The sequence below is a fragment of the Salmo salar genome, chromosome ssa04, assembly GCF_905237065.1.
Source record: "Salmo salar chromosome ssa04, Ssal_v3.1, whole genome shotgun sequence".
Taxonomy (NCBI): domain Eukaryota; kingdom Metazoa; phylum Chordata; class Actinopteri; order Salmoniformes; family Salmonidae; genus Salmo; species Salmo salar.
In genome coordinates, this window is record NC_059445.1 from 36,544,828 (window position 1) to 36,616,916 (window position 72,089).

The following is a 72,089-nucleotide window of genomic DNA, read 5'->3' on the forward strand; positions in this document are numbered from 1 at the left end:
TCTTTTAGAACTTCTGTGAGCGTAATGTTTACTGTTCATCTTTTACAGTTAAAAAAAAAAAAAACATTTTTAGCAGACGCTCTTATCCAGAGCGACTTACAGTAGTGAATGCATACATTTTTTTTTTTGTACTGGCCCCCCTGTGGGAATCGAACCCACAACCCTGGCGTTGCACACACCATGCTGGCGTTGCAAACACCATGCTCTACCAACTGAGCCACAAGGAAGATGTTGTTTATTTCTCTTTTGTTTATTATCTATTTCACATGCTTTGGCAATGTTAACATATGTTTCTCATGCCAGTAAAGCCCCTTGAATTGAATTGTATTGAGAAGGGGGAACCATGTAGCCCGCTTCAATCAAGCAGGCTTCAGTCCCCCACTTGGCTTCAGTCATCCCCAAGATTGAAGCAGGAGACAAATCCAGCTATGGCCTCCTTGTCAGGCATCTTACAATGGGCAGACAGGGGTCCTGGGATGGACAGGTTGCACAGCTTCCCCACATAAGGCTCTGGATCAAGTTGAAAAGGAGATCCAGGAGCCTGTCTACGTAGCCTGTAATGTTTTTGAAAAGGGAAATGTTTATTAAATGGGTAATGAATTTAATTTCCTTTTATTTACTTATGATGCTATCAATTTGTTGATGTAGCCATCTACTCATTCTACAATGTGTTTTCAGGTGTTTTTGAAGTACTCAATTTGAAATATGCTATATTTGGTTGTGCACTTTTTTGAGAAACTTTTAAATGTTTTTATTTGGAAATGTTTGTGTGCCTGAAATGCCATACCCCCTCCCCCTCGGTCTGTCTTCACAGCATATCCACCCTACATTGTCTTTGGGGAAGCTGATTTTGTAACATTGCATTCATGATGTGGGGGTTGCCTGAGAAGATGAGCAGAGAGTAGATGTTGAATCTTCTAAAATGTCTATCATTACTGCTAGATGATAGTGGAAAGACAAAAGGAGATGGAAAGTGAAATAACAATAATACCAGCCCCAATGACACAAGCTACATCAACTGTAAGACAACAACCCACACACTGTAATGGCAAGCAGATGAGTACTCCTCATCTGGTTAAGACAAGCCGGATATGTTCAGTAAATCCAGAATTTATTAAACTATCTTTCTGGAATACCCCTCTAGTCTGTAGAGTTTCTGTGTTTTTGATTTGACAGTTACCTCAGGTTTTTCCTGGCGGTGTTACATTCCCTGTTAACCCATTTGTGACCCACCATCTCATTTCAGTCTTTTGTTCCAAAATGTACAATTTTGTTTTTTACATTGGATAAAAGTACAGACAGAGCTTCAAAATGGCATATCATACACTGTAGTTGCAGGAAACATGGGGAAGTAATACTGCTTTAAAAGGTGATACATCTATAATCCCATTTAGGAGAAAAGGCCTTCAAACATTTTGCAGCGATTTTCACACTTGCTCTACATTAATACTTGTGTTGGGTTCTGAGAATATGAAAATATACTTAGTCCTGTCACTGATGGAGTGCTAAGGTTGAGGGTCTAAAACAGAAGTTAGGGGTTATAGGAGGAAGGCATATAGTGTGTGTAACTAAGCTTGGAATGTGTTGAGTGCAGGGAAGCGATTAGATGTGGCAGGCATTGATAAGGGGAGACGGGTGGAGATCTTGGAAACTAACAATGTCACAGAGGGAGAAAGGGTAATGTAGAGAAGAATTAAACTTGGTTAAGCTTCTCTAGTGTCCGTGAGTTATTTACTCAAAATTAGAACCTAACACTTGGGAAACATATATTTAGAAGAGGAATACTTTTACCAAATGACCTAAATGGATTCTCTGAACGTTATCTCACTAAGTTCCCCCATTAGGCAAATCACTAACAGTATTAAATTGCCTATTGCTGTATAATAAAGATAACCTTTAACATTGAACAGCTACGATGCTGCTCTTCGTTTCCGGCCATTTAGCATCGTTTAAACCCTCTAAAGCATTAGACCCACCCATCTCTTAAAGTATTCATATTGAAATGTGAATGTGGCCATGTGCTGAAGCAGTGAAGTCGTTCTTAAATAAATATTTCAACATTAAAATACTTTATTAACTTCAAGAGCTAAAGGTAGTAGCCTACAGTACAATTAGGAAAAAGACTATCTAGACATAGGCCTATATCATAAGATCCTTTCAGTGATATGATATGAACAAAGGAATCTAGCCTGAGAGCATATTTCTGTCCTGCCCTTTGGAGCAGGACATGTAATATCCATGGCCTTCTCATTGCAAAAGTCCTGATCTTCTCAAAAATATATGTTTGCCGGGTTGTGTCCAGTCCTGGGAATGCTTTCACATCTCTGGCAGGAAGAATGTCAACACTGCAGGTTCCATCTGAGTGAAAGCTCCTTGGCCACAACAACACCAGGCTCCAGACAATTGAAGCTGTAAAGGAGGAAAGCAGACAAAAATAGACAAGACATTAAACTTTTGCATACCAGCAATAACATTTATTGACCCCCAAGTTCAAGAAATAAGTACAAAGACAAAATACCTGAAGCATTGCTTGTTCCCCCTCGATCATCTCCTTGTACTAGTGGCAGAGAGCAGGTTTATGCTGAAAGACAAGTTCCAGAAAAATATGTTAAAACATGAATTCAATAATATCCTATTCATAGATTGCATGTTTTGTCACAATATTGTTTTGAATGTTTGTTTTGAACTGATCTCCAACTGAGCATTCTACTCAATACGTCATCAATGAGCACTGTTGAAGATTTAATCAAAAGTGCATTACAGTGGCTTGGAAATACAATGACATTCAAAAGGAGGTAAATCATTAGTAAGAACCTTTTGTCATCATTTTGATGGGAGGCCACCAGATTTTAGCTAGCTAATGTTAGCATTGCTAACTATTTTTGACGAATGACAACATTGCCATCTTTCTAAAGTCAATTTGATGATAATGCTGGCAAAGTTGTTTCCTACTAAATATTTGACTACTTTAGCAATGTCATCGTATCTCCAGGCACTATAGTGTAATTCAGACAAAACAGTAGTTAGCCTCCGTCCAGAATGACTTATCACCACTTCAGGGCACCACTATGGTGCCGCCGATAGAGGGGGGCGTGAGAACATTCATAACAATGGCATGACTCGACCAAGTGACAGAGGTGCAAGCTATGAATAGGTTGTTATTGCCCGTTGACTGTACTAAAATACCCTGTACACATTCAACCTGCTTCCAGCCCAACAATGGTAATGCAAAAACTACAAGATTGAAGATAACTAGCTAGATTTAGAAAACATTTAGCATCATAATTACCAGCTGGCTACATGTAAATGATATGCAAAAACATGCAAAAAAACTACCTCAAAATCTATAACCCAATATCTAGCTATCACTTCATTGTCCCAATCATATTTTTCAAATTTTATTTAACTAGGCAAGTCAGTTAAGAACAAATTCTTATTTACAATGAAGGCCTACACCAGCCGAACCCAGACAACATTGTGCCAGTTGTGCGCCACCCTATGGGACTCGCCTGGATTCGAACCAGAGTGTCTGTAGTGACGCCTCAAGCACTGAGATGCAGTGCCTTAGACCGCTGCGCCACTTGGGAGCTCCACTTAACATGGAGTTTGATTAGCTTGCTAATGGATACAGTAGCTATTTCCATGGCATGGATTAGCACATCAGCAATCAACATTAAGAGCAGTATGCAACTGTCTAGCTAGCTAGCTAGCTAGCTACAGTGCATTCAGAAAGTATTCAGACCAAGACTTTTCCCAAATTTTGTTATGTTACAGCCTTATTCTAATATTGATAAAATTGTTTTTTCCCTCATCAATCTACACACAATACCCCATAATGACCAATCAAAAACAGGTTTCTAGAAATTGCTGAAAATGTATAAATAAAGATAATACGTAAATACCACATTTACATAACTATTCAGAGACTTTACTCAGTACTTTGTTGAAGCACCTTTGTCTTCTTGGGTATGACACTACAAGCTTGGCACACCTGTATTTAGGGAGTTTCTCCCATTCTTCTCTGCAGGTCCTCTCAAGCTCTGTCAGGTGGGATGGGGAGTGTCGTTGCCATGAAGGACATTCAGAGAGTTCTCCCAAAGCCACTCCTGCGTTTTCCCTGGCTGTGTGCTTAGAGTCGTTGTCCTGTTGGAAGTTTAACCTTTGCCCCAGTCTGAGGTCCTGAGCGCTCTGGAGCAGGTTTTCATCAAGGTTCTCTCTGTACTTTGCTCTGTTCATCTTTCCTTCGAACATCCCCCACAGCATGATGCTGACACCAAAATGCTTCACCGTAGGGATGGTGCCAGGTTTCCTCCAGACGTTACGTTTGGCATTCAGGCTAAAGAGATCAATCTTGGTTTCATCAGACCAGAGAATCTTGTTTCTCATGGTCTGAGAGTCCTTTAGGTGCTTTCTGGCAAACTCCAAGCGGGCTGCCATGTGCTTTTTACTAAGTAGTGGCCTCCGTTTGGCCACTCTACCATAAAGGCCTGATTGGTGGAGTGCTGCAGATTGTTGTCCTCTTCAAGGTTCTCCCATCTCCACAGAGGAACTCTGGAGCTCTGTCAGAGTGACCATCGGGTTCTTGGTCACCACCCTGACCAAGGCCCTTCTCCCCAGATTGTTCAGTTTGGCTGGGCGGCCAGCTCTAGGAAGAGTCTTGGTGGTTCCAAACTTCTTCCATTTAAGAATGATGGAGGCCACTGTGTTCTTGGGGACCTTCAATGCTGCAGAAGTGTTTTTGTACCCTTCCCCAGATCTGTGTCTCGGAGCTCTACAGACAGTTTCTTCGACCTCATGGCTTGGTTTTTGCTCTGACATTCACTGTCAACTGTGGGACATTATATAGACGTGTGTATCTTACCAAATCATGTCCAATCAAATACATTTACTACAGGTGAACTCCAATCAAATTGTAGAAACATCTCAGGGATGATCAATGGAAACAGTGTCATACTTATGTAAATTATATATTTTATTTTTTATTTTTAAATGAGCAAAGAAAATCCCAAAACCTGTTTTCACTTTGTCATTATGGGGTATTATGTGTAGATTGACGAGGAAAAAAATGAATGTAATCCATTTTAAAACAAGGCTGTAACATAACAAAATGTAGAAAAAGGGAAGGGGTTTGAATACTTTCCGAATGCACTGTATATAGCTAACAATAGCCAGCAATGAAAACCACTTTTTGATATAGTTGTGACAAAACGTATATACACATGTAGCTATCTCGGCGTTTTAACTATAGACTCTTACCTGTGTATGGATTACGATGATTCACAGCTGAATGAAACACTCCCAAAATAATCCTTCCCACTCGGCTTCAACCAGTCCAGACTGCTTTTGCCACAGATGACAGAGCTGTGTCGATACCAGCCGCTGTATTCAGGACGACACTGCTATTGAAAGCTGTAGCTACACTTATTTATATTTACAGATTAAATACAAGTTTGTAATTACGGCACATAAAAGTTCACATGTTCAAAAAGGCATTTCTTCAAACAAATGCATTTTAGATGATTTAAAAAATGTTTTTACATTCAAATGCCTTTCCTGTGAAGTAGTGACGCTGTGTGCATGTTTTCCCCACATTAGTCTTTTTAAGACATAATTGTGTTGCAAGTTTGTCAAATATTTCGTTTTATTCATATGTTGCCAAATGAATGTCTTCTTTACTATAACTCAATTTGATGTACTGAAAGCGGTTCAGCAAGTTATCAATTACATCATCGTTGTTTAATGTGGTCTCAAATGCTCTGTCACTGGTCTTTTTCCATTTGTAAATGGGAGGGAGACTGAATAGATATGGTTTCTGATTTGGGATTTTGGTTGACTCCATAGATCTTTAAGGTTAAATGTGATCTGGAAGTGATCCGACAGGGCAAGTTGTGGCATGACTGTAAATGCATTATTATGTTGAGGTGGAATATATGTTATGGAGTAGTCCACCACACTGTCTTCCTAGCACAGAGCTGTATGTGAATCGGCCCAATGAGTCACCCCTTGTCCTACCATTAACAATATACAGTACATACTGAGACCTTTGCAGAGCTGAAATATCTCTCGCCTACTTTTGTTAACCACACTATCATAACTTTTTCTGTGAATGGGGATTTGTTTAATTGTAGAAAGATGCCTTTCCAAATAGATAGGTGTTTCCTTCTGATTCTATGTAGTCCACCTCACCTCAGTCCTGGCGTTGAGATCACCACATAGAAGCACCGAGCCCAGAGACTGAAAATGTAGTATCTCTAACTGGATATCTTGAAATCCTTCTATGTGGTAGGGGAAATCTCTCTCTCTCTCTATTTTATTCCCCTCCACTCTCTCCTACTTCAGACTGTCTGGCTGTTCCCTGAGGTTTCATTTTAGATTTCTGCCCCTCTTTCACTCTATCTCTACCATCTATCTCTCTCCCCTCCCTCTCTCAGCTCTCGCCCTCTCTGTCCCCCCTCCCCCTCACCTCCCTCGTACTCGGGGCAGTTCCCTGTCTCATTGAGGCTCTCCTCTTCGTTGATGATAATGTTCTCGATATCCTTCATTGTCAGGTGGTCTTGGAACGCATGGAACAGAATCTGCTTCAGCTCGTCAAGAGACATCTGCTGCATGTCAAACTGCAGGGGACACACACACGCACGCACGCACACACACACACACACACACACACACACAAACACACACTTACTGTAAGACTTGAAGATATATGAACACAAAATGACAGTACTATGCAGATACATTCCAAGGTCATATTATAGAACATTTAACTCTTGTGTGTGTGTGTGTGTGTGTGCGTGAGTGAAGTCTCATTCCAATCAATAGAGAGTCTGAGTCTCAGACGTTTTCATTTTTTCATTCATTTCACTTTTGGGCGCTTTAAACTCCCCTCCTGTCCTTGCCTCCCTGTCCCCAATTCACAATCGCATGCCTATTTACCTTGTGAAACACAATCTATTCACTCAGTTTGACACAGCAAATACAGAGAGAGAGAGAGAAAAAGGTGATAGTGAGAGAGAAAAAGAAAGAGAGGGAGTGAGAGAGAGAGAGAGGAAGAGAGACTAAGGACAGAGAGAGAGAGATAACTCTTTTGTTCCCCTGCCAGTGTGGTCAGAATGACCTGAAGTAGAAGAGAGAAGAAAATATGCCTGTGGAGTGACGGATGGCCTAGAGGTATACCTGTACTGCAGTGGCAGACGCTGCCGTTTAAGATGAGGGAGGACGATTATTTTTTTGATGACCATGGCCTTATTTCTATTACAGTATATTGGATGACTGTCATTCATATTCCATTCACCCAGCTCAATGTAACATCGATAAGTTTAGGCTACTACATGATACTCCCTGCTACAACCTAGCCTATGAATGAAAGTTTACAACTTAGGTGCACAGGTTGAAAGCATTTTTTGTAATCAAGTTGAGAGACAGTTACACATTCAATACCGCATTGCACACTCTTGCCTGCATCTAGCTGATATAGGGTTTAATCATTAGTTCAACAGTTGCAAACAAGAGTTCCTATTGGACAAATTCAGGTATGTTTATCAACATAGCATAGCATCTATCATAGCATCAACTAACATAGCATCCCTCTCTGTTTGAGCTGGGTGTTTGAGTAGGCCAAACTAGTGAGCTGATCCCAATCCAAGATGGCGTAGCAGTCAGACGTCTTTGTCTTTGTCCTGTCGTGTCCCTTGTATATATCTTTTTATATTTTTTCTTCACATATCTTTTAAAAATATTTCCCTAAACCTCAACCTCTAAATACTCTCCTGCAACCCGCCTCACCCAATGTGGCGTGGATCTGTTTTTTTTTTTCTAAAGTATTTCTATTTACTTCGGATCTGGAATCCCTCAACTGAAGCTGGCCAGCTAACTACCTACCAGCTATCAGTCAGCAAACCACTGCTAGCGGTCATCAGCTAACCTTTAGCTCAGAAAGCTCTCGCCAGTTCGTACAACATGACTCCAACCAGAGCATAACGGACCTATTTTTTTCTCTCCATATCCCCGGATTCTTACCGCAAACTCTGAACGTTTTCATCTGGATCTTCGCAACTAGCTAACCGCAATCCCGGGTGACTACTCCTGGCTAGCGTTTCCATCCCGGAGCAAGCACCAATTAGCCTGAAGCTAGCCCGGCTAGGGCTCCTGGACAACCACCGAAGCCCACTCCTGGGCTACAATATCCGGACCCCTTCTACTGCCGGTACGGGGCACGGAACCCCGCCGATCCTCTACGACTGGAATACTGACATAATCTGCCATTCCAACAGGCCCCTCAGGCGCGATGTCCGCTGAAGGTCCATTCTGCTAACCGCGGCCTGCTAGCTACCTAGAGCTACCTGGAACCCTACTAATCCACGACTGGTCTATCGACGTCACCGCAAGAAGAGGCAAAAACAGACTTACCTCCATCGCGACGTCCCCCAAAGGCCCATCTGCTAACTTGCTAGCCCCGGTCTGCTAACTGCTAGCTTGCGAGCCCCGGTCTGCTAACTGCTAGCTTGCTAGCCCCGGTCTGCTAACTGCTAGCTTGCTTGCCCCGGTCTGCTAACTGCTAGCTTGCTTGCCCCGGTCTGCTAACTGCTAGCTTGCTTGCCCCGGTCTGCTAACTGCTTGATTGCTAACCCGGTCTGCTAACTGCTAGCTTGCTAGCCCTGGTCTGCTAACTGCTAGCTTGTTAGCCCCGGCCTACTAACTGCTAGCTTGTTAGCACCGGCCTGCTAACTGTCTGAATCGCCATGTCCCCAGCCAGCCCAACCACTCACTGGACCCATATGTTCACTTGGCTACGCATGCCTTTCTCTAATATCAATATGCCTCGTCCATTACTGTCCTGGTTAGTGATTACTGTCTTATTTCACTGTAGAGCCTCTAGCCCTGCTCAATATTCCTTAACTAACCATGTTGTTCCACCTCCTACACATGCGATGATATCACCTGGTTTAAACGTCTCTAGAGACTATATTTCTCTCATCATTACTCAATGCCTAGGTTTACCTCCAATGTACTCACATCCTACCTTACCTTTGTCTGTACACTATGCCTTGAATCTATGATATCATACCCAGAAACCTGCTCCTTTTACTCTCTGTTCCGAACGTGCTAGACGGTCAGTTCGTATAGCCTTTAGCTGTATCCTTATCCCACTTCTCCTCTGTTCCTCTGGTGATGTAGAGGTTAATCCAGGTCCTGCAGTGCCTAGCTCCACTCCCACTCCCCAGGTGCTCTCATTTGTTGACTTCTGTAACCGTAAAAGCCTTGGTTTCATGAATGTTAACATTAGAAGCCTATTCCCTAAGTTTGTTTTACTCACTGCTTTAGCACACTCTGCCAACCCGTATGTCTTAGCCGTGTCTGAATCCTGGCTTAGGAAAACCACCAAAAACCCTGAAATCTCCATCCCTAACTATAACATTTTCCACCAAAATAAAACTGCCAAAGGGGGCGGAGTTGCAATCTACTGCAAAGATAGCCTGCAGAGTTCTGTAGTACTATCCAAGTCTGTACCCAAACAATTCGAGCTTCTACTTCTAAAAATTCACCTTTCCAGAAACAAGTCTCTCACTTTTGCCGCTTGCTATAGACCACCCTCTGCCCCCAGCTGTGCCCTCGACACCATATGTGAATTGATTGCCCCCTGAGCTCGTACGACTAGGTGACCTAAACTGGGACATGCTTAACACCCCGGCCCTCCTACAATCTAAGCTTGATGCCCTTAATCTCACACAATTATCAATGAACCTACCAGGTACAACCCCAAATCCGTAAACACAGGCAAACCCATAGATATCATCCTAACTAACTCACCCTCCAAATACACCTCTGCTGTTTTCAATCAAGATCTCAGCGATCACTGCCTCATTGCCAGCATCCATAATGGGTCTGCGACCAAACGACCACCCCTCATCACTGTCAAACGCTCCCTAAAACACTTCTGCGAGCAGGCCTTTCTAATCGGCCTGGCCGGGGTATCCTGGAATGACATTGACCTCATCCCGTCAGTAGACGATGCCTGTTATTCTTTAAAAGTGCCTTCCTCACCATCTTAAATAAGCATGCCCCATTCAAAAAATGTAGAACTAGGAATAGGTATAGTCCTTGGTTCACTCAAGACCTGTCTGCCCTTGACCAGCACAAAAACATCCTGTGGCGTTCTGCATTAGCATCGAAAAGTCCCCGTGATATGCAACTTTTCAGGGAAGTTAGGAAGAAATATACACAGGCAGTTAGGAAAGCCAAGGCTAGCTTTTTCAAACAAAAATTTGCATCCTGTAGTACAAACTCAAAAAATTTCTGGGACACTGTAAAGTCCATGGAGAATAAAAGCACCTCCTACCAGCTGCCCACTGCACTGAGGCTAGGAAACACTGTTACCACCGATAAATCCACTATAATTGAGAATTTCAATAAGAATTTCTCTACGGCTGGCCATGCTTTCCACCTGGCTACCCCTACCCGGGTCAACTGCCCTGCACCCTCCACAGCAACCCGCCAAAGCCCCCACCATTTCTCCTTCACCCAAATCCAGATAGCTGATGTTCTGAAAGAGCTGCAAAATCTGGACCCCTACAAATCAGCTGGGCTAGACAATCTGGACCCTCTCTTTCTAAAATGATCTGCCGAAATTGTTGCAACCCCTATTACTAGCCTGTTCAACCTCTCTTTCGTATCGTCTGAGATTCCCAAAGATTGGAAAGCTGCTGCGGTCATCCCCCTCTTCAAAGGGGGTGACATTCTAGACCCAAACTGCTACAAACCTACATCTATCTTACCCTGTCTTTCTAAGGTCTACGAAAGCCAAGTTAACAAACAGATTACCGACCATTTCGAATCCCACCGTACCTTTTCCGCTATGCAATCTGGTTTCAGAGCTGTTCATGGGTGCACCTCAGCCACGCTCAAGGTCCTAAACAACATCATAACTGCCATCGATAAGAGACATTACTGTGCAGCCGTATTCATTGACCTGGCCAAGGCTTTCGACTCTGTCAATCACCACATTCTTATTGGCAGACTCGACAGCCTTGGTTTCTCAAATGATTGCCCGGTTTACCAACTACTTCTCTGATAGATATCTACTTCTAAAAATAGAGTTCAGTGTGGGAAATCGGAGGGCCTGTTGTCCGGACCTCTGGCAGTCTCTATGAGGGTGCCACAGGGTTCAATTCCCGGGCCGACTCTCTTCTCTGTATACATCAATGATGTCACTCTTGCTGCTGGTGAGTCTCTGATCCACCTCTACGTAGACGACACAATTCTGTATACTTCTGGTCCCTCTTTGGACACTGTGTTAACTAACCTCCAGACGAGCTTCAATACCATACAACTCTCCTTCCGTGGCCTCCAACTGCTCTTAAATGCAAGTAACACTAAATGCATGCTATTCAATCGATCACTGCCCGCACCTGCCCGCCCGTCCAGCATCACTACTCTGGACGGCTCTGACTTAGAATACGTGGACAACTACAAATACCTAGGTGTCTGGCTAGACTGTAAACTCTCTTTCCAGACTCACATTAAGCATCTCCTATCCAAAATTAAATCTAGAATCGGCTTCCTATATCGCAACAAAGGATCCTTCACTCATGCTGCCAAACATACCCTCGTAAAACTGACCATCCTACCGATCCTCGACTTCGGCAATGTCATCAATAAAATAGCCTCCAACACTCTACTAAACAAATTGGATGCAGTCTATCACAGTGCCATCCGTTTTGTCACCAAAGCCCCATACACTACCCACCACTGCGACCTGTACACTCTCGTTGGTTGGCCCTCGCTTTATACTCGTCGCCAAACCCACTGGCTCCAGGTTATCTACAAGTCTCTGCTAGGTAAAGCCCCGCCTTATCTCAGCTAACTGGTCACCATAGCAGCACCCACTCGTAGCACGCGCTCCAGCAGGTATATCTCACTGGTCACCCCCAAAGCCAATTCCTCGTTTGGTCGCCTTTCCTTCCAGTTCTCTGCTGCCAATGACTGGAACAAACTGCAAAAATCACTGAACCTGGAGACTCATATCTCCCTCACTAGCTTTAAGCACCAGCTGTCAGAGCAGCTCACAGATCACTGCACCTGTACATAGCCCATCTGTAAACAGCCCATCTATCTACCTCATCCCCATACTGTATTTATTTATTTATCTTGCTTCTTTGCACCCCAGTATCTCTACTTGCACATTCATCTTCTGCACATCTACCATTCCAGTGTTTAATTGCTACATTGTAATTACTTCGCCACCATGGCCTATTTATTGCCTTAACTCTCTTATCTTACCTAATTTGTACTCACTGTATATAGACTCTTTTTCCCTTTTTTTTCTACTGTATTATTGACTGTATGTTTTGTTTATTCCATTTGTAACTCTGTGTTGTTGTACGTGTCGAATTGCTATGCTTTATCTTGGCTAGGTCGCAGTAGCAAATGAGAACTTGTTCTCAACTAGCCTACCTGTTTAAATAAAGGTGAAATAAAATAAATAAATAGAATTCGATACTAAGTGAAAGTGAAAGAGAAAAAAATATATACTACGAAATATAGCTAGGGAAATATAGCCCTCTCTCACACGCTCTCTTGCTTCTCCTTAATTGTCTTTCTTTCTCTTTGAATCAACTACTCACCACATTTTATGCACTGCAGTGCTAGCTAGCTGTAGCTTATGCTTTCGGTACTAGATTCATTCTCTGATCCTTTGATTTGGTGGGCAACACGTCAGTTCATGCTGCAAGAGCTCTGATAGGTTGGAGGACATCTTCTGGAAGTTGTCATAATTCTATGGAGTCTATGGAAGGGGGTGAGAACCATGATCCTCCTAGGTTTTGTATTGAAGTCAATGTACCTAGAAGAGGGCAGAAGCTAGCTGTCCTCCGGCTACACCATGGTGCTACCCTACAGAGCGCTGCTGAGGCTACTGTAGACTTTCATTGCAAAATAGTGTGTTTAAATCAATTATTTGGTGACAAGTATTTAGTATAGTTTTATCTAAAAATGATACCTTTAATGTTCATTAACTTTAATGCTCCCATTCTGAAGTCGGCCTCTCTCTCCTTCTAGGTGTCTCTCTATCTAGGTGGGTTTTCCTTGTCACTGTTGCCCTAGGTTTGCTTTTTGGAGCGGCTTAAGTCCAGGTCAGTTTTCAGTTGTTGCAATGTAAAATGTGACTGATTGATTGATCAATTAATTAATGGGTTGTGTCTATTCTATTCTGCTGACCGATTAAAAATAAACTATGTGATAAAGAAAAATAAATAGATAAATAGTTACTAATGGAATTGTGTGACATTGTTGTGGGCCATTAGACAGTACAATAGGAAAATAAGGGCCAGTAATACTGTAATAACACTCTAATCACACTATTCAATATCCTGTCCGTCTCTCTGCTATCATCACTGTAATCACAACACACACAGGCTTGCAGCCCAAATGGCATACTATTCCTTATATAATGCAGAGCTCTGGTCAAAAGTAGTGCAGTAGTGAATAGGGTGCCATTTGGGACGCAGACACAATCCATTAGATATCTCCTCCACTTACAATATCACAGCCCTGCCAGTGGTATAATAGCAGAATGGAGACGCCATTGCAGAGCGTTCTGCAATAATGCAGCAAGACTGTTTGATGTTATCACGCTCACTCACTCACACACACACACACACACACACACACACACACACACACACACACACACACACACACACACACACACACACACACACACACACACACACACACACACGTTTGTGATTCTAAAAGCTTGTCTCATTAGGTCTGATTTACAATTTTAGTGTGTTGTTTCAAATCATATTTTAGTTGTCACAAGCGCCAAATACAACTGGTGTAGACCTTAACGTGAAATGCTTTCTTACAAGCCCTTAACCAACAATGCAGAGATTTTAAAAAGTAAGTAAGAAAAATGTGTTTAATAAAATAAAGAACAAATAGTAAAACAATAAAATAACAATAATGATGGTATATACAATTGGTACCGGTACCGAGTCAATGTGCAGGGGTATGGGTTAGTCAAGGTAACTGAGGTAATATGTAGGTAGGGGTAAAGTGACTATGCATAGATGATAAACAGAGAGTAGCAGCAGCGTATGTGAAGAGTGTGAAGGAATGTGAATGTATGTGTGTGTGTGTGTGTTTTTGTGTGTGCATGCGTGCGTGCGTGCTTGTCAACAGAGCTAGATGACAGACTGAGGGTGTATAGACACATCAATCATAGTCAGATAGGCGTTTGACTGGCTGTCGTTCTCAACTACTCCTGCCTGCATTCTCACAAGTGATAACTCGGGCTGCTGATGTCATGCAAAGGCTGTCGTTTTGTGTTTATACTTTTTCATAACGACAACACTAAGTTTGACGTTGGACGACAAAGAAAGTTAATGATGTCGCTACAACAATTGTCTACAGACATGTCGATAGATGGACTGTAACCAGCTTTAGTCTGTCAGCTGGCTTCTAAAAGACAGAACAAAGAGAGGGAGATGGAGCATTTAGACACAGACAGTGTTGTGAAGAAGGCGCAACAGCACCTCTTCAACCTCAGGAGCCTGAAGAAATTTGGCTTGGCACCTAAAAACCTCACGCACTTTTACAGATGCACAATTGAGAGTATCCTGTCGGGCAGTATCACCGCCTGGTACGGCAACTGCACCGCCCGCAACCGCAGTGCTCTCCAGAGGGTGGCGCTGTCTACCTGCCCTCCAGAACACCTACAGCACCCGATGTCACAGGAAGGTCAAAAAGATAATCAAGGACAACAACCACCCGAGCCACTACCTGTTCACCCCGCTAACATCCAGAAGGCAAGGTCAGTACAGGTGCATCAAAGCTGGGACCGAGAGACTGAGAATCAGCTTCTATCTCAAGGCCATCAAACTGTTAAATAGCCATCACTAGACGGCTTCCACCTGATTATGTAACCCTGCACCTTAGAGGCTGCTGCCCCATATACATAGACTTGAAACCACTGGTCACTTTAATAATGGAACACTAGGCACTTTAATAATGTTAACATATTTTTGCTTTACTCATCTCAAATGTATATACACTGCTCAAAAAAATAAAGGGAACACTTAAACAACACAATGTAACTCCAAGTCAATCACACTTCTGTGAAATCAAACTGTCCACTTAGGAAGCAACACTGATTCACAATAAATGTCACATGCTGTTGTGCAAATGGAATAGACAACAGGTGGAAATTATAGGCAATTAGCAAGACACCCCCAATAAAGGAGTGGTTCTGCAGGTGGTGACCACAGACAACTTCTCAGTTCCTATGCTTCCTGGCTGATGTTTTGGTAACTTTTGAATGGCGGTGCTTTCACTCTAGTGGTAGCATGAGACGGAGTCTACAACCCACACAAGTGGCTCAGGTAGTGCAGCTCATCCAGGATGGCACATCAATGCGAGCTGTGGCAAGAAGGTTTGCTGTGTCTGTCAGCGTAGTGTCCAGAGCATGGAGGCGCTACCAGGAGACAGGCCAGTACATCAGGAGACGTGGAGGAGGCCGTAGGAGGGCAACAACCCAGCAGCAGGACCGCTACTTCCGCCTTTGTGCAAGGAGGAGCAGGAGGAGCACTGCCAGAGCCCTGCAAAATGACCTCCAGCAGGCCACAAATGTGCATGTGTCTGCTCAAACGGTCAGAAACAGACTCCATGAGGGTGGTATGAGGGCCCGACGTCCACAGGTGGGGGTTGTGCTTACAGCCCAACACCATGCAGGACGTTTGGCATTTGCCAGAGAACACCAAGATTGGCAGACGCTGTGGAGACTGGAGACGCTGTGGAGAACGTTCTGCTGCCTGCAACATCCTCCAGCATGACCGGTTTGGCGGTGGGTCAGTCATGGTGTGGGGTGGCATTTCTTTGGGGGGCCGCACAGCCCTCCATGTGCTCGCCAGAGGTAGCCTGACTGCCATTAGGTACCGAGATGAGATCCTCAGACCCCTTGTGAGACCATATGCTGGTGCGGTTGGCCCTGGGTTCCTCCTAATGCAAGACAATGCTAGACCTCATGTGGCTGGAGTGTGTCAGCAGTTCCTGCAAGAGGATGGTATTGATGCTATGGACTGGCCCACCCGTTCCCCAGACCTGAATCCAATTGAGCACATCTGGGACATCATGTCTCGCTCCATCCACCAACGCCACGTTGCACCACAGACTGTCCAGGAGTTGGCGGATGCTTTAGTCCAGGTCTGGGAGGAGATCCCTCAGGAGACCATCCGCCACCTCATCAGGAGCATGCCCAGGCGTTGTAGGGAGGTCATACAGGCACGTGGAGGCCACACATACTGAGCCTCATTTTGACTTGTTTTAAGGACATTACATCAAAGTTGGATCAGCCTGTAGTGTGGTTTTCCACTTTAATTTTGAGTGTGACTCCAAATCCAGACCTCCATGGGTTGATAAATTGGATTTCCATTGATTATTTTTGTGTGATTTTGTTGTCAGCACATTCAACTATGTAAAGAAAAAAGTATTTAATAAGATTATTTCATTCATTCAGATCTAGGATGTGTTATTTCAGTGTTCCCTTTATTTTTTTGAGCAGTGTATATATTGCTTGATTATTAGATTTGATTATCCAACGTCAAGTCCTAAGTGATGGAGCTCAGATACACCTCCCTACCCTGAACCACACACACACACTGGTCCCCCGTTGTGACCATTTCTCAAAGCATCTCTGTGCAGTCAGACCATTTGATTATTTTGTGTCACCAGGGCCACAATAATTTGCCCCCTCTCTGATTGTCCGAGTGTGACCCCCTCCCCATCGGTTACTGCAGCTAGTGTTGCCAGAACTGTCACTACCTGGGTGGGGGCACCCACCGGAATTCCCACCAGCTAGGTCCAAGGTCATCAAGGTTTTCATTAGCAGATTTGATAAATTCCTTGTACATTATGCTCACCCAATCCGGGGGCTTTGGCTTTGTTGGACCAACCCTGCCAGGCAGGCTCAAACTCTTGAGGGGGCAGTGCTGTATTAGTGGGTCTCTGAATGCGTTTATCTTTCTTGGCTGCTTATTATATAGGCTACTTGCAGTAAGCCTATTAAACAGATAAGGACTTCTAAGTGTGTGGGTCGCTCAGGTGGGTGTCTAGGGTATAGGGTTGGGGACTGTTCCATCATGATAGGACAATAAATAAATAAACGTATTTTAAAATATATCATATATCTGCACAGAATTGAAAGCTCTCTCTGTCACAACTACTGCTCGCAGGCACACACAGGCTCTGTCATTTGCAACTATTTTCCTTTTTCACTCACTTAACTGCACACTTTTCCAAACACAAAATCACACACCCCACCTTCCATCACAATACAGCTGCACATACCCACATTCTGTGCCTTCTATGTACTCTGTTTGCTGTGTTTTTATCCCTACCATGTTGATGCTGATTCCTACCTAATTTCAGACTTTGAGTACTTTCGTGTTCCAGTTCCTTATATTTAAAGATGTATTATTTCAATAATTATCCTTTCTTCTAACGCTGTCTTATCTATTTATTAATACTATAAATAGAAAGTTGAATACAAAATATTTTACAACATTCCCTATTTTGAGTGGTATAGTGTATTTGTAGTTTATTTCTTTATCAATTGTTGTATTTTATTGTTTTACAATTTTTTTCTATTACAATACAGTCTTTGTGTCTCGGAACAGTTGGTTATCAATGTACAGTTTATCGACTACGAGAGCTACACGAAGAGTGGGTACAGAACTTTAAGCCGGTCTACAATTTTCTTCAGGAACTGATCATTCATTCCTATTTTCCTGCCAGCGAGTCTCTTGTCAAACATTATTTTATTATTTTACATGTTAGAGTTTGATTTTGTAGACAGTATCGCCTGGGATCTGTAGCGCTTAAAGAAGGAATTATTTCACCCCACTTTCAGGATCTTCTCCCTCATTTTCTTTAACACTAGTAAGTACCAGATTTTCTCGCATAGATCTAGTCTGTATTCCAAGTAAGGCTTATCTCAGAAACATATTCTCCTTTTTAAGTTCTTTAGCGTCCGTTTCAATAGTATTGACTGTACCTTTTAGCTTGTTTGTTTCTTTCTCCATTGTCGCAGCTTTTCATCACACATTTAGAGGCTCGCCTTCATCGTCTTAATTTCTTTACTAACAAGTTCTAGTATGCCCAATTGATCATTTATTGATTTTAGAAGGTCGGTCTACACTATTATTGTACCTGATTGCGAAAAGCATAAATAATCGGTGTAACGCTCATTCCTTCGACGTAAACGCGAATCCGACCATCACCCTCGAGAGAGAAAACCACGACTCGTCAGTGAAGAGCACTTTTTGCCAGTCATGTCTGGTCCAGCGACGGTGGATTTGTTCCCATAGGCGACGTTGTTGCCGGTGATGTCTGATGAGGACCTGCTTTACAACAGGTCTACAAGACCTCAGTCCAGCCTCTCTCAGCCTATTGCGGACAGTCTGAACAGTGATGGAGGGATTGTGCTTTCCTGGTGTAACTCTGGCAGTTGTTGTTGGCATCCTGTACCTGTCCAGCAAGTGTGATGTTCGGATGTACTGATCCTGTGCAGGTGTTATTAGATGTGGTCTGCCACTGCGAGGACGATCAGCTGTCCGTCCTGTCTAATAATGCACTAACTCAGCAGCTAACACAGGCAGCTGTTTCATGGAAACTAGCCAATCCATTGTGCTTTAATTATGTCAATACTAGCTAGCTACAGTGGTTAGCTAGCTTGGAGGAAGTATTTAGGGTTACATGCATTGCGTCTGAGCATTTAGCTAGCTACCGTCCCCTAGCCTACATTGCATAAAAGTGTGATGAGCTCATCCGTGGATGCACAGAGAAAATGCCTTATTTTTCCCCAATTTCTGGTTGTTGTCTCCTCACGTGGGGGTTCGTGCTCTCTGATTGGCTCAAAGTCAAGTTGTTGGCCACTGACGAGCATTGCGATTTTACAAGTACAAATCGCTAGGTTCGTCACTACCGGGTCGGCAATCGTCAGGTACCGCTTTTGTTCTAGGCAGAGAAGGAACGATCTCCCACTGTGATAAGTACCTACCGGCAGTCTATCGGCAGTAAGATTGTCAGTGTGTTTCATGCTTCATTTCCTTTCTCTCTTATTCCCTTGCTGTTTCTTATTCCCTTTCTGTCTTTTGTAAAACATTTCTCTCCATGCCCCCTTCTCTCCGTGTGTCTACTCTCTGCCTGTCACTCAGTTGTTGTTCTGTCTTCCCTTTTCCCTTGTTTTCTCTCTCTATCTCAACCCTTTTTATAATGCATCAAAAACCACTGAACTAAAAGTAGTTTAGTTTCACTTTCCTCCGAAAACACTTATTTTCTCTGAACAGAAGAGTCTTAGACCCCTGTGTCACTCGGGAGCCCGAAAGCTCTCCTTTCTCTCTCCTTTCTCTGAAGCAGAGACCCCCCTTGAATTACTTTGAAGCCTGTACACATGCACGCATGGATGTACGCACACACACATGCACACACACACCCTGGCATGTCTTTTTCCTTTGAAGACATGGGCCCAAATATCCCTTTCCCCATCATCATGGGACAAAAAGCAAAGGTATGGGGTCTCTATCTGTGTGTGTGTTAATATCTACCAAAAACAGGTTTTTGAGCAAGCATCTCCATGTGCCTTGACTGCAGAAGCCATCACAGAGGGAGGGAGAAGAGGAGAATAGGGGCAGAAGGAGGAGAGGGGAACAGAAGAGAAGGATATGGGGATTTGGGGAAATGAGATAAAGGAGAGATCAAAAAAGAGAAGAAACAGAAATACAAAAAGCGAGAAAAGGGGTAGAGATGATGGAGAAAAAAGAAGAGAGGAGAAGAGAGGAGAGGACCGGAAAATAAGAAAGGAAGAGAAGAGGATGAAAGGAAAGGGGGTAGAGCAAATGAGGACAGGAAAAGAGAAGAGAAAGGAATTGAAAGGAACAGAAGAGTAGAAAGGAGATAGACTGTTCTCTCTGCAACCGCACGGCAAGCGGTACCGGACCGCCAAGTCTAGGTCCAAGAGGCTTCTAAACAGCTTCTACCCCCAAGCCATAAGACTCCTGAACAGCTAATCAAATGGCAACCCAGACTATCCCCCCACCCCCCACCCCGCTGCTACTCTCTGTTATCATCTATGCACAGCCACTTTAATAACCCTACCTAGGAGAAAAGAGAACAGAAGAGAAAAGAGCAGAAAAATAGAAGAGAAGAGAGGAGAGAACCCACTGGGCAAAGACATCTTTACATTGATGACTTTTAAAAAATCCAATCAGTTTTCAACATTGATTCAACATCATCACATTGAATTGTTTGGTTGAAATTGCGTGGAAACAATGTTGATTCAACCAGTTTTTTCCCAAGAGACCAGAACTGAAAAGAAGAGGATTTGACAGAAGAAAATAGAAGATAAGTGAAGTCAAGAGAAGAGAGGACTATGTGGTCCTACCTGCCAGAAGATGTTATCGATGGTGCTTCCTCGGAAACCTTCTCTGGTCTCAGCCGACAGAAGTTTGGGTCCCAGTATCGTCACAAACTCTTCAAAGTCCACCTGGCCATCACCTACACACACACACACACACACACACACACACACACACACACACACACACACACACACACGTCTTGTAGACCACCGGTCCCCAACCCCCGGGCACATTCTCTACCGGGCCGCACGGAAAGGATACATTCATTTTAAATTGTTTTAATCGGTTAAATAAAATAATAATTATATACAATTATAGACTATTTGTGCAGTAATTACATTGAACTTGGTGCAGTCTGTTGGTTCTTTTCTCACCACTCTAATATCTATGTCACGCCAACAACAGTTTACAGATTTTGAACTTGAGTAATGAGTTCATCACGGTCTGTGTGAGCTGTGTTGCCCGCCAACTTTGGACTAGCTAGCTACGTTAGCTGACATGAATAAAAACAAACAAACGTTGCTGGAGAGATTCATCGGAAGGGGTAAGAGAGTTCAAAGGCCCAACGACGATGTCGATAATACAGAGACAACATACCGAGACTGCAAAAAAAGAAAGCCTCATTCAATAGAAAATATGATGAGTCCTACCTAAAATATGGCTTTATTGCGACATGTGACGCATGCTCCTAGCCCCCTGTGCGTAGTATGTGGAGATAGGCCATCTAACGAGGCAATGAAGCCCTCAAAATTGCTTTGGCACATCGAATCCAAGCACCCTGCACTTAAAGACAAACCTGTTGAATTCTTTGAACAAAGAAAACATGAACAAGAAGGACAGAAGCAAGTCTTGAAAGCCACCGCATTAACAAACGTGGCTGCACTAAGGGCGTCATACTTAGTGGCTAGCCGTATTGCTAAGACCAAGAAGCCTTTCACTATTGGCGAGGAGTTGATTCTACCTGCTGCTAAGGAAATTTGCTGTGAACTCTTAGGATAGGCTGCAGCTAAAAAGATAGCACAGGTTCCTCTTTCGGCTACCACCGTCACTAGGCGAATTGATGAAATAGCGGAGGACGTTGAGGCACAATTGTTAGAGGCTTAAAACCTCTTAAGGATCGGCCCCCTTTTTTCAATTTTTTCCTTAAATGACATGCCCAAATCTAACTGCTTGTAGCTCAGGCCCTGAAGCAAGCACATGCATAAAATCAAGGCTGAATATCCTGATAGCCACAAAAGCACTGAACACGTTGCTTCCATTTCCAACATCCTATCTCTGGGTTTTCCACAATGACGACAAGAAAAACGAAATCACGGAGTAGACTGGACATAAGGAACACCTGAAGTGTGTCACTGTCCCATCACCCCTAGATGGGACCGTCTTGTTGCTGGGAAACAAGGTCAAGGCTCCCTCTGATTCAGCGACATGGTGAGTTGCAATGTTTTTATTACATGGTCATTAGAGAAAAATATGAACTTGATGTTTTTATAATATCATCAAGTTAGACCTACAAAAAGCGTCTATACTAAACTTAAAGGCCTAATCGATATTCCGGTTGAGTCGTGACCCCCCGATGGCCGGTCCGGGAAAATATTGTTTATATGAGACCGGTCCGTGGTGCAAAAAAGGTTGGGGACCACTGTTGTAGAGCTAACCTTGTGGGGACACACACATAGAATTGTCTGGATTGATAAAACGATACTGGCACTAAGACCGCAATTGTAAAAACATCAACACTATGAAATAACACATATGGAATCATGTAGTAACCAGAAAAGTGTAAAAAAAAATCTAAATACATTTTAGATTCTTCAAAAAGCCACCCTTTGCCTTGATGACTGCTTTGCACACTCTTGAATTTCTCTCAACCAGCTTCACCTGGAATGCTTTTCAAACAGTCTTGAAGGAGTTTCCACATATGTGACCCGTTTCAGGAAGCTAGGCATATGTCGGGGGTCACTACTTCACAGGAGACTCTTTTGAACGTAAACTTTTTTTAATCAAAATGCGTTTGTTGACAGAAATGCCTTCTCAAACATATGAATAACAAACTTGTATGTCATCTGTAAATATGAATACAATTATTAAATTACGAGCCTAGTTGATTTAGCCACAGAAAAATACAGCAAAATTCCAGCTAGCCATGATTGGCTAAGATAATGAGTGGGCTGGACATGCTGAGATATGAGTTTGGATTGGTCTGCCATATAGCACGCTTCTGACTATTTGAGCTGGTCAGTATGTGTTGGTAATCCTGTCTAATGCAGCTTTAAATAAATGTATTGTGTAGTAAAAATGCATAAGTGTTGCTCACCACTTTCAGGAGGGCCGAGTTCAGTGGAATTAGAGTATGATAGCTAAGGAGTCTCCGGATTACATCTTCAAACTAAGGGCAACCATGGCATCTGTGACAGGAGACGCGTCCATCTATGATGTATACGGGTAAGAAAGTGGTTTCATTTCAAGTTAAAGTTAATTGTTAGCTAGCTAACGTTTGCTGGCTGGCTCGCTAGCTAACGTTATGTGTATGATAACGTTACATGCTTGGCTAGCTAACATTGATCCTGGTTGGTTAGCTACCTGCAGATTCATGCAGGGTAGTAACGTCAGGAGTTGGGATTATGGTTCATTGTTTAGCTAGCTAGCTACATGTCTTAAGAAAAGACTCCACTATGTAAGTAACCATTTTGGGTGCATTCGTAAATTCAGTCTGTCCAACACTCCAATTTCAGAGCACTCGTCTGAGTGTGCCAGAGTGCAGAATAACTGATTCATTTACGAGCACTCAACACCAGTTGAACATGGCCGGTGTCAGTAAATGTTGGCAAAAAAGCGTAATTAAATTGTTGCCAGCAAAACAGTTACAGTGACCAACGCTCTGGATAACTTGAAAACAGCCTAACCAGCTCTGCTAGGGTGAGTAAAATGGTCAGAGTGGGGTGTTCTCTCATTATGTGTCTGGAAGTAGCTAGAAAACTAGCCAATGTTAGCCAGTTAGCTTGGGTGCTTGACTGCCGTTGTGAGGTCAGAATGTTTGGATCTACCCTACTCATCGGCCAGAGCGTCCAGTATGCACTCTGAATTTACGAACGGACAATCTGACAGCACAGTTGCAGTCACCAACGCTCTGGATAACATAACAGCCTAACCAGCTCTGCTAGGGCGAGTAATGTTCAGTGAGCTGTTCTCTCATTTGTGTCTGGAAGTAGCTAACAAGTTAGCTTCAGTGCTTGACTGCTATTTTATTATTATTATTATTATTAGAACCAATAAAATACAAAAACAGAAATATACAAACAATAGTACATAAACCAAATGGACAGGGACATTACATATCGAGATACGTTTTCAATTCGTTAAAAAGTTTTATGGTACGTATTGCTTTTTTGTTTTTACTCTTACTGATCATTTCAAAATATTTTTTAAATTCTATCTTAAACAGTGTAAAGAGGGGTTTGTTCTCCGCCCACTTAATTTTATGGATAAATAATCTGCCATGAAAAATAAACAAGTTAACAATTACAGTTAAATTGTGGTCCATATAATATGGATAAAACAAATGGTCAAGAGTCTCTGAGTCACAACCACAAAATACACATTTGTTATCAATAGCTATTTTGAATCAAATCTCATCAAATTTTATTTGTCACATGCACCAAATACAACAGGGGTAGACCTTACAATGCTTACTTACAATGCTTACTTAGACCTTGAAATGCTTACTTACAAGCCCTTAACCAACAATGCAGTTTTAAGAAAATATCTAAAAAAAGTAAGAAATAAAAGTAACAAATAATTAAAGAGCAGCAGTAAAATAACAATAGCGAGGCAATATACAGGGGGTACCGGTACAGAGTCAATGTGCGGGGGCGCATTGTTATTTTTTACTGCTGCTCTATAATTATTTGTTACTTTTATTTCTTACTTTTTTTAGGTATTTTCTTAAAACTGCATTGTTGGTTAAGGGCTTGTAAGTAGACAAGTCTGGTTCATCCTTGGGAGCAATTTTCAAATGCCTGAAGGTACCACGTTCATTTGTACAAACAATAGTACGCAGGTATAAACACCATGGGACCACACAGCCATCATACCGTTCAGGAAGGAGACACGTTCTGTCTCCTAGAGATGCACGTACTATGGTGCGAAAAGTGCAAATCAATCCCAGAACAACAGCAAAGGACCTTGTGAAGATGCTGGAGGAAACAGGTACAAAATTATCTATATCCACAGTAAAACGAGTCCTATATCGACATAACCTGAAAGGCCGCTCAGCAAGGAACAAGCCACTGCTCCAAAACCGCCATCAAAAAGCCAGACTACGGTTTGCAACTGCACATGGGGACAAAGATCGTACTTTTTGCAGAAATGTCCTCTGGTCTGATGAAACAAAAAATAGAACTGTTTGGCCATAATGACCATCGTTATGTTTGGAGGAAAAAAGGCGGAGGCTTGCAAGCCGAAGAACACCATCCCAACCATGAAGCACAGGGTGGCAGCATCATGTTTTAGGTGTGCTTTGCTGCAGGAGGGACTGATGCACTTAACAAAATAGATGGCATCATGAGATAGGAAAATTATGTGGATATATTGAAGCAACATCTCAAGACATCAGTCAGGAAGTTAAAACTTACTCACAAATGGGTCTTCCAAATGGACAATGACCCCAAGCATACTTCTAAAGTTGTGGCAAAATGGCTTAAGGACAAGTTTTGGAGTGGCCATCACAAAGCCCTGACCTCATTCCTCTAGAAAATTTGTGGGCAGAACTGAAAAGCGTGTGCAAGCAAGGAGGCCTACAAACCTGACTTATTTACTCCAGCTCTGTCAGGAGGAATGGACCATAATTCACCCAACTTTTTGTGGGAAATGTGTAGAAGGCTACCTGAAACATTTGACCGAAGTTAAACAATTTAAAGGCAATGCTACCAAATACTAATTGAATGTATGTAAACTACTGACCCACTGGGAATGTGATGAAATAAATAAAAGCTGAAATAAATCACTCTTTCTACTATTATTCTGACATTTCACAATCTTAAAATAAAGTGGTGATCCTAACTGACCTAAGACAGGGACATTTTTACTAGAATTAAATGTCAGGAATTGTGAAAACTGAGTTTAAATGTATTTGGCTATTGTGTATGTAAACTTCTGACTTCAACTGCAGGTGGAGTTATTAAAGTGACTATGCATAGATAAAAACAGAAAGTAGCAGCAGCGAAGAAGGGGGGGGGGCAATGCAAATAGTCTGGGTAGCCATTTGATTAGATGTTCAGGAGTCTTATGGCTTGGGGTAGAAAGCTGTTTAGAAGCCTCTTGGACCTAGACTTGGCGCTCTTGTACTGCTTGCCGTGCGGTAGCAGATAGAACAGTCTATGACTAGGGTGGCTTGACTCTTTGACAATTTTTAGGACCTTCCTCTGACACTGCCTTGTATAGAGGTCCTGGATGGCAGGAAGCTTGGCCCCGGTGATGTACTGGGCTGTATGAACTACCCTCTGTCATGCCTTGAGGTCGGAGGCCGAGCAGTTGCTATACCAGGCAGTGATGCAACCCGTCAGGATGCTCTCGATGGTGCAGCTGTAGAACCTTTTGAGGATCTGAGGACCCATTCCAAATCTTTTCAGTCTCTGTGTATAATAAACGTCTTTACAGCGATGCTTGACTGCTGTTAGCACAGAACGCTCGTATCAACCCTTAAAGAGATGGGTGGGGCTAAAGCCAAAACTAAAACATTCAAAGGCCATTTTCTCAAAAGTGAGTTTACAAGTTTCTGAACTTTAAAAGCAAAATGACTTTCCCCATTGTTCCTCAAATGCAGTGCATGATATACCATTTTGTAGCTCTGAGTCTCTACTTCTATCCAATGAAAAAAAAAAAACACAATTTCAAATTTTGCTGCATAAGATTGATTTGAGCCGGTCGGTCACATATGCTGAGCACTTGTTGGCTGCTTTTCCTTCACTCTTCGGTCCAACTCATCCGAAACCATCTCAATTGGATTGAGGTCGGGGTTATTGTGGATGCCAGGTCATCTGATGCAGCACTCCATCACTCTCCTTCTTGGGCAAATAGTCCTTACACATCCTGGACGTGTGTTTTGGGTCATTATCCTGTTGAAAAACAAATGATAGTCCTACTAAGCGCAAACCAGATGGGATGGCTCATCGCTGCAGAATGCTGTGGTAGCCATGCTGGTTAAGCTTGCCTTGAATTCTAAATAAATCACTGACAGTGTCAACAGCAAAGCACCCCCACACCATCATACCTCCTCCTCCATGCTTCATGGTGGGAACCACACATAAGGAGAGATCATCCGTTCACCTACTCTGCGTCTCACAAAGACACAGCGGTTGGAACAAAAAAATCTCACATTTAGACTCATCAGACGAAAGGACAGATTTCCACCGTTCTAATGTCCATTGCTCGTGTTTCTTGGCCCAAGCAAGTCTCTTCTTCTTATTTGTGTCCTTTATTAGGGGTTTCTTTTGCAGCAGTTCGACCATGAAGGCCTGATTCACACAGTCTACTCTGAACAGTTGATGTTGAGATGTGTCTGTTACTTGAACTCCTTGAAGCATTTATTTGGGCTGCAATCTGAGGCTGGTAACTCTAAAGAACTTATCCTCTGCATCAGAGTTAACTCTGGGTCTTCCTTTCCTTTGAAGGTCCTCATGAGAGCCAGTTTCATCATAGCGCTTGATGGTTTTTACGACTGCACTTGAAGAAACATTCAAAGTTCTTGAAATTTTCCGGATTGACTGACCTTCATGTCTTAAAGTAATGATGTACTGTCGTTTCTCTTTGCTTATTTGAGCTGTTCTTGCCATAATATGGACTTGGTCTTTTACCAAATAGGGCTATCTTCTGTATACCACCCCTACCTTGTCACAACTGATTGGCTCAAATGCATTAAGAAGGAAAGAAATTCCACAAATTAACTTTTAACAAGGCACACTTGTTAATTGAAAGGCATTACAGGTGACAACCTCATGAAGCTGGTTGTGAGAGTGCCAAGAGTGTACAAAGCTGTCATCAAGTCAAAGGGTGGCTACTTTGAAGAATCTCAAGTATAAAATATATTTTAATTTGTTTAACACTTTTTTGGTTATGACATGATTCCATATGTGTTATTTCATAGTTTTGATTTCTTCACTATTATTCTACAATGTAGAAAATAGTAAAAATAAAGAAAAACTCTGGAATGAGTAGGTGTGTCCAAACGTTTGACTGGTACTGTAATCAAATGACTATTTGCATTGACCCCCTGTTTTATTACGCTGCTGCTACTCGCTGTTCATTATCTATGCATAGACACTTTACCCCTACCTACATGTACATATTACCTCAATTACCTCGACTAACTTGTACCCCCGCATATTTACTTGGTACCGGTGCCCCCTGTATATAGCCTTGTTGTTGTTATTTATTGTGCTACTTTTTTTTAAATTCAGTTTATTTAGTAAATATTTTCTTAACTGTTTTACATTTTTTTAAACTGCATTGTTGGTTAAGGGCATGTAAAGTAAGCATTTCACAGTAAGGTCTACACTTGTTGTATTTGGCGCATGTGACAAATAAAATGTAATTTGACTCACACACACACATACACACACACACACACACACATAGATTTGCCTTTCAGAGAGCAACCTGTGTGTGTGTGTGTGTGTGTGTGTGTGTGTGTGTGTGTGTGTGTGTGTTCAGGGTCGGCCTTAGCTTTTTGGGGTCCCGTTTTTTTTACCATAGGGCAGAGAGAAGAATTTGCAGTTTTACAGCTAATTTCCTGCAATTCTACACATTTTGCCAATACTTTTTCCATGTTAATTATATCTGAGTGAGAGTGACTAACAAAATCAATGAGGAACCCCTGGATGTCAGGACCCCTGGGCACCTGCTCTGAGTGCCCGGTCGGTATTTGGCCATGATAGCTGGCTATATTAACTTACCAATCAAAAAATTGTTAGCTGACATGCTAATTGAGTGACTATCGGTGACTGACATAACAAGAGAAAAACTGCAGATGGTCAACCAAATTTCTAAATTGCACCTTGTGCATTCTACTATTATAACTCTCAACAGTAAGTTGAGACCACGACTGTGTTCCTAAACTCCCCCTAGCAGTCGGGGGCCCTAAGCAAATGCTGATGTTGCTTATGCCTGGAGCCGTCCCTATGTGTGTGTGTGTGTGTGTGTGCGTGCATGCGAGTGCGTGCGTGCGCACACAGTCACCCGCAAAGCATTTTGTCAAAGCTGTTTAATGCAGAGTGGTTTACACAGAGAACCTGGTATATAGGGTGAATGCAAACACAGACACAGTGTACATACAGCATGAACCCACTCTCCCACACTGCTGAGACTTGGAGGTGTAATTGATTCATTAACCTTGGAAAAATCAGTTTAGGAAATCACAGACTAAGACTTTCAGTGTGTGTGCCTATGAAAAGTATAGGCCAATGTGTGTGTGTGTCTTTCATTCTTATGTCTCACCGTCCATGTCCAGTCTCTGCATGATGATGGCCAGCTCCACCTCGCTAGGCATGTATCCCAGGGACCTCATAGCCATGCCCAGTTCCTGCTTAGAGATGAACCCGTTCCCATCCCGGTCCAGCACCCGGAACGCCTGCCGGATCTCTGCACAGGGACACACATACACTGGGTGTACAAAAAAATGTATGACACCTGTCCTTTCCATGACATAGACTGACCAGGTGAATCCAGGTGAAAGCTATGATCCCTTATTGATGTCACTTGTTAAATCCACTTCAATCAGTGTGAAATGGAAGAGACAGATTAAAAAGGTATTTTTAAGCCTTGAGACAATTGAGACATGGATTGTGTATGTGTGCCGTTCAGAGGGTGAATGGGAAAAATGTAAGTGCCTTTGAACGGGGTATGGTAGGAGGTGCCAGGCGCACCGGTTTGTGTCAAGAACCAGGGGCACAACTTTCACTGGGGACGGGGGGGACATGTCCTCCCCACATTCTAAAATTGCATTTCCCCCCCAGTTTTATAATTGGATTGTGATAATAAACGAGGCAACAGTGTGCTTTAGGACCATGCGGATGCCTCTGAACATTGGGTAGGCTGTTTGGAGTGTTTATGGACTGGATAAAAAAATATTTAAATAATATAATAATTATGTCTCTTCCACCTCTAAAACCAAAGTTGCGCCACTTCAAGAACTGCAACGCTGCTAGGTTTTTCACACTCAACATTTTCCTGTGTGTATAAAGAATGGTCCACCACCCAAAGGACATCCAGCCAACTTGACACAACTGTGGGAAGCATTGGAGTCAACATGGGCCAGTATCCTTATGGAAAGCTTTCAACACCTTGTAGGGTCCATGCCCCAACGAATTGAGGCTGTTCTAAACGCAAAAGGGGAAGGGTGCAACTCAATATTAGGAAGGTGTCCTTAATGTTTTGTACACTCAGTGTCCCCATGCATGAACACAGGAAAACACCTATGCATGTACGCACGTATGTACATAAACACTCACACGCACACACACATATGCAATCAAACATTAATTCAAGTCATTATGTGATTACTGGCTCTGTTCATTTTGTCTTCTTGCCTTCCAATTTCATTACCTGCTTCTCGCTCTCTCTCTCAGTCTATCTTCCGTTTGCTGCTTCTCATTACTCCTCATTACGGTGCGATAGGTAGCCTAGCGGTCAGAGAGTTGGGCCAGTAACTGAAGGGTTGCTATATCGAATCCCCGAGTTGACAAGGTAAACATCTGTCGTTCTGCTCCTGAACAAGGCAGTGAACCCACTGTTCCTAGGCCATCATTGTAAATAAGAATTTGTTCCTAACCTGTTATGGCTAGGGGGCAGTATTTTCACGGCTGGATAAAAAACATACCCGATTTAATCTGGTTACTACTCCTGCCCAGTAACTAGAATATGCATATAATTATTGGCTTTGGATAGAAAACACTCCAAAGTTTCTAAAACTGTTTGAATGGTGTCTGTGAATATAACAGAACTCAAATGGCAGGTCAAAACCTGAGAGATTCCTTTACAGGAAGTGGCCTGTCTGACCATTTATTGTCTTTCTTTGACATCTCATTCCATTACAAAGGATCTCTGCGGTAACGTGACACTTCCCACGGCTCCAATAGGCTCTCAGAGCCCGGGAAAAATCTCAATGTCGTCATTCCAGCCCCAGGCTGAAACACATTATCGCCTTTCTCAAGTGGCCGATCAAGGGACTGTGGGCTTAGGCGCGTGCACTGGCCGCCCCCGTCTTTGTGATTTTTCCTCTGTTTACCGAAAAGGAGATTCCCGGTTGGAATATTATCGCTTTTTTACGAGAAAAATTGCATAAAAATTGATTTTAAACAGCGGTTGACATGCTTCGAAGTACGGTAATGGAATATTTAGAATTTTTTTGTCACGAATTGCGCCATGCGTGCGACCGTGATTTACCATTTCGGATAGTTTCTGGAACGCACGTACAAAACGCCGCTATTTGGATATAACGATGGATTATTTTGGACCAAACCAACATTTGTTATTGAAGTAGCAGTCCTGGGAGTGCATTCTGACGAAGACAACAAAAGGTAATCAAACTTTTGTAATAGTAAATCTGATTTTGGTGAAGGCTAAACTTGCCGGGTGTCTAAATAGCTAGCCCGTGATGGCTGGGCTATGTACTTAGAATATTGCAAAATGTGCTTTCACCAAAAAGCTATTTTAAAATCGGACATATCGAGTGCATAGAGGAGTTCTGTATCTATAATTCTTAAAATAATTGTTATGCTTTTTGTGAACGTTTATCGTGAGTAATTTAGTAAATTGTTAGTAAATTCCCCGGAAGTTTGCGGGGGGTATGCTAGTTCTGAACGTCACATGCTAATGTAAAAAGCTGTTTTTTGATATAAATATGAACTTGATTGAACAAAACATGCATGTATTGTATAACAATGTCCTAGGTGTGTCATCTGATGAAGATCATCAAAGGTTAGTGCTGCATTTAGCTGTCTTCTGGGTTTTTGTGACATTATATGCTAGCTTGAAAAATGGGTGTCTGATTATTTCTGTCTGGGTACTCTGCTGACATAATCTAATGTTTTGCTTTCGCTGTAAAGCCTTTTTGAAATCGGACAGTGTGGTTAGATAAAGGAGAGTCTTGTCTTTAAAATGCTGTGAAATAGTCATATGTTTGAAAAATTCAAGTTTTTGTATTTTTGAGGAATTTGTAATTCGCGCCACGCCTATCATTGGATATTGGAGCAGGTGTTCCGTTAGCGGAACATCTAGATGTAAGAGGTTAACTGACTTGCCTAGTTAAATAAAGGGGAAAAAAGACAGGAGGAATGGAGGAAAATAACTTTAACAGCCATATTTGCCCTACAGCTTCATTCCTGCATTCACCACACAATCAACATGAACCAATCAGACATGATACAATGATAAGTCTCAACAACAGACAATCAGACATGAGACAGCGATAAGCCTAATATTGACAGGAAGTATTTTTTACTACCGAAGCATTTGTGTTTAACTCCCTTTGCTGAGATGCTCCTTTTCTTCGTTCTCTGTATCCATCTCTCTCTCTCTCTCTCTCTCTCTCTCTCTCTCTCTCTCTCTCTCTCTCTCCCATTCTCTCCATTTCCGTCTCTCCTTCTCCTCTCCTGCCCCCCCCCTTCTCAGTCTTTCTGTCGCTTCCTCCTCTTCCCACCTCTCTCTGTTGTGGTTTATTTCAGTAACTTACTGTATTTAGCTAACCCATGGGGGAGACAAACTCCTTTCAGAGGGAACACTTCTACATGCAACACTTACAGCTTTTCCACAGACTCCTCTCAGTTAAACCACTTCATGTAGAGCCACCTATGGCTCTGGTCGAAAGTACTGCACTATGTAGGGAAGTCAACTCTACCCAGCAAACAGGGGACATCCTAAGGACTTTAGGCGACTTTCCCATTAGTTCCTTTTTTAGGGTTTTGGTGAGACGTTATCCCACTGATGTTCTGAGAACATTTTAGGAACATTAAAACACCTTGGGACCACGAGGACATTTAGTACAGGTCCTAGTTTGGTCGCAGAATAAGGCTATAATAAGATACACTACATGGCAAAAAGTATGTGGACACTTGCTCATCAAACATCTCATTCCAAAATCATGGGCAATAATATGGAATTGGTCCCCCTTTTAATGCTATAACAGCCTCCACTCTTCCGGGAAGGCTTCCAGCCTCCACTCTTCTGTCCGTTGGAATGCCAGATGGAGAAGCGTGATTCATCACTTCAGAGAACGCATTTCCACTGCTCCAGAGTCTAATGGCGACAAGTTTTACACCACTCCAGCCGACGCTTGGTATTGCGCATGGTGATTTTAGGCTTTTGTGCGGCTGCCCGGCCATGGAAATCCATTTCATGACGCTCCTGACTAACAGTTCTTGTGCTGACGTTGCTTCCAGAGGCAGTTTGGAACTCGGTAGTGAGTGTTGCAACCAAGGACAGATGATTTTTACACATTATGCGCATCAGCTCTTGTGTTCTGTGAGCTTATGTGGCCTACCACTTCGCTATTGTTGTTTCTAGAGTTTCTACTTCACAATAACAGCACTTACAGTTGACCCGGGCAGCTCTACCAGGACACGTTGAAAGTCACCGAGCTCTTCAGTACAGGCCATTCTACTGCCAGTGTTTGTCTATGGAGATTGCATGGCTGTGTGCCCGCATATATACACCTGTCAGCAACGGATGTGGCTGAAAAACCTGAATCCACTAATTTGGACATGTAGTGGATCATATATTAAGCATTAATCTTTTAAAACAGACATTGAACTTGAACCCTGTAGGAATCCTTGAACTAGCTGTCGGACAGGTTTTTGTATAGAGACCTCAGTGTAACTACATAACATTTCCTGTCTCCTTATGTTACGGGGTGAAAACGGGCATGGGCACACAAATCCCCAAAAATGTATAAGATTGTAAAATCTAATGCTTCTTATTCAAAGAGTCACCTTACCTTCATACTTAAAACTTATATCGATACTGTCATTAATGTGGTTCTTCAATGATTATACATAATACTTGTTGGATGTGCACGGCGCTGAGCTGTTTAGGGACAGACGTTCCGCTAGCAGAACGCCTCACCAATATCCAATGGTATAGAGTGGCGCGAATTACAAATACCTCAAAAATGCAAAAACTTCAATTTTTCAAACATATGACTATTTTACACCATTTTAAAGACAAGACTCTCCTTTATCTAACCACATTGTCCGATTTCAAAAAGGCTTTACAACGAAAGCAAAACATTAGATTATGTCAGGAGAGTACCCAGCCAGAAATAATCACACACATTTTTCAAGCTAGCATATATGTCACAAAAACCAAAACCACAGCTAAATGCAGCACTAACCTTTGATGATCTTCATCAGATGACACTCCTAGGACATTATGTTATACAATACATGCATGTTTTGTTCAATCAAGTTCATATTTATATAAAAAAACAGCTTTTTACATTAGCATGTTTTGTTCAGAACTAGCATACCCACCAAAAACTTGCGGTGAATGTACTAAATTACTCACGATAAACGTTGACAAAAAACAAAACAATTATTTTAAGAATTATAGATACAGAACTCCTTTATGCAATCGCGGTGTCCGATTTTAAAATAGCTTTTCGGTGAAAGCACTTTTGCAATATTCTGAGTAGATAGCCCGGCCATCATGGCTAGCTATTCTGACACCCACCAAGTTTGGCACTCACCAAACTCAGATTTACTATAAGAAAAATTGGATTACCTTTGCTGTTCTTCGTCAGAATGCACTCCCAGGACTTCTACTTCAACAACCAATGTTGTTTTGGTTCCAAATAATCCATAGTTATATCCAAATAGCTCCGTTTTGTTTGTGCGTTCAAGTCACTATCCGAAGGGTGACGCCCCGGCGCGTTTTGTGACAAAAAAATTCAAAATATTCCATTACCGTACTTCGAAGCATGTCAAACGCTGTTTAAAATCAATTTTTATGTGATTTTTCTCGTAAAATAGCGATAATATTCCAACCGTGAGACGTTGTATCCGTTCAAACACTGAAAGTAAAACATGGAGTCGTCACACGCACGCGCACGCCAGTGCCATTGTTCTCAGAAGTACCACTCTCCAAAACCCCTGCTGTTTTTCACCCAGAGACTGCAGAGTTATCATTCAACGTTCTGGCGCCTTCTGAGAGCCAATGAAAGCCTTAGAAAATGTCACGTTACAGCAGAGATCCTGTATTTTCGATAAAGAGGCTATAGAAGGACAAGAAATGGTCAGACAGGGCACTTCCCATATAGAATCTTCTCAGGTTTTGGCCTGCCATATGAGTTCTGTTATACTCACAGACACCATTCAAACAGTTTTAGAAACTTTAGGGTGTTTTCTATCCAAATCTACTAATTATATGCATATTCTAGGTTCTGGGCAGGAGTAATAACCAGATTAAATCGGGTACGTTTTTTTATCCGGCCGTGAAAATACTGCCCCCTATCCCTAACAGGTTTTAATGACACCATGATATTTTCACATATCATCATCTGATCCAGGAAGGCATTTTCTGAATGACAGTCAAGTGACTAACAGCTGTTGTGATAGCGCATGCAATTCAACAACAGCCCAGTGCTGGAAAAGGTTTTCATGAGGAATGTCCAGAATATTTTGGTGTCTCATTCATTATGCTGGTGAAGACAGTTGTGCCTGGAACCACCTTGGATCTAATATCTAGTGAATTAGTGTTGATCATCTGCTGTTGTCTGCTTGATTTACAGCAGGGTCTCGTTAGATTTAACACAGAAAAGCATCAAGTTAATGAGTTCATGTTTTCGCATGTCTTTGTGCCTCGGATTAGACACCGAGTCTACCGTTTGCAATTCCGTAGGATAGATTATCAATGCATTAGCAAGGCCCAAAAAATGCATTATTCTTAAACTGTTAATGGGTGGGTCCTATATTAGTCCCTACAGTTGAAGTCGGAAGTTTACATACACCTTAGCCAAATACATTTAAACTTAGTTTTTCACAATTCCTGACATTTAATCCTAGTAAAAATTCCCTGTCTTTGGTCAGTTAGGATCACCACTTTATTTTAAGAAAGTGAAATGTCAGAATAATAGTAGAGAGAATCATTTATTTCAGCTTTTATTGCTTTCATCACATTCCCAGTGAGTCAGAAGTTCACATACAATCAATTTGTATTTGGTAGCATTGCCTTGAAATTGCCATTGCCTCCCCGTTTTTCCTCCAAACATAATGATGGTCATTATGGCCAAACAGTTCTATTTTTGTTTCATCAGACCAGAGGACAATTTTTCTCCAAAAAATACAATCTTCGCCCCCATGTGCAGTTGCAAACTGTAGTCTGGCTATTTTATGGAGATTTTGTAGCAGTGCTGAGCGGCCTTTCAGGTTATGATGATATAGGACTCGTTTTACTGTGGATATAGATACTTTTATACCTGTTTCCTCCAGCATCTTCACAAGGTCCTTTGCTGTTGTTCTGGGATTGATTTGGGATTGATGTGCACTTTTCGCACCACAGTACGTTCACCTCTAGGAGACAGAACGCGTCTCCTTCCTGAGCGGTATGACGGCTGCGTGGTCCAATGGTGTTAATACTTGCGTACTATTGTTTGTACAGATGAACGTGGTATCTTCAGGCGTTTGGAAATTGCTCCCAAGGATGAACCAGACTTGTGGAGGTATATATAAAAAAAAAATCTGAGGTCTTGGCTGATTTCTTTTGATTTTCCCATGATGTCAAGCAAAGAGGCACTGAATTTGAAGGTCGGCCTTGAAATACATCCACAGGTACACCTCCAATTGACTCAAATGATGTCAATTAGCCTATCAGAACTTCTAAAGCCGGGACATAGTTTTCTGGAATTTTCCAAGCTGTTTAAAGGCACAGTCAACTTAGTCTATGTAAACTTCTGACCCACTGGAATTGTGACACAGTGAATTATACGTGAAATAATCTGCCTGTAAACAATTGTTGGAAAAATTACTTGTGTCATGCACAAAGTAGATGTCCTAACCGACTTGCCAAAACTATTGCTTGTTAATTAACAACAAATTTGTGGAGTGGTTGAAAAACAAGTTTCAATGACTCCAACCTAAGTGTATGTAAACTTCCGACTTCAACTGTATATGTACAATTACATAAATTACACAATTGTATACCTTTCAGGTCCTTGAAAATTACAAATAAGTGCTTGAAAAAGTCCCTGAAAGTCCTTGAATTTGACTTGCCAATGTCTGTATGAACCCTGCTTAACCTATTAAGGATCCAACCTTTTTTTTATTTTAAAATGTTTGCCTAAAATAACATACCCAAATCTAACTGCCTGTAGCTCAGGACCTGAAGCAAGGATATGCATATTCTTGATACCATTTGAAAGAAAACACTTTTAAGTTTGTGTAAATGTGAAATTAAAGCAGGAGAATATAACACATTAGATCTGGTAAAATATAATACAAAGAAAAAATATGCATTTTTCAACATTATTATTTTTTCACTATCATCTTTGTAATGAAATAGAAAGGCCAGCCCAGGCACAATTTAGATTTTGGCCACTAGATGGCAGCAGTGAATGTGCAAAGTTTTAGACTGATCCAATGAACCATTGCATTTCTGTTCAAAATGTTGTATCAAGACTGCCCAAATGTGCCTAATTGGTTTATTAATACATTTTCAATTTCATAATTGTGCACTCTCTTCAAACAATAGCATGGTTTTCGTTCACTGTAATTGCTACCGTAATTTGGACAGTGCAGTTAGATTAACAAGAATTTAAGCTTTCTGCTCATATCAGATATGTCTATGTCCTGGGATTTTTTTGTTTGTTACTTACAACCTCATGCTAATCACATTAGCCTACATTAGCTCAACTGTCCTGCGGGGGGGACATCAATCCCGTAGAGGTTAAAGGATGTATAGTTCTAGGCCTTTGTTGTTGTATAGGTGGAGTTACGGGCCAATTTGCATATATTCCTCTAAATACACATGTGGAACTGCATAACAATTATTTTTAATGACATTTTAATTGCACATTGATTTATAGAAAGACCCACATGATTTATAGAAAGACCCACAAGTATTTTTGGAATTGTGGTTCAAAGTACCAATAGCAGAACAACAATGATCAAATGATAAATACATTTGCAGAATGTCTGGTCATTTGTTTTGCCTTTGTACCTGGATTGCATATCTTAGATCCACTTTTGCAAAACTTTAAATACAATTGTCATCAATAAATATCCTTTTTCACAACATTGTGGACATGCAGAGAATGAAGTTGGGTTACTTCTACTGAAGTAACTTTCTGGGTTAGTCATAAGTTATCATCTCCAACATTGTGACTTTCCATTACAGAGCTTTGCTTTGATGTGGGTTGAGACCTATACATTCATATTAGTTGTGTTCCTCCACTGTAGTGACCTTTCCTTATTTTTCAACAATTCAAATGTTTCTGTCAATGACGTATGGGATTTGATAGGAATGACGCAAAATCCAAGCTAGCTTCCGTTGACACTTTTTTTGGTGCACCGGGACCATTCACAGTCTAGCTCAACGCGGATTAGCAAATTTATCAATACTTTTTTGTCAAGGGAGGCCAGATACTCACTGGCTTCCCTTGCCTTCAATGCTATGGGCGGCAACAATGTCGTACTCGTTTCGACAAGACATCATCAAATAGATGGCCTATTGGTAGAGACACAGAGGGGCGCTGTTTCGCTCATTCGGATATTTTCTCCTTTTCTCCACATTCAGTCTCTTGCGAATTGGAGGAAAATGATGAAACAGAGACAAAATATATACTTTATGTTTTTGTATTTTTTATTAGTACATTTTTTGGGGAAGCCTGGCTTCCCTTGGCATCCATGAAAACACGCCACTGTCTGATTGTTGAGTGCTGGAAACTGTTCTGGGTTTTCATGAAGGTAAGCTTAAAGACTCCCTCTTTATCTCTCCCTTCCATATTTCCCATCTGTATCAATTCATCTTCAGAGCCATGGTATAGACAGAGCCCCACTTCTGTTTATTTCTCTGTTTGATATTCTCTGATTGAAACCCTTTTCCCCCCTCTCTCCCCTGTGTCTTTGTACTAATCCAGTCTCAGATGTCTCTTCCGCCTGTCTGCGGTGTCAGTTTTCAGAACGTTTGAGTTAAGTCACAACACCCATCTAAGCCTGTAAACCTCCCCATTTCAACAGATAACCACAGAGCTCCTCTCATTCTCTCTCCAAACAAAATGAGTGGGATTGACAGAGAGGCTTTCTCTCCTCTGTAGCAAAGTGATTTATCCGTATGCAGCACAAGAGAGAAGAAACATTATCTGCTGTTTCTGAAAGAGCTGCCTCACATTTAATGTAGTAACGAAAGTTCAATCAGTAAGTCTGGTCTGAATGGATCGTCATTTCATTAATCTAGTAAACTCTACAATTCTGTAATGCAGATGCAGGAATTCAGGAAACAAGTGCAGTTAGTGAGTTTAATGCCTAATGAGGCGCAGGTGTGCGTAATGAAGGTTGCCAGGTGTGCGTAATGATGGGTTTCCAGGACCAGTGGTTAGCAGACCGGCGATGTTGAGCACCAGAGAGGGGGAATGAGTGGTTGTGACAGAACCCTCTCCCTTGATGCGCGGCTCCAACCACAGGACAACGAGTAGCGGGCCAGTCCAGACGGCGAATGTATAAATCTCAGATGATGTTAGGATCTAGAATGTTGTCCACCGGAACCCAACACCGCTCCTCTGGACCATACCCCTCCCAGTCCACCAGGTACTGGAGCCGACTCCCACAACGTCTGGAGTTCAGGAGGAACCTGACGGCATGGACGGGACTACCCTCAATGTCAAGGGGAGGTGGAGGGGTGTCGTGGGGTACAGCATCAGCCAGGGGACCAGGAACCACCGGCCTGAGGAGGAAAATGTTAAAGAGGGTGAGATCCGGTAGTCATTGGAAAGCTGTAGTTGATAAGTTACCTCATTGACCCTCCAGAGGACTTTGAATGGCACCACAAACCGGGGGCCCAGCTTCTGGCAGGGCAGGAGGAGCGGGAATCACCAGGATGGAAAATGGGTGCCTCACTGCGGTGGTGGTCCACCTTCTCCCTCTGGCACTGGACGCGTGTTGGTGCCTCACGTGGGCAGCGTCCAAAACCTCTCCTGCATGCGGGAACCACTCATCCACCGCAGGGGCTTCGGTCTGGCTCGGGGTCCATGGAGCAAGGGCCGGCTGGTACCCCAGGACGCACTGGAAGCGAGACAACCCGGGCGTACTCCGCCCAGGGAAGAAATCGGGACCACTCCCTCTGCTGGTCCTGACAGTGACTCCAGGAGCTGGGGAGATTCCTGTGGATGATCCTCTCCATCTGCCCGTTGGACTGAGGACGGTACCCGAATGTGAGGCTGACCGTGAGCCCCAGCTTCTCCATGAAGGCTCTCCATACAAGTCACGTGAAATGAGGACCACTGTCGGAGAGGATATCCTCCGGAAGGCCATAGTGCAGGAAGACCTGTTGAAACAGTGCCTCAGCAACCTGGAGAGTGGTATAGAGACCAGAGAGAGGGATAAAATAGCAGGCTTTGGAGAACCTGTCCACAACAACCATAAGAGTGGTGAAAGTATCAGACAGGGGAAGATCAGAAGAAAACAAAAATAAAATCTATCAATAGATGGGTCCAAGGCCGCTGAGACATGGGGAGGGTAAGGGGTTTCCCTTCTGGTACATTCCGGGGAGACTTGGTTTGGGCACATACGGAGCAGGAGTTGACGTTGGAGACGTCCTGTGTCAAGGCGGGCCACCAGTACTTAATGGAGTTGGATTGAGTGGTGCGGGTGATAGCTGGGTGTCCAGCGGCAAGGGATGTGTGCACCCAGGCCAAAAGCTGATCCCTTACCTCCACGGGAACGAAGGTGCGCTCCGGAGAATAGGTAGCCAGTGCGGGTTCCCTCTCCAGAGCCTGTCGGATGTCCAGATCTATGTCCCAGAACACGGGGGCAACGATTCGGGAGGGTAGCTAATGGGACCACTCAGGACAGGAACCTCTCCCGAATCATTGAGTTCGGACAGGGCATGGGTTTTGATGTTCATGAACCTGGGCGGTATGACAAGGTGAAGTTGATTCTAGTAAAGAAAAGTGCCCACCTTGCTTGCACAGGTTCAGCCACCTCCAAATTCCAATGGTCAGTGAGGATGAGAAACGGGCCCGTGGCGCCCCCCAACCAGTGTCTCCACTCTAATGCCAACTTCACCGCCAGGAGATCCCGATCACCATCATAGTTCCTCTCTACAGGGGACAGTTTTTTAGCGTAGTATGCAATTGGATACAGTTTTTGTGGACTACCTTGACATTGTGACAAGATGGCCCCCACGCCCACTTCTGAGGTGTCCACCTCCACCACAAAGGGCAGCGTAGGGTCTAGGTGTTTCAGCAACGGGGCGGAGGTGAAATGCCTCTTCAGCAGGCGGAAGGCCTCATCAGCTGCAGGATTCCACACCAACTGACGGGGACCACCTTTGAGGAGAGAGGTGAGAGGAGAGACGAAGGAGCTGAAGTTCCCGATGAAGCGTCTGTAAAAGTTGGCAAACCCCAAAAACCGTTGTAGTCCTTTTTTGGTGGTGGGACTGGCCATGACCTGACCGCATCTACCTTCCTTTCTTCCATAACCACTCGCTGTGGGCTGATCTGATATCCCAAGGAGACGACGACCTGATGGATCTGGCACTTCTCTGCTTTCACATACAGATGGGTCTCCAGCAGGCGCCCCAGGACTTCCCGGACATGGGCGATATGATCCTCCAAGATGGCCAAGTAGATCAGGATGTCGTCAATATACACAACCACCTGGCGCCAAAGCATGTCCCGAAAAACCTCATTCACGAATGCCTGGAACACCGACGTAGCATTGGCTAAACCATAAGGCATCATCAAGTACTCGTAGTGCCCAGATACCGGGCTGAAGGCCGTATTCCATTCATCCCCTTCCCGGATGCAGATCAGGCACTCTGCAGGTCCAGCTTGGTAAAAAAACTAGGCCCCGTGGAGCTGTTCAATGGTGGCTGGCACCAACGGAAAGGGGTAGCAGTACTTGGTGGTGATGGCATTGAGATCTCTAGTCAATACACGGACAAAGACCCTCCTCCTTCTTGGCCAGGATGAAGAAACCAGCCAACGCAGGGGAGGTGGATGGGCAGATGAAACCCAGTTGGAGAGCCTCCTGGATATACTCCTCCATAGCCTTGGTTTCAGCCACCAACGGGGTAGATGCGGCTGCACGGAGGCACAGAGTCTGTTAGCAGGTTGATGGCACAGTCCCAGGTGCGGGAGACAGGTGTCGCGAGTCTTGGAGAACCTCCCGGAGATCCTGATAAACCTCTGGGATGTCGGCCTGGAGGTCAACCTCAGGACTCTCAACCGACGTGGAACCACAAGGTAAGGGAAAGGAGTGTCTTCCTGCATCTCCTTGGCCAGGAGATGGCGTCATGGCATTGGAGCCACGGGAGGCCAAGGACGACTGTGTACAGGTGCATGGATGATGAGGAAGGGGAGGCTTTCTTGGTGTAGGGGTCCCACAGGGATGGTGAGTGGTGTTGTGGGGGACTGTGCCAGATCCCAGTGGTCGGTTATCCAGTGCTTGAACTGAAAACGGAGAGGAGAGCGGTATGATGTTAAGGGAGGAGGCAAGGGCCTGGTCAATAAAATTCCCAGCGGCTCTACAGTCTACTAGAGCTGTGGGAACGCACGAGGGACAGCCAGCTAGTGAAATCGGTACTAAGAAAGGTTTGTTGGAGAGTGAAGATGATGGAATACTCACACCTACCCCCGGAGATGATGGACTGTCCCTCTGCTCAAGTGACTCTCGGGTTAGAACGTAATGGACACCATTGAAGCTGGTGTCCTTCCTGACCACAATAGGGAAAGAGCCCCAGTTGTCTCCGATGGCATCGCTCAGCCGCGGGAGGCGTGTGACCCCTACCTTCATGGTTTCAGGCTCTGACTCAGATTGGTCAACGAAGGAGGGAGAGAGGCAATGCTTGTGCTGACGCTCCCGAAGCAGGTTATCCAGACAGATGGCCATCGCGATGAGTGAGTCCAATGAAGGATGTCATCTCGGCATGCCAGCTCCATCTGGACCTCCTCATGCAATCCTCTTCTCAATAAGGTTTGGAGCGCCGGTTCATTCCATCCGCTGGATGCTGCCACTGTATGAAAGGTGAGGTCGTACTACGCAGCGGTCTGGTCCTCTTGCCATAGTTGGAGTAGGCGCTCACCCCCTTCTCTGCCCTCCGGTGGATGATCAAAGACTCCTCTGAACAGAGCCATGAACCTCCCATAGGCACCCATAGAAGCTCTTCTTTGTCCCAGACGGCCGTAGCCCATTCCAACGCCCGCCCAGTCAACAGAGAAATAACCATGACAACCTTGGACCTATCGGTGGTGGGGGCTCCCTTTTGATGAGCAAAATAGAGAGAGCACTGGAGGAGGAAGCCACGGCATTTGGATGAAGTCCGGCCATATTTATCTGGAAGGGACATACGGGCATTGCTGACCTGGGCAGACTGGTGAATGGGATGGAGTGCTGGTTTGCTAGGTCGACTCATGGTAGAGGATCCTCTGCTCATTGGGGGTGACTCCCCTTGGGGAAGATCTAGACGTTGAAGATCGCAGAGGACCTTATCTATCAACGTCCCCAGTTGCACCAGCTGATCGTGGTGCAGGGAGTCAGGAAGCAAGTACAGTTAGTGAGTTTAATGACAAATACCACTGAACGATACAAACCAAGAAAAGCATCTGAACATGGAAACATAAACAATATTGCCTGGTGGGTGATAACAACGGAGCGCTATATAAAGGGAAAGTAATCAGGGAGGTGATGAAGTCCAGGTGTGCCTAATGAGGTGCAGGTGTGCGTAATGAAGGTTGCCAGGTGTGCATAAGGATATGTTTCCAGGACCGGTGGTTAGTAGACCAGCGACGTTGAGCACCGGAGACAGAGAGAGGGCGTGACAAATTCACATCGCTTACTATCTCCCTCATCAGCATAGCAGGTATTTTTAAGGTAGTGTCTATAATGTTATCTCATCATTATAGCTGGTATTTATAGTTTAGTATTTAAGTTACAGCATCAGCATAGCAGGTATTAATAGTAGTGTTTATAATGGTACCTCATAAACATAGCAGGTATTGATATGGGAGTGTCCATGTTAACATCAGCAAAGCAGGTAGTATGGTAGTGTTAATAATGTTACCTCGTCAGGATATTGTCACATCTCTCCTCCTCTTTATTATTAACTTCAGCAAATGAGCATGGCAGATTATTGCATTTCCGCCACGCTTGCTGATTAACCTATGGTCTCACTCGTGCAATAAATCAAATCAAATGTTATTTGTAACATGCGCCGAAAAAAACAAATGTAGACCTTACAGTGAAATTCTTACTTACAAGCCCTTAACCAACAATGCAGTTTTAAGAAAACTAAGTGTTAAAGTACTTATTAAAACTGAGGTAAAAAAAAGAGAAAAATAATTAAGGAGCAACAATAAAATAACAGTAGCTGTCACGCCCTGATCTGTTTCACCTGTGTTTGTGATTGTCTCCACCCACCTCCAGGTGTCACCCGTTTTCCCCATTAGTCCCTGGGTATTTATTCCAGTGTTCCCTGTTTGTCTGTTGTCAGTTCATCTCGTCTTGTCAAGTCAACCAGCTTGGTTTTCCCGTGCGCCTGCTCTTTCTTATCTCTCTTTTGCTAGTCCTCCCGGTTTTGACCCTTGACTCTGAACCCACCTGTCTGACCATACTGCCTGCCTTGACCTCGAGCTTGCCTGCCACTCTGTACCTCCTGGACTCTGACCTTATGATCTTTTGCCTGTCCACGACCATTCTCTTGCCTGCCCCATGGATTATAATAAATATCAGAGACTCTAACTATTTGCTTCCCATGTCTGCATCTGGGTCTCGCCCTGTGCCCTTATAATATGAACTGGCCATGACAGACCCAGCATTGGGAGGCATGAGGAGCTACTGCTGGACCTTTTTGGAAGGGCTTTGTTCCCTGACGGAACGCCACTACCAAGGGTTCAAGGCTATTATGTAGCAAATCAGTGTATTAACTCATAGGCAGCCCGCCATCTCTTGAGACCTCCCAACCACCCAGTAATCTTTTTACTATTAATGGTGGGTTTGTACAGCCTACCCCGGCTCCCCGAGAACCCCGCTTAACTCCTCTGGAACCATTTTCTGGGAATCCTGGAACCTGCCGGGGCTTTCTTTCTCAGTGCTCCCTCATTTTTGAGCTGCAGCCATCTTCATTCCCTTCAGATCGGTCGAAGATAGCGTATATTAATACGCTAATGATGGGAAGGGCACTCTCCTGGGCTACGGCAGTTTGGGAGTAACAATCTGCCATTCGTCGTGATCAGGAAGACTTCATTACAGAGGTAAGGAAGGTATTAGATTCTCCGGAATCCGGGAGCGAGGCGGCCCGAAAACTACTGGAATTACGTCAAGACTCCCATAGTGTGGCAGACTACGCTGTAGACTTGCGCACGTTGGCCGCCGAGAGTGCCTGGAATCCGGAGCCCCTATTCGATACTTTCCATCACGGATTATCAGAGGTGATAAAAGATGAGCTAGCTGCTCGGGAGTTACCGGTGGACCTCGATTCCCTCATCGCCCTCACCATTAGGATTGATGGACGTCTACGGGAATGCAGGAGTGACAGGAGGTCTGGCCTAGGCCACACTCGTCCATCCGCTGCGGCTCGCTCACTTCCAAAGGAATCCGGAAGTCCCCGAAGGCTGTTTTCCGAGAGGATCCGAGGCCATCCGAGTTCCCTTGAGAATCATCGACGACGGGTGAGTCGGATACACCGGAACCGGGAATTGCTAAATTATCGGATACACTGCAACTGGGAAGTGCTAGATTATCGCCTAGGGAATGTTCATGCAGGCTAAGCTCCAATAGTTTCTTTATTGTGGTGCTGTAGGGCATTACATAGCCACCTTCCCAGTGAAGAGACCTGAATCCTTAGTAGGTACAAATACACTGGTGAGCCTGACTGGGAACCCTCTAATTCTCATTACCCAAACTTATTTTTATGTGATATTGCAGTGGGGAGACCAGTCTAAGTCTCTCCGGGTGCTCATTGACTCTGGTATCGGAACTAAGTATCCCTACTCAAGTCCTCTCCATTCCCATGGATGCCAGGGCACTGGACGGCCGCTCCATTGGAAGTGTCACTCACAGCACAGTTCCCGTTATAATAAGGGTGTCTGGAAACAACAGTGAGTCAATACAGCTCCTCATTGAGTCTCCCCACATCCATATTGTTTTGGGATTTTCTTGGCTCCAGAAGCACAACCCCGACATTGACTGGACCATGGGCTCAATCATGGGTTGGAGCCCGTTCTGCCATTTACATTGCCTGAAAGCGACGCAGCCTTCCCCGGAACGTCTGCCTCCAGGGTTGAGTACGGCCTCGGATCTCTCTGCCATTCCCGCAGAGTACCATGACCTCCTGGAGGTTTTCAGCAAGGCTCATGCTACCTCCCTTCCTCCACATCGTCCTTATGATTATGCTATTGACCTCCTCCCGGGCACCACACTGCCTTGAGGCCAGGTATATTCTCTGTCTGGTCCTGAGACCAAGGCCATGGAGGAGAAAATTGAGGACTCTGGTTGTTGGGAGCATTCGTCCTTGTGCGGATACGTGAAGAAGACGAGTGGAAGATGGCTTTCAACACTGCCAGTGGACACTATGATTACCTGGTCATGCTGTTTGGACTCACCAACGTGCCCACTGTCTTCCTGGTCAACGATGTGCTCCGGGACATGTTGAATCATTTTGTTTTTGTCTACCTCGATGACATGCTGGTTCTCTCGTTCTGCCCAGGAACACATTCTCCATGTTCGACAGGTCCTTCAGCACCTCCTGGAAAATCATTTGTTTATAAAAGCTAAGAAGTGCGAGTTCCCCCGCTCCACTATCTCCTTTCTGGGATACATCATTACTGAAGGGAATGTTCAGATGGATCCGGAAAAGGTGAGAGCGGTGGTGGATTGGCCCCAGCCCGCGTTCAGGGTGCATATTACTGATTTCTACCGCCGTTTCATTCGGGGCTACAGCAACCTGGCGGCTCCCCTCTCTGCACTCACCTGTCCCCTCCCAAGGTACCGTTCACATGGTCTCCAGCAGTGGACAAGGCTTTTGGGGATCTAAAGCAGCAATTCACTACTGCCCCCATCCTCATCCATCTGGACCTGACTCGACAGTTTGTGGTTGAGGTTGATGCATCCGACGTGGGAGTAGGGGCCGTCCTTTCCCAGCGATCCGTCCAGGACCAAAAGCTTCATCCCTGTGCCTTCATGTCCCATCGTCTCAACCCTTCGAACTATGACGTTGGGAATCGGGAACTCCTAGTGGTTAAGATGGCTCTGGAGGAGTGGAGGCACTGGCTGGAAGGAGCGGAACATCCATTTTTGGTATGCACTGCCAAGCGCCTCAACCCAAGGCAAGCTCATTGGGCCCTGTTATTTAACCTGTTGGGGGTAGGGGGCAGTATTGACACGGCCGGATAAAAAATGTACCCGATTTAATCTGGTTACTACTCCTGCCCAGTAACTAGAATATGCATATAATTATTGGCTTTGGATAGAAAACACCCTAAAGTGTCTAAAACTGTTTGAATGGTGTCTGTGAGTATAATAGAACTCATATGGCAGGCAAAAACCTGAGAGGATTCTGAACAGGGAGTGGCCTGTCTGACAAGTTGTTGTTCATCTTGGCTCTTTTTATTGAAGACTGAGGATCTTTGCTGTAACGTGACACTTCCTACGGCTCCCATAGGCTCTCAGAGCCCGGGAAAAAGCTGAATGATATCGAGGCAGCCCCAGGCTGAAACACATTATCGCTTTTGGCAAGTGGCCGATCAGAGGACAATAGGCTTAGGCGCGTGCCCGAGTCGACCCCATGCTTTATTTTCTTTCGTCTGTTTACCTAAATGCAGATTCCCGGTCGGAATATTATCGCTTTTTACGAGAAAAATGGCATAAAAATGGATTTTAAACAGCGGTTGACATGCTTCGAAGTACGGTAATGGAATATTTAGAATTTTTTTGTCACGAAATGCGCCATGCTCGTCACCCTTCTTTACCCTTTCGGATAGTGTCTTGAACGCACGAACAAAACGCCGCTATTTGGATATAACAATGGATTATTTGGGACCAAACCAACATTTGTTATTGAAGTAGAAGTCCTGGGAGTGCATTCTGACGAAGAACACCAAAGGTAATAACATTTTTCTTATAGTAAATCTGACTTTGGTGAGTGCTAAACTTGCTGGGTGTCTAAATAGCTAGCCCTGTGATGCCGGGCTATCTACTTAGAATATTGCAAAATGTACTTTCACCAAAAAGCTATTTTAAAATCGGCCATATCGAGTGCATAGAGGAGTTCTGTATCTATAATTCTTAAAATAATTGTTATGCTTTTTGTTAACGTTTATCGTGAGTAATTTAGTAAATTCACCGGAAGTTTGCGGGGGGTATGCTAGTTCTGAACATCACATGCTAATGTAAAAAGCTGGTTTTTGATATAAATATGAACTTGATTGAACAAAACATGCATGTATTGTATAACATAATGTCCTAGGTGTGTCATCTGATGAAGATCATCAAAGGTTAGTGCTGCATTTAGCTGTCTTCTGGGTTCTTGTGACATTATATGCTAGCTTGAAAAATGGGTGTCTGATTATTTCTGGCTGAGTACTCTGCTGACATAATCTAATGTTTTGCTTTCGTTGTAAAACCTTTTTGAAATCGGACAGTGTGGTTAGATTAACGAGATCTTGTCTTTAAAATGGTGTAAAATAGTCATATGTTTGAGAAATTGAAGTAATAGCATTTCTAAGGTATTTGAATAACGCGCCACAGGATTCCACTGGCTGTTACGTAGGTGGGACGATTTCGTCCCGCCGGCCCTAGAGAAGTTAACAGGTTCAATTTTACCATCTCCTACTACTGCCCAGGGTGCAAGAACGTGAAGCCGGACACTCTCTCCCATCTGTACAGTTCCATTGCCACTCCCTCTGAATCTGAGCCCATCCTCCCTGCCTCATGTTTGGCGGCTTCGGTTGTTTTGGGTATTGAGGCTCTGGTCCGCAAGGCACAACACCCCGGCAAACCGGATGTTCATTAGGCCCGGCCTCAGGTCCTGGAATGGGCTCACTCCTCCAGGCTTACCTGTAATCCTGGTGCTCGTCGTACCCTGGCTTTCCTCCGACAACGCTTCTGGTGGCCCACCATGGCTCCTGATGTCTCAGCCTTCGTTGCCGCATACATGGTGTGCGCTCAAAGCAAGACTCCGCGACAAGCTCCATCTGGCCTCCTTCAGCCACTCCCTGTCCCTCGTCGCCCCTGGTCCCATATTTCCCTGCATAGGGCAACTTCTCATCAGCATTTGGCTCTGAGGAGCATTCCTCTCAAACTAGGCCTACCCCAAACTATTCAATAACATTCCATATGGTATTCTGCTTCTGTCATTCAGTTAAGCCTGTACTCTATTGAATTAATGCTGCTGCTGCCGCCGGAGTGTGTGTATACAGTGCATTCGGAAAGTACCCCTTGACTTTTTGTTACAACACATTTTGTTACAACCTTATTCTAAAATGGATGAACGTTTTTTTGCCATCATCAATAAACATACAACAGACCATGATGATAATGGAAGAACAGGTTTTTAGATATTTTTGCAACAAAACAAAATATTATTTTGCTCACATTTACAAGTATTCAGACCCTTTACTCTGTACTTTGTTGAAACACCTTTGGCAGTGATTACAGCCTCGAGTATTCTTAGGTAGGACGCTACAAGCTTGGCACACCTGTATTTCTCCCATTCTTCTCTGCAGATCCTCTCAAGGTTGGATGGGGAGCATCCCTGCACAGCAATTTTCAGGTCTCTCCAGAGATGTTCGATCGGGTTCAATCCCGGGTTCTGGCTGGGCCACTCAAGGACATTCAGAGACTTGTCCCAAAGCCACTCGTGCGTTGTCTTGGCTGTGTGCTTAGGGTTGTTGTCCTGTTGGAAGGTGAACCTTCGCCCCAGTCTGAGGTCCTGAGCGCTGTGGAGCAGGTTTTCATCAAGGATCTCTCTACTTTGCTTCGTTCATATTTCCCTCAATCCTGACTAGTCTCCCAGTCCCTGCCGCAAAAAAAAACATCCCCACAGCATGATGCTGCAACCACCATGCTTCACCGTACAGATGGTGGCAGATTTTCAGACGTGACGCTTAGCATTCAGGCCAAACAGTTCAATCGTGGTTTCATCAGATCAGAGTTTCTCATGATTTGAGAGTCCTTTACGTGCCTTTTCGCAAACTCCAAGTGGGCTGTCATGTGCCTTTTACTGAGGAATGGCTTCAACTATAAAAGGCCTAATTGGTGGAGTGCTGCAGAGATGGTTGTCCTTCTGGAAGGTTATCCCATCTCCACAGAGGAACTCTGGAGCTCTATCAGAGTGACCATTGGGTTCTTGGTCACCTCCCTGACCAAGTCTCTTCTCCATAGATTGCTCTAGGAAGAGTCTTGGTGGTTCCAAACTGCTTTCATTTAAGAATGATAGATGTCACTGTTCTCGGGGACCTTCAATGCTGTAGACATTTTTTTGGTACCCTTCCCCAGATCTGTGCCTCCTGTCTCAGAGCTCTACAGACAATTCCTTTTACCTCACATCTTGGTTTTTGCTCTGAAATGCACTGTCAACTGTGGGGCCTTATATAGACAGGTGTGTGCCTTTCCAAATCATGTCCAATCAATTGAATTTACCACAGGCGGACTCCAATCAAGTTATAGAAAAATCTCAAGGATGATCAATGGAAACAGGATGCAACTGAGCTCAATTTCGAGTCTCATAGCAAAGGGTCTGAATACTTATATAAAGAAAGTATCTGTTTTTTATTTGTAATAAATTTGATAACATTTCTAAACCTGTTTTCGCTTTGTCATTATGGGGTAGTGCATATAGATTGAGGATTTTTATTTATTTAATCCATTTTAGAATAAGCCTGTAACATAACAAAATTTGGAAAAAGTCCAAAGGAGCTGAATACTTTCTGAATGCCCTGTACATGTATGCACATGAGTGTGTGTGTGAGTTTTGTGTGGCTCCCGCTGTTATACACCCTTCAATCTGGACAGCCATCATCCCTCACTGAGAAACAACAAATCCAGACTAAAGTACAACCACTGTAATATAACTGATACTTTCAACAGTAAGGGCTCGATTCAATCCGTAGCTGTGTTGTAGCACGATTGACATTTAAAGTAGCAATATGCAGAAATTTCTCTGCCATTTCCTGGTTGCTATAATTCTAATAGTTTGCCTAATTTCAGTGTGTGACAAAATAAGCAATGTACTGTATAGTGTAGAGAATCAATGTACCATCTAATCCGCTGTGAAATATCTTTTCAATAACCAAAAATATTGTATTTTCAGCAGTTTGAAGCTAGTGTACAAAACTGAAATTAAAAGATGCAAAAACAAAATTTAAGAACGGGAAGCAAAGAAATAGTGCACAGACAGATCTACCGCTTCTTATACTTGCTTTCAATGAGAATGACAGATCTATAACTCCCATTTCTATGTGAATTTGGTTGGGTCATCCCAAAAAGATTGATATTTCAGCTTTAAAGACAATGTTCCGGGAGACTGTATTCACGCTAAATGCTGCATTTATCGGCTCAATCAAAAATTACCTTTAAATTTCAACCATGCTACAATGCAGATCTTCAGCACTACATATTGAATCTAGCCTTGAAGTGATAAGGCAGGGGTTCCCAAACGTTTTTGGCCCACAACACCATTTTGATATCTGAAAGTTCTCGCGACCCCAAACATGCGAAAATTCTTTCCAACACTCCCCCTTGATAACCACCAAGCCTTGGTGTGAAATAGAAAATTTTCATGCTCTGATCCCAAATCTCCACATGGTTTTGCGAACAGGCGTGCGCACAGTGTGTGGTTTGATATATTTTATAATCAAAGTTACCTGCTGCAGTATGTCTGAGTTCTGAGCTCAGCTCTTTTGCCACCAGTTGCTATCAGTGTATCATACAATGTGTTCATATAGCAGAGGGAGACACATTCATAAGTATACTGCAGAGGCCTGCCCACCATCCCGCCATAGATGGAGCCCCATCTTTGCAAAAGCCCACCATTCATTCCCATGGAATCAGTTTTTTGTCAATATAGCCATGCAGCACACTGAACATCCCCTGTGCCATTTCAATCTTGGGAATCGTGAGACAGAACAATATGTCCTCGTGAATAGTATCCCCCGACATGTATAACGAACAAAAGTCAATGCATGGACATTTTGTCCCTTACAGTTCACGTCCATTTGGAAAGCATAAACTGGGGAGTTTTTCAGTTGTTCAGTCAGTTTCCTCTTTTTTTTGCTAGCAATAGCATAAATGATTTGTTTAACATTATCTAACAAAGGTAGGCCTATTGATGTGAGTTTCTGTGCCTCAGCCTGTGTGGTGACACACTGTTTTCACCATATCAGTTGCAGCTGGTAATATCAAAGTCTGTGCAATTGTGTTTCATAGTGTAGCAGGCCTAGCCATTCAATGTGGGAATGATTCAAGTGCAAAGGTTGTGTGGTCTTTTCTCATGATCTAAAGGCACTCTCTGGTTGAATTGTATCTTTTAGATTTGAATAATTTTCATTTAGATTTATAAGGTTAAGTATATTACAAATTATTTTTCTTTTTTATTTAATTCTTTTACCTTTATTTAACTAGGCAAGTCAGTTAAGAACAAATTCTTATTTTCAATGACGGCCTAGGAACAGTGGGTTAACTGCCTTGTTCATGGGCAGAATGACAGATTTGTACCTTGTCAGCTCGGGGATTCGAACTTGCAACCTTTCGATGATTTTGACATACAAAGACGATATAATTTTAAAAAATTCTCTGGATTTTGGAAATTGTCCCACGACCCCATTTTCAAATCAGCTGGACCCACATGAACCCCTAGTTTGGGAACCACTGTACTACCCTTCACAGGCAGGCGATGGAAAAATAGCCTTCTGAATCCCTTGATGGGTGGATTATCAACATCCATTAATCTCCAACACCCAATGGGATCACTTTGTTCTCCACATCAAAAGGTTCCCATGTGTGATTGACAGGACGTAGTGATAATCCAACACTAAGAGGTCAGAATTACACAAATTAGTTTCTAAACACTTAGCCCTTGACCGTCCACAGGACATGCTTCGAACAATCAGATTGCTCAGTGCAGGAAAAGTTTGTATCATGTCACGGATCCCCCCTGTACTGCTGCTCATTCCGTTCACCAGCTTCAGAGGTCTACGTCACCGGCCTTCTAGGTGTCACTGAACTGGATCATCACCACCAACCCCGGACTGTCTTTGTCGATCAGTGTTCTATGTCCATTGGTCTTGTGAGTACCTGTGCTCATTTTTATTCCGTTTTTGGTGCTACGTGTATTTTTGTGCACTTGTTATTACGGGTCTCGTCTCATGAATTATTTTAGAGGTTTACACCTCACTCTTTTGTTTTGGGTAGAGAATTTCACGTATCCTCTGACTGTCTCCCATCCTTATGCAACGTGACAGTATCTGTTACGTTCATCGATTGATGAATTAGACCAAGGTGCAGCGTGGTAAGTGTACATCTTTCTTTATTAGATGAACACCAACAAAACAACAAAGTACAAAACCGAACATAATGTTCTGCAGGGCTAGACAGCACAAGGCAAAAACAAGATCCCACAATCTCAGGTGGGAAAAAGGGCTGCCTAAGTATGATCCCCAATCAGAGACAACGATAAACAGCTGCCTTTGATTGGGAACCATACAAGGCCAACAAAGAAATATAAACATAGATTTGCCCACCCAAGTCACACCCTGACCTAACCAAATAGAGAATAAAACAGACACTCTAAGGTCAGGGCGTGACAGTATCTGTCTGCTACAGCCAATCAAACACTTTCTTATTGAGCCAGTGTAGCTTCGCAAGTCGGTGTTTCTTCTTTATTGAACCGATAAATAGTTGTTTACATCGTGGCGAAGAATTAAGACATTTGGAGGACAGACCACTTTATACATACCAATACTGTTGCACACGTGCGCACGCTTACACACACACACACAAACTGACCTCCTAGCTCCTCAGTGGATATACTGGTGATTTGGAAGGCTTCGCTCCCCTCAGACAGAGTCCGGCTCAGGAGACTTCCAGTGTAGAGCAGTGTCGACCTGACGTGGTGGAACGGCATCTTCTCTCTGCAGAACACACGTATACAGTTTGAATGCTGAGCGTCTGTGTACCCAAATAGGTGTGTGAAAGAGAGTGAACCCATCCATCTTTCTCTACCTCTCTTTGCCTCTACTCCTCGCCTTCTCCTCCCTCCTCTCCCCCTCTCGCTTAAGGGCGACAGGTAGCCTAGCAGTTAGAGAGTTGGGCCAGTAACTGAGAGTTCGTTAGTACAAATCCCCCAATTGACAAGGTGATAAATCTGTTCATGTGCCCTTGAGCAAGGAACTTAACCCTAATTGCTCCAGGGTTGCTGTTGATGAAGGCAGACCTTGGCTGTGACCTCACTCTCTGATGGTGTTTCAGGGAGAGTCGGATATGCAAATAAACACATTTCCAATTCACACGTGTATTTCTACACACTTGTACATGTGTGAAATAGGACAAATATAAGCACCTATCAAATAATTTTCATTTCCTCCACTCATCTCCTCGTTCCAACGTCTACCCGGCACCTGGCCCAGAGTGATGATAACCTGGCTAAAGTCCTGTCACTCTTTGCCTTCGACCTCGCTCCCCATCACCTCCTCAAACCTTGTCATTACCACTTCCCCCTCCCTTCTCCTCCCTGACTGGAGAAAGAACAATATCTACAGTGTAGAGAGAGAGAAAAAGAGACAGACCACCAGAGTCAACAAAGAGCTCTAAGAGGTAAAGAAGGCGCTATAAGAGATAAAAGACAGTGGCGCTATGAGAGTTGAATGATGATTCCATGAGGGATGCTGAGACGAAGTTTTTTTTTTTTTTACTTTAAAATGTATGTCAAACAAAAACAATGATTGCAACGTTAAACAAACCACACAGCTTTATGCACAAGTACTACTTTTAAAAATGTCAATTGAAAAATGTACAAAAACACATTTACTTGAAGAACAGTGCAGATGGAAAGACAGTTGTATGGTTTGTTTAACTTTGCAGTCATTGGTTTTTGTTTTACATTTATTGTCACTCTGTTACATTGGAATTGCCCAGATATACTGCATCTACAGGCCAAAGAGATATATATATGTAGGCTTCAGCCCAGACAAAGCAAATGAGAGTTGAAGGAAATGATCCCTATAGCTTTCTGTAGACAGGCCTGTTGCACAGAGAGAGATATATGGCTGTCTACTGCTGAGAGAGAGAGCAGGGTCAGAGTTTACACACCCAATGCGCAACATTTCTACAACCTATGCAATTGCATGAGAACAGCCTGATGGCTTCTATTAAAAAGAGGATCCCATCAGCTTCTACAGGCTAGATCTACTATATTTACAGTACCAGTCAAACGTTTGAACACACCTACTCATTCCAGGGGTTTCATTTATACAATTTTCTACATTGTAGAATAGTGAAGACATCAACTATGAAATAACACATACAGAAGCATTGCTGAAACAAATCAAAATATATTCTCCCTTTCGATGTAATGAACATAAACATTTCAGACTCCTCTGTGTAATATGAATGCCCTGTACGAAAAGCAGAGGATGAAAGGACAGAAGAGGAGATGAGTGCTAGATGCAGCGTAGAGGGTAAGAGAACTGCGACAGGTACATTTATGCTCTAATGACCTAAATAGAGGACGGAGTCTGGTACTCTCTAATGTGAGGATAGGCCACTGGGAGTAAACGGATACCGGACTGCACTCTGGTCAAAGAGACAGAAGCCCAGTCTAGGAGTTTAATGATGAAACAGAGTATATGCGTGGTCTGTGTACAGAGGGAAGCAGGGTAAAATAAATAGAAAATGACTATAATGTAAATCCAATAGACAATATCACATTGAACAGTAATGTTCGTAATCTCTATACACAATTGACAATAAGAAAAAAATAACACACCATAATTCCTCTCAAGAGAATTAACATTACAGTTACACCAACAGGTAGGCTAATCACATAATTGTACAAAATGATAAGAGAACTGGTGAAGAAAGTTACCCCTCTACATACAAATGTATTGTATTTACATATAACAATAGCAACAGGAATATTATAAAAGTTAAATAAGTATTTGTTCTGACTTACATTTGGTCATAAACGCACAAATATCCCTTCAAATGAAAACAGTCTGATCTCCACGAAAGCCAACCGAACTGAGAAATAAGTGGTTGCCATGGTGAATAATCCAATATAATTTGTAGGCCAATGAAAGGAAACATCAGAGTTAACTGGAATATCTGAATGAAAATACTGGCAGATACTGGCAATATCTAAGGGGCTTTTATACAGGTGTAAAAAAAAATTCATTTGAATATGTGAGGGCTGCAGGTTGGACCTGCCCTAGATGTCCCACATTCCGCTAAGGAGCCATAGACAGACAGACACAGTGACTACAACCCTAGACACTTAACTACAACCCCCACAAACAATGTTCTCTGTATCCATCTCTCTTTCTCTGTCTCTCTTTAGCTGTCTCTTTCTCTCTCCCTCTATATCTCTCTGTCTCTCTTTATATATATATACAGTATGTCCCTCTTTCTCTCTGACTCTGTCTCTCATCTCTGCTTAGAGCAATACAAATATGGGGCAGTGTAAGGGCTGTCGTCATGGAGAGAAGAAGACCAAGGTGTAGCGGAGTTAGTGTTCATGATTTAATTCAAAAAGAACACTGGAACACTACAAAACAAGAAAACACCGACAGCTCAACAGTACTGACAGCATAACACACTGAACAGAAACAATTACCCACAACCACAAGGACAAACACACACTACTATATAGGACTCCCAGTCAAAGGCAACTCAACACACCTGCCTTCAATTGGGAGTCCAACAACCAACTCACACGTAACACAAAAATCTCTGCCACGTCCTGACCAAAACTAATACAATTGCTCCCTCTGCTGGTCAGGACGTGACAGGCAGATAATGACAGCCAGGGTGAGTCTCTCTCTCTCTGTGTGTGTGTGTGTGTGTGTGTGTTGAGTGAGTGAGTGAGTGTGAGAGAGAGAGGTTCAACAGTGCAATTTTGAAGTAAAAAATAGGTGGTAGGAAAACAATAGATAAGTACATAAATACAAAAAAACCCAGTAAGATTACAGTGAAAATAACAGTAGCGAGGCTATATACAGGTGGTACCGGTACAGAGTCAATGTGCGGGGGCACCGGTTAGTCGGGCTAACTGAGGTAATATGTACATGTAGGTATAGTTAAAGTGACTGAAAGAGTGGATAAGTTGGAGAGAGAAGTGAGTGGGGCAGAGTAGCCACACAGATAGAAGAGAGCGAGGAGGGGGAGGAGCAGAGAGAAGTGAGAGGAAATAGAGAAAAAGGGATAGAGGGAGAGAGCGTGAAGGAGAGATGTGTTGCTCACACCTCAGTCGTTCCCCGTGGACAAAGGTGCATTAGTGGTGGGGGAGAAGGCAGGGTCAACACAATATCTATCACATACACACACAAATATCTTGGAATGGTACACCTACACACTGTCACATAACCAGACACGCAACCTGCAGGTTGGTCAAGTCTCTTGCTGGACATCTAACATCATTTGACTATAATCCATATCCAAACACTTCCTCTAAATGTTGGCCACCCTCGGCACATGTCGTCCCCTACCTGCCTGGGATCAAATCCCAACCCCACTGGTGTTCCCGCTGTCTGTCTCCCTGCTGATTTTATCACTGAAAAAATACTTACAAATATACAGTATTGCAATATTTCCCTGATCCCTCTACCTGAACAGGACAGCTGGACAGGGAGGGCTACATTTGGACTAACAAATAACCTTATATTTCCTTTATCAGGATACCCGTTTTTCAGCAAAGTTACAAAATGCCATGTACTGTAGCCTACTGTAGGCTATGTTATTATGACCCAACACAAATCAGCCTGTGGACATGGACTCTGTAAGGCTCAACCAGAGCCATATAGCTCCCTGGGCTTTAGACACAACATTCGTGTTCTCCTCAGACACAACAGTGGTGAATACAGCCAGCAACCATCTAGACCCGAGTCATCCAGCAAGTGACTGTCAGCTACAGTAAGGTAAAGACGCAGAAGACGCTATGACTACATCAAGCTTGTGACTCTACACATTTGTTGGATGCATTTGCTGTTTGTTTTGTTTGTGTTTCAGATATTTCGTGCCCAATATAAATGAATGGTAAATAATGTATTGTGTCATTTTGGAATCACTTTTGTCGTAAATAAGAATAGAATATGTTTCCAAACACTTCTACATTCATGTGGATGCTACCAGAATTACAGAGGATCCTGAACGAATCATGACTAATGATGAGTGAGGAACAGACGCACAAATATCATACCCCCAAGACATGCTAACCTCTCACCATTACAATAACAGGGGAGGTTAGCATTTTTTTGGGGCTATGATATTTATGCCTCTAACTTTCTCACTCATCATTATTTACAATTCATTCAGAGTTTTCCGTAATCATGTGTCATGTGTCACTGTCCCAATACTTTTGGAGCTCACTGTAGCTAACATTAGGTTTAGCTACCTAACATTAGCCATAACAAATTGGAATTCATAACATATATGTTTTGAAAATTCATAACATATTGTACATTTAGAAAATTCCTAAAATGCTGTACGAATTCCAATTTGCAAAATATACTACGAAATGGATGATGGATATCCACAAATTAATCCTCCTGTTGTGTTCGTTTCATGTTAATTAATTCTGTGTTCCCGGTCCAAAATGACCGCCCCATTATAGCTGATTATAAATCCATAGTAATACATATATTATCACCTAATGTTGTGTTAGATCTTTTTATCAACTTAAGTTCTTGTGAACATTACACGTTTTGAACTTCTATTTGCTAGTTGTGGCCTGTAGGTCTCATTGACCTGAGCTCATACAACTCGTTTTTGAGTAAAAAAAGCATAATGTATGGATTATTTTGACTAATACCCAGATGAAACATATTGTCCTATTTATCACAGACTACTTCACTGTCAGTTTTCTGCCCTCTCTCCTCCTCGCCAGTGTCATGATCAAAGATATGATCAAGAGCCTCACATACAGTATATCGTTTGGTCATTGTGCTGCCACAGAATGAATTGTGAGCAAGGTCTCAAAAAACATTTATATACCAGAGCTGCGAGAAAAATTCTATATATTATTGAAACAATGTTGCGATTGTTTGTGTGAATACCAACAGGTGTGGATCCCGTGGGGGAAAGATTCTATTGGGGAAAGGTTCCCGTGGGGGTTGCCATGGAAGACAATTTTTTTATTTTATTTATTGCACCTTTATTTAACCAGGTAGGCCAGTTGAGAACAAGTTCTCATTTACAACTGCGACCTGGCCAAGATAAAGCAAAGCAGTGCGACAAAAACAACACAGAGTTACACATGGGATAATCAACCGTACATTCAATAACACAATAGAAAAATCAGTATACAGTGTGTGCAAATGAAGTAAGGAGGTAAGGCAATAAATAAGCCGTAGTGGTGAAGTAATTACAATTTAGCAATTTACACTGAGTGATATATGTGTAGATGAGGATGTGCAAGTAGAAATGCTGGTGTGCAAAAGAGCAGAAAAACAAATATGGAGAGGAGGTAAGTAGTTGGTTGGATGGACTATTTACAGATGGGCTGTGTACAGCTGCAGCGATCGGTAAGCTGCTCTGACAGCAGACGCTTAAAGTTAGTGAGGGAGATATAAGTCTCCAACTTCAGTGATTTTTGCAATTCGTTCCAGTCATTGGCAGCAGAGAACTGGAAGGAAAGGCGGCCAAATTAGGAATTGGCTTTGGAGATGACCAATGAAATATACCTGCTGGAGCGTGTGCTATGGGTGGGTGTTGCTATGGTGACCAGTGAGCTGAGATAAGGACGGCGCTTTACCTAGCAAAGACTTATAGATGACCTGGAGCCAGTGGGTTTGGTGACGAATATGTAGCGAGGACCAGACAACGAGAGCATACAGATTGCAGTGGTGGGTAGTATAGTATATGGGGCTTTGGTGACAAAACGGATGGCACTGTGATAGACTGCATCCAATTTCCTGAGTAGAGTGTTGGAGGCCATTTTGTAAATGACATCGCCGAAGTCTACGATCGGTAGGATATTCAGTTTTACGAGGGTATGTTTGGCAGCATGAATGAAGGAGGCTTTGTTGCGAAATAGGAAGCTGATTCTAGATTTAATTTTGGATTGGAGATGCTTAATGTGAGTCTGGAAGGAGAGTTTACAGTCTAGCCAGACACCTAGGTATTTGTAGTTGTGCACATATTCTAAGTCAGAACCGTCCAGAGTAGTGATGCTAGTCGGGCGGGCGGGTGCGGGCAGCGATCGGTTGAAGAGCATGCATTTAGTTTTACTAGCATTTAAGAGCAGTTGGAGGCCACGGAAGGAGTGTTGTATGGCGTTGAAGCTCGTTCTGGAGGTTTGTTAACAGTGTCCAAAGAAAGGACAGATGTATACAGAATGGTGTCGTCTGCGTAGAGGTGGATCAAAGAATCACCAACAGCAAGAGCGACATCATTGATATATACAGAGAAAAGAGTCGGCCCGAGAATTGAACCCTGTGGCACCCCCATAGAGACTGCCAGAGGTCCGGACAACAGGCACTCCGATTTAACACACTGAACTCTATCTGAGAAGTAGTTAGTGAACCAGGCGAGGCAGTCATTAGAGAAACCAAGGCTGTTGAGTCTGCCGATAGGAATACGGTGATTGACAGAGTCGAAAGCTTTGGCCAGGTCGATGAAGACGGCTGCAGAGTACTGTCTTTTATCGATGGCTGTTATGATATCGTTTAGTACCTTGAGCTTGGCTGAGGTGCACCCGTAACCAGCTCGGAAACCGGATTGCATTGCAGAGAAGGTACGATGGGATTTGAAATGGTCGGTGATCTGTTTGTTCACTTGGCTTTTGAAGACTTTAGAAAGGTAGGGCAGGATGGATATAGGTCTGTAACAGTTTGGGTCTAGAGTGTCTCCCCCTTTGAAGAGGAAGGGGAGTGAGATGTGTGTGTGTGTGCTCAAACACACATGCATGTGGGGGTCTGGGAGAGGAAGTGTCCATCTGATGAACGGGCATGTGCCTGAGCTCAATTTTATACACTAATTGTAGTCTCACCCATTCATTTATAATGACCGGTCACCGGGATCACAACAGGTGTACAAAAGTTAAATAAAACACCCAAAATGTAATGAAAATCATCAATGTATTTTCTGTGTTCAGATGCCCTGTGTGGACAAAGTCTTGGAACCTTATGACAATCAGATTAAATGAACTACATTTTTCAGAGAGAAAACTTGTAAAATCGGTCCAATTCGACCGGAACACAACAAGAGGATTAATACATACCATATGAAAGGTAACATACTGTATCATACTAAATGGTGTTTCTCGGATTTATTTCCAGTGTAATACGAAATGCTCTGAGACCACATTGCAGTGACAAGACTGGTACAGTCGTCTAGTTTCACACACCACCCGTCAGTATCATCAGCTTGTTAATGTCTTCTTACCCCCACGTACTGCATTCTACAGTCACAGGCACCTCAACCGACGCTGTCACTAGGCTCTCAATCTCGTGGTGGTCACCCGTTGCGCACGGCTCCTCTCCCGCCAACTCCAGGAGAGGCGAACCGTCGACGTTCACTGGGCACAGCGGTAACTCCACGAGCCCAAATCTCTCTGGTCCTATCATCATCAGCCTGATGTGTGCCACCGGGTGGGAATGCGACCGTGCGGGAAAAGGTCCGTTTCCGTCTCCGTTAGTTACACAAAGCAGGCTTCAAGAAGGGGCAGGTGTGAGTGTTCTTAGTCTTCTGACAGTGTGGTCTCAAAAGACACACGCACAGGGCCCTGATACTCTAAGGACAGTCAGTGACAGAGAGAGACACAGAGCTGTGTGTTTGTCCTACACTACATTAATAGAATACTGTCCAAGCAACCAAACACACCGACCGTCCGAAGGAGAAAGCAGGCTCCCGAATATCTTCCTCCCGCTTTGCTTCGCTACCGTGCTGTGCACCATCCCACCAAGAAGCCCCAGGGGACCGGAGTGTGACAGTAAAATAACGGACTCGCTCTATCCGTGACAATCGTTCTGTCACACTCTCACACACGCACGCGCACACACACACACATGCTCTCTCACATTATCATACTCACACTCACATACTCACACTCCTTATTAGGCTTGGAGGGGGCTACCACTCTGACACAATGAAGAATCTGTACACACTCATACCCGATTTCATGCTACGTTCTTATAGTGATTGTCCAAAAATAATGAAATGATCGTCAAATCTCTTCTTTTCACTTTTCAAGATCGCCAGGCATGGTAAACACCACTGATCCCAATTTCCCGTGAGAGTTTTGAATGACTTTTTAAAAAACCCATTTCAAATCCTATAGGCCAGGTTACTCGACGTTATTCTTCCATCAGCACAACTAGCCTATTTGAAATGGCTCACTTATCTGTCTCTATCTCCAAATACATCAGAGATCTCAGGGAGTTGGGGTGGTGATAAGAGGGGTTTTAATCTTCTGCGCACCCATCCAAAGATTCACTCCCGAGGCAGATGAACAGACACCTCTCTGCACATCAGCCCACGGGTCTGGTGATACCAGTGGCACTAGTGGGGGGGGGCAGTGCCCCTGTGACAATAATTTTGGACCCACATTGTGGCCCCCCTAAATGTGGAGTATGAAATAATTTTTACATAACTAATTTTTGCTATCGTTCTTTTTTTACATACGTTATTAGACAGTGGCGACGATGATGTTTATGAACATGGTCTTTTGCCTGCTAATGCAGTGAAGAAAACGATATGACAACAATAACGTCTAATGTAACTGGCCCCTCTAACAGTACAACTGGCCCCAGCTTGGCCCCCCCAGTTGAAATGGTCTACAACTGCCGCTGACTCTGTATACAGAGCATTCGGAAAGTATTCAGACCCCTTGACTTTTTCCACATTTTGTTACATTACAGCCTTATTCTAAAATGGATTAAACAAATTACTCATCAATTTACACACAATTCCCCATAATGACAAAACGCAAATATGTGTGTGTGTATATACACACACACACACACACACACATATTATATATATATATTTGTAAGTCGCTCTGGATAAGAGCGTCTGCTAAATGACTTAAATGTAATGTAATGTAAATGTAATATATATATATATATATATATTAAAAACATATTTACATTAGTATTCAGACCCTTTGCTAGGAGGCTCGAAATAGAGCTCAGGTGCATCCTGTTTCCATTGATCATCCTTGAGATGTTTCTACAACTTGATTGGAGTCCACCTGTGGTAAATTTAATTGATTGGGAGATGATTTGGAAAGGAACACACCAGTCTATATTAGGTCACACAGTTGACAGTGCATGTCAGAGCATAAACGAAGCCATGAGGTTGAAGGAATTGTCTGTAGCTCTCCGAGACAAGATTGTGTCAAGGCACAAATCTGGGGACGGGTAAAAAAATGTCTGCAGCATTTAAGGTCCCCAAGAACACAGTGGCCTCCATCATTCTTAAATGGAAGAAGTTTGGAACCAACAAGACTCTTCCTAGAGCTGGCCGCCCAACTGAACAGAGCAATCAGGGGAGAAGGACCTTGGTCAGGAGGTGACCAAGAACCCGATGGTCAGTCTGACAAGATTCTCTGTTCTGATGAAATCAAGATTGAACTCTTTGGGCTGAATGCCAAGCGCCACAATTGGAGGGAACCTGGCACCATCCCCAAGGTGAAGCATGGTGGTGGCAGCATCATGCTGTGGGGATGTTTTTCAATGGCAGGGACTGGGAGACTAGTAAAGATCAAGGGAAATATGAACAGAGTGAAGTACAGAGAGATCCTTGATGAACACCTGCTCCAGAGCTCTCAGGACCTCAGACTGGGGCAAATGTTTGCCTTCCAACAGGATAAGGACCCTAAGCACACAGCCAAGACAACACAGAAGTGGCTTCGGGACAAGTCTCTGAATGTCCTTGAGTGGTCCAGCCAGAGCCTGGACTTGAACCCGATCGAACATCTCTGGAGAGACCTGAAAATTGCTGTGCAGTGATGCTCCCTATCCAAGCTGACACAGCTTGAGAAGATCTGCAGACAAGAATGTGAAATACAGGTGTGCCAAGGTAGTGTCATACCCAAGAACACTTAAGGCTGTATTGCTGCCAAAGGTGCTTCAACAAAGTACTGATGGGTCTAAAATGTGAAATCCGTTTTTTATTTTTAATACATTTGCAAAAATGTCAACATCTGTTTTTGCTTTGTCATTATGGGTTATTGTGTGTAGATTGATGTGAAAAAAACTATTGAATACATTTTAGAATAAGCCTGCAACGTAAAACAAAATGTGGACAAAGTCAAGTGGTCTGAATACTTTGCCAAAGCACAGCCCCCACACCACTAGAGTTATATCTTCAACCACCAACTTACTACCTTGAGACAAGGCAGAGTATAGCCCATGAAGATCTCCCCTACGGCATGAACCCAAGGGGTGCGCCAAATCCGGACAGGAAGATCACGTCAGTGACTCGACCCACTTAAATGACACACCCTTCCCAGGGACGGGATGTAAAAGCATCAGTAAGCCAGTGACTCATCTCCCTTAATAGGGTTAGAGGCAGAGATTCCCGGGGGACGGAGGGGAACTGGCCAGGCAGAGACAGCAAGGGTGGTTTGTAGCTCCAGTGCCTTTCCGTTCACCTTCACACCCCTGGGCCAGACTACACTCAATCATAGGACATACTGAAGAGATAAGTCTTCAGTAACGACTTAAAGGTCAAGACCAAGTCTGCGTCTCTCACATGGATAGGCAGACCATTCCATAAGAATTGAGCTCTATAGGAGAAATGCTCTGCCTCCCACTGTTTACTTAGAAATTCTAGGGACAATAACCTCTTACATCTAGACGTTCCGCTAGCGGAACACCTGCTCCAATATCCAATGATAGGCGTGGCGCGAATTACAAATTCCTCAAAAATACAAAAACTTCCATTTTTCAAACATATGACTATTTCACAGCATTTTAAAGACAAGACTCTCCTTTATCTAACCACACTGTCCGATTTCAAAAAGGCTTTACAGCGAAAGCAAAACATTAGATTATGTCAGCAGAGTACCCAGCCAGAAATAATCAGACACCCATTTTTCAAGCTAGCATATAATGTCACAAAAAACAAAACCACAGCTAAATGCAGCACTAACCTTTGATGATCTTCATCAGATGACACACCTAGGACATTATGTTATACAATACATGCATGTTTTGGTCAATCAGAGTTCAGAATTATATCAAAAACCAGCTTTTTACATTAGCATGTGACGTTCAGAACTAGCATACCCCCCGCAAACCTCCGGTGAATTTACTAAATTACTCACGATAAACGTTCACAAAAAACACAACAATTATTTTAAGAATTATAGATACAGAACTCCTTTGTGCAATCGAGGTGTCCGATTTTAAAATAGCTTTTTCGGTGAAAGCACATTTTGCAATATTCTGAGTAGATAGCCCAGCCATCACGGCTAGCTATTTAGACACCCACCAAGTTTAGCCCTGACCAAAGTCCGATTTACTATTAGAAAAGTTTGATTACCTTTGGTGTTCTTCGTCAGAATGCACTCCCAGGACTGCTACTTCAATAACAAATGTTGGTTTGGTTAAAAATAATCCATTGTTATATCCAAATAGCGGTGTTTTGTTCGTGCGTTCAAGACACTATCCGAAGTGTAAATAAGGGTCACGAGCATGGCGCATTTCGTGACAAAAGATTTCTAAATATTCCATTACCGTACTTCGAAGCATGTCAACCGCTGTTTAAAATCAATTTTTATGCCATTTTTCTCGTAAAAAAGCGATAATATTCCGACCGGGAATCTGCGTTTAGGTAAACAGACGAAAGAAAATAAAGCATGGGGTCGACTCGGGCACGAGCCTGAGTCTCACAGTACTGTGACCAGCCACTATCCAAACGCGCTACTTTTTTTCAGCCAGAGCCTGCAAAGCCACGATTCAGCTTTTTGCCGCCTTCTGAGAGCCCATGGGAGCCGTAGGAAGTGTCACGTAACAGCAGGCCAAGAAATTGTCAGACAGGGCACTTCCTGCATGGGATCTTCTCAGGTTTTGGCCTGCCAAATGAGTTCTGTTATACTCACAGACACCATTCAAACAGTTTTAGAAACTTTGGAGTGTTTTCTATCCAAAGCTAATAATTATATGCATATTCTAGTTTCTGGGCAGGAGTAAAAATCAGATTAAAACGGGTACGTTTTTTTATCCGGCTGTGAAAATACTGCCCCCTATCCATAACAAGTTAACCATGCTGTATGACTAATAATTCATCATGGTTTATTGATTCATTTACCTTTATTAGATAATTCTCTTATCAGTTGCAAAAAGTGCAAATCAATCCCAGAACAACAGCAAAGGACCTTGTGAAGATGCTGGAGAAAACAGGTACAAAAGTATCTATATCCACAGTAAAACGAGTCCTATATCGACATAACCTGAAAGGCCGCTCAGCAAGGAAGAAGCCACTGCTCCAAAACCACCATAAATCTCCAAAACCGCCATAAATACTTATCTGTTGATAAGTATAGGGCTAGGTTTAGAACAAGGGTAAGGGTTAAGGGATACGTTTAGGGTGAGGATAAGGGTTAAGGTTAGGGTTAGAGTTAGTAGAGAGTAATCAGAGTTAAGGTTAGGGTTAGAGCTAGGGTTAGTAGATAGTATTCAGACCCTTTGCTATGAGCTCAGGTGCATCCTGTTTCCATTGGTCATCCTTGAGATGTTTCTACAACATGATTGGAGTCCACCTGTGGTAAATTAAATTGATTGGACATGAGTTGGAAAGGCACACACTTGTCTATGTAAGGTCCCACAGTTGACAGTGCATGTTAGAGCAAAAACCAAGCCATGAGGTTGAAGGAATTGTCCGTAGAGCTCCAAGACAGGATTGTGCCGAGGCACAGATCTGGGAAGGGGTACCAACAAATTTCTGCAGCATTGAAGGTTTCCAAGGACAGTGGCCTCCATCATTCTTTAATGGAAGAAGTTTGGAACCACCAAAACTGTTCCTAGAGCTGGCTGCCTGGCCAAACTGAACAATTGCGGGATAAGGGCCTTGGTAAGGGAGGTGACCAAGAACCAGATGGCCACTCTGACAGAGCTCCAAGGTTCCTCTGTGGTGATGTGAGAAACCTCTAGAAGGACAACCATCTCTGCATTACTCCACCAATCAGGCCTTTATGGTAGAGTGGCCAGATGGAAACCACTCCTTAGTAAAAGGCACATGACAGCTGGTTTGGAGTTTGCCAAAAGGCACTTAAAGGACTCTGACAAGATTCTCTGGTGTGATGAAAACCAAGATTTAACTATTTGGCCTGAATGCCAAGCGTCACATCTGGAGGAAACCTGGCACCATCCCTACAGTGAATCATGGTGGTGGCAGCATCATGCTGTGGGTATGTTTTTCTGCGGCAGGGACTGGGAGACTTGTCAGGATCGAGGGAAAGATGAACCGAGCAATATGCAAAGAGATCCTTGATGAAAACCTGCTCCAATGCCTTTAGAAACTATTCTTACCCCTTGACTTATTCAACATTTTGTGTTACTGCTTGAATTCTAAATATATTTTCTCTCACCAATCTACACACAATACAAAGTGAAAACATTTTTTATAATTGTTTTTTAAATGTTTTGAAAATAAAATACAGAAACATCACACCCCTAAGTCAATACATCTTAGAATCACCTTTGGCAGCAATTACAGCTGAGTTTTTCTGGGTAAGTCTCTAAGAGTTTTGCACAACTGGATTGTACAATATTTTTACATTCTTTAAATTCTTCAAGCTCTGTCAAATTGGTTGTTGATCATTGCTAGACAGCCATTTTCAAGTCCTGCCAAATATTTCCAAGCCAATTTAAGTCAAAACTGTAACTAGGCCACTCAGGAACCTTCTACATAGGTCGTCTTGGTAAGCAACTCTCGTGAATATTTGGCATTGTTTTAGGTTGTTGTCCTGCTGAAAGGTGAATTTGTCTCCAATGTTTGTTAGAAAGCAAACTGAACCAGTTATTCCTCTAGGTTTTGGCCTGTGCTTAGGTCAATTCTGTTTATTTTTATCCTAAAAAAACTCCCTAGTCCTTGCCAATGTCAAGCATACCCAAACCATTTGCAGCCACCTCCATGCTTGAAATAATGAAGAGTGGTACTCTGTACTCAGGACATAAGGATAATTTATTTGCCAAATGTTTTGCAGTTTTACTTTAGTGCCTTATTGCAAATCTACCAATAGTGGCCCTTCTTTGTGAGGCATTGATAAACCTCCCTGGTCTTTGTGGTTGAATCTGTGTTGAAATCTACTGCTCGTTTGTACCTGTGGGGTACAGAGATGAGGTAGTCATTCAAAAATCATGTTAAACATTATTATTGCACACAGAGTGAGTCCATGCAACTTATTGTGACTTGTTCAGCAAATTATTACTCCTGAATGTATTTAGTCTTGCCATAACAAAGGGGTTGAATACTTAATTAATTTGTAAAAGTTTCCACTTTGACTTAATGGGGTATTTGGGGTAGGCCAATGACACAAAATCTCAATTTAATTAATTTTAAATTTAGGCTTTAAAACAGCAAAATGTGGAAAAAGTCAACGGGTGTGAATACTTTCTGATGCAATGCTATGCAATGCAATGCTAATAATAGATAAATGACACAAGACATTATTCACCATTCTGTTACTACTGGCCAAAAAAAAGAAAAGAAAAAAGAGCAAATGCATCCAACAAGTTTATAGAGTTACAAGCTTGATGTAGTCACAGCATGCAAGGAATATGAGACCAAATACTAAACGTTTGACTACTTTTACACTTTAATCAAGAGGTTAGATTTAGATGCACTATTGTAAAGTGGTTGTTCCACTGGATATCATAAGGTGAATGCACCAATTTGTAAGTCGCTCTGGATAAGAGCGTCTGCTAAATGACTTAAATGTAAATGTAATGTAATGTAAATGTTAAACTACTTTTCTGACAAAGAAATTAAATGTTGGCTCAATTTGCTCAATAAAGACATTCAAAAGTATTTTTGTGTTATTTGCTTCATCAGGTTAACTTAATATATTATTCGGTCTTAGATGATCTGATCACATTTAAGGTCAACTGACTTGCCTAGTTAAATTAAGGTTAAATAAAAATAAAATAAAAATGTGTGCAGGAAATCCTATAGGGTTCAAACTCTCTCTCACCACTTTATTTGAAATAAGGATTTGAAAATACTCTTCAATACAATTTGGTAGAGTATTTGGTTTTTACAAATAACCATTCAAAAACTAAAATAAAAGTACTTGTTTTGGGCTGTGTTCAACTACACAGACAAAAGTATTTTAAATACCAGATACTCAGATCCTGGACCTTATTTGAACCCAGGTCTGTTAATAAGGTCCAGCCAGCCTTTTTCTGACACTGTGTGCACGTCTGCATGTGTGCCTTCAGTTGACAGAACCACAGGGGAGCAATACTTCTCTACTGTGGAGACCCTGTGGTTAAACACAGACAGACAAAGACCAACCAGGTCGGAAAGACACACATACAAGGATACAAACATACTTGCACACATGCATGCGTAACGCAGGGTCGGATTAAGGCAGGGGTTTACCGGGGCTGAAGCCCCTGGGCCCAGGCACGCGGGGGGCCCAAAAGGCAGCAATAAAAATCGAAAAAAATAACAGGACAAAAAAAAAGGTAAAACAATTACATATTAAAGAAATATATACTGTATATACACTGAGGGGAAAAAAGTCTTTGATCCCCTGCTGATTTTGTACGTTTGCCCACTGACAAATAAATTATCAGTCTATAATTTTAATGGTAGGTTTATTTGAACAGTGAGAGACAGAATAACAACAAACAAATCCAGAAAAACACATATCAGAAATGTTATAAATTGATTTGCATTTTAATGAGGGAAATAAGTATTTGACCCCCTCTCAATCAGAAAGATTTCTGGCCCCCAGGTGTCTTTTATACAGGTAACGAGCTGAGATTAGGAGCACACTCTTAAAGGGAGTGCTCCTAATCTCAGCTTGTTACCTGTATAAAAGACTTGTCCACAGAAGCAATCAATCAATCAGATTCCAAACTCTCCACCATGGCCAAGACCAAAGAGCTCTCCAAGGATGTCAGGGACAAGATTGTAGACCTACACAAGGCTGGAATGGGCTACAAGACCATCGCCAAGCAGCTTGGTTAGAAGGTGACAACAGTTGGTGCGATTATTCGCAAATGGAAGAAACACAAAAGAACTGTCAATCTCCCTCGGCCTGGGGCTCCATGCAAGATCTCACCTCGTGGAGTTGCAATGATCATGAGAACAGTGAGGAATTAGCCCAGAACTACACGGGAGGATCTTGTCAATGATCTCAAGGCAGCTGGGACCATAGTCACCAAGAAAACAATTGGTAACACACTACGCCGTGAAGGACTGAAATCCTGCAGCGCCCGCAAGGTCCCCCTGCTCAAGAAAGCACATATACATGCCCGTCTAAAGTTTGCCAATGAACATCTGAATGATTCAGAGGACAACTGAGTGAAAGTGTTGTGGTCAGATGAGACCAAAATGGAGCTCCTTGGCATCAACTCAACTCGCCATGTTTGGAGGAGGAGGAATGCTGCCTATGACCCCAAGAACACCATCCCCACCGTCAAACATGGAGGTGGAAACATTATGCTTTGGGGGTGATTTTCTGCTAAGGGGACAGGACAACTTCACCGCATCAAAGGGATGATGGACGGGGCCATGTACCGTCAAATCTTTGGTGAAAACCTCCTTCCCTCAGCCAGGGCATTGAAAATGGGTCATGGATGGGTATTCCAGCATGACAATGACCCAAAACACACGGCCAAAGCAACAAAGGAGTGGCTCAAGAAGAAGCACTTAACCTGATGTTAATCTTCCTAATGACAAGGTTCCACCTCAGTTTTCAAGGGTCATATTCCCATTAACCTGTTAGGGCTAGGGGGCAGTATTGACACGGCTGGATAAAAAACATACCCGATTTAATCTGGTTACCACTCCTGCCCAGTAACTTGAATATGCATATAATTATTGGCTTTGGATAGAAAACACCCTACAGTTTTCTAAAACTGTTTGAATGGTGTCTGTGAGTATAACAGAACTCATATGGCAGGTCAAAAACCTGAGAAGATTCCTGTACAGGAAGTGGCCTGTCTGACCATTTGTTGAACTTCATCTTCGCATCTCTATCATTTAAGACTGAGGATCTCTGCTCTAACGTGACACTTCCTACGGCTTCCATAGGCTCTCAGAGCCCGGGAAAAAACTGAATGATTCAGGCAGCCCCAGGCTGAAACACATTATCGCCTTTGATAGTGGCTGGTCAGAGTACTCTGAGACTCAGGCTCGTGACCCACGAGCACGAGATGTTTTGGGATTTTTCTCTCTCTTTGTCGTAAACGCGCTTTCCCGGTCGGAATATTATCGCTTTTCTACGAGAAAAATGGCGTAAAAATTGATTTTAAACAGCGGTTGACATGCTTCGAAGTACGGTAATGGAATACTTTTTAGAAATTTATTGTCACGAAATGCGCCATGCTCGTCACACTTCTTTACCCTTTCGGATAGTGTCTGGAACGCATCGAACAAAACGCCGCTATTCGGATATAACGATGGATTATTTTGGGAACAAACCAACATTTGTTATTGAAGTAGAAGTCCTGGGTGTGCATTCTGACGAAGACACACCAAAGGTAATGACACTTTTTCTTATAGTAAATCTGACTTTGGTGAGTGCTAAACTTGCTGGGTGTCTAAATAGCTAGCCCTGTGATGCCGGGCTATCTACTTAGAATATTGCAAAATGTGCTTTCACCGAAAAGCTATTTTAAAATCGGACATATCAAGTGCATAGAGGAGTTCTGTATCTATAATTCTTAAAATAATTGTTGTGTTTTTTGTGAACGTTTATCGTGAGTAATTTAGTAAATTCACCGGCAGTGTTCGGTCGGAATGCTAGTCACATGCTAATGTAAAAAGCAAGTTTTTGATATAAATATGAACTTGATTGAACAAAACATGCATGTATTGTATAACATAATGTCCTAGGGTTGTCATCTGATGAAGATCATCAAAGGTTAGTGCTGCATTTAGCTGTGGTTTGGGTTTATGTGACATTATATGCTAGCTTGAAAAATGGGTGTCTGATTATTTCTGGCTGGGTACTCTGCTGACATAATCTAATGTTCTGCTTTCGTTGTAAAGCCTTTTTGAAATCGGACAGTGTGGTTAGAGTCTTGTCTTTAAATTGGTGTCAAATAGTCATATGTTTGAAAAATTGAAGTTTTTGCATTTTTGAGAT

The 72,089-nt window shown here is 43.1% G+C and overlaps 1 non-coding gene across 1 annotated transcript; it reads right to left on the reverse strand.

The window, feature by feature from the left end:
• Window positions 1-795: 795 nt before the first annotated feature.
• On the reverse strand, window positions 796-29,033 carry LOC106602910 (uncharacterized). The gene is made up of 5 exons (XR_006769606.1): window positions 28,905-29,033; window positions 20,438-20,550; window positions 5,257-6,614; window positions 2,519-2,581; window positions 796-2,409 (listed from the first exon to the last, which is right to left on the reverse strand). It is a non-coding gene; the product is annotated as an uncharacterized protein (transcript).
• Between the last annotated feature and the right edge of the window lie 43,056 nt (window positions 29,034-72,089).